The sequence below is a fragment of the Carya illinoinensis genome, chromosome 11, assembly GCF_018687715.1.
Source record: "Carya illinoinensis cultivar Pawnee chromosome 11, C.illinoinensisPawnee_v1, whole genome shotgun sequence".
Classification (NCBI taxonomy): domain Eukaryota; kingdom Viridiplantae; phylum Streptophyta; class Magnoliopsida; order Fagales; family Juglandaceae; genus Carya; species Carya illinoinensis.
Window position 1 is genome coordinate 15,038,679 of NC_056762.1, and position 72,089 is coordinate 15,110,767.

Genomic DNA, 72,089 nt, shown 5'->3' on the forward strand with positions numbered 1-72,089 from the left:
ATCATTGTCTCACCAAGAAGAAAATAAAGGCCTTCTATCTTCTTCCCTATCATTACCACTGAAGAGCCCTTGTAGACTCGAATGACTCCACCCGTAACTGAATACTGATAACCAAAGGAGTCAAGAATGCCTAAAGATATAAAACTTTTATTCAAAGATATAATATTTCGAATGTTAGACAAAGTTTTAACAATTCCATCATACATCTTAATCTTGACTAAACCGATCCCAACAATATAACAAGCAATATCATTCCCAATCAAAAGTGAATCACTGTTGATTGATTCGTAAGTAGTGAACCAATCTCTCCTAGGAGATATGTGAAATGTACAGGCTGAATCTATGACCCACTTGTCACTAAAATGGCCTGTAGAGCCACTAACTGCTAGGACAAAATCAGAGTTATTAGACTATTCTTCAACATTAACAACATTGGAGAAATTTAACTTTCTCTTTGTTCTTCAATCTAGGACACTCATTGATGAAGTACTAAAACTGCATGATTAAGTTACTTAAGTAAATAAATTGTTTAACAAAAAATGATTGAAGTACTTAATTATGTAGTAGATTATGATACTTGAGTCAATTGATAAATTCTGATATTTTTGCACTTAAAAAGATGCAGTTGTACCACATTAGAATAAATACTCCAATTTTACTCCTCTCATATCATGCCTATATGTTGTAGAGCATTTATTTTTTTAGAAAGAAATACATGAGCTGCTGACATCCCTTTGAGAATAGAGACACATTGCAACAAAGGGCATTCTTGAAAAATCTCAACTGAATACAAAACCTACAAGGGGACCAACTATCGTGTGCTGAAAATGGGATGGGCTAAAAAGCTAAGGCATGAACATTTGATGTTGCTAGCACGAAATGCAGGTTACAGACAAAACAGAGAACACATCAATGGGCTGGCAAGAGCTATTGGATCGACTTGTAGTAGGCTGGAACGGAAGAGGCATAAAGAGGGAGCGACACACTTAATGGACGGAAGGAGTTTTTTGGAGAGAGATATAAAAAAGGAAAGGAAAAAAAAAATCAGAGGGACTCTCTTCTCTTTTTTTCGTAGTTTTATTTTCTGGACAGAGGCGTTTTGCTTAGTTTTTTTCTTTCGGTAGCTTTACTTGTTTTTCCTTTTTCTGGGTATTTCATTTTGTTTGGGCTTCTTCATATTCTTCTTAGTTTTATTTTTTGTTTGGCTGGGTGGCGTCATCATTATACTCTATTGGGTTTTAGTTTTAAATTTTATTTTTCATTTTTCAGTTTGCCTAGGAGCTTTGGGCAGTTCCATTTCGTTTCTTTTCCCTTAGACTTTTTTTTTCCCTTTCAGTTTTAGTTTTATTTGTTTGGCTGGGCAGCGTTCATTTCATTTTTTGCTAGTTTTCATCTTTCTTGTTTTGACTTTTCTTTTAGTTTTCTTTTCTCTGGGCTGCAGCTTGTTCTTCATTAATTTTTTTTGTTTTTTTTTTTTTTGTTTTACCCTTTTACTTTGGGTTAGACGCAAGTTTCCATTTCCATTCATTTTATTTCATTAAAACTCTTCTTTGAATATTAGCATTTTTCTTCCTGGGTGCAATTTAGTTTTGGGCCAAAGCATTAATTTACAGACAGCATTATTGTTCACTTTCATTTTCATTTCTCTTAAAACTCTTTTTTTTTTTTTTTTCTCTTTCAATTTATTTCCTTTGAGTTCTTTTGTCGTTTGCCACATTTCTTGTCTTGTTTCATTTTTTGTAAGGTATTTTCAGAGACCATTTGTTCTACACTCTAGGATTTATCTTATTTGAGTATTTTCTCAGATTTTAATATGGCTTCAACTAGATTAATTTTTGTCCTAGAAATACTATGTGTAGCTAATTTTTGAAACTTGGGTTGTGGAATGAGACTTGATTTGTTTTGGATTATAGTTTAATGTAATATTTTATTAATAAATGTTGATTTCACTATGTTACTAGTCGGACTTAAATTGAAAATAGATTATAACTCTTGTTCTTGATTTGTTGTTGACGTAAGGCACAACAAAATGTTGAAAATTATCAAGGCTTCTCTCAATTGAGTGTTAATATGTGTTTTAGTTAGTAAAGTAGTGAATCCCTTAAAGAAATATTGTAAAAGTCTGAGTATAACTTTTTTTATCTTTTGTTTATCAATACTTTGACTGAATTGTTAACCGAGAAAATTATCTAGGAACCGAAACAAATAGATTCTCATACCCAACCCAAGTGTTTGTTAATTTGTCTTTTTGGTTAGAAATTTTAATTCCATCTCTGACTTAATTTTGCTGAAATTAAAAATTCATACTTTTTCTTAACTCATCTTCAAGAGTCTTCACGTGTTAAGTTACTAAAAGTGAATTTCACCATTTTGGTTTCAGTTTAAGTTTAGTTTTGCATTTGCATATTCTTTTTACAACCATAAAAAAGCACAAAAAGATTTTTCATTTTACATTTCATTCTATTTTTCATCTCTCATAGTTAATACATTTTTTATAGCAAAAATTTCACAAATGCTTTGATAACCTTTTGTCCTTGTGGAATACTATCATTGACTTATCTTTAATACAACTTTACACTTTTACATTTGCAAGCACATTCAAGACCGATTCAAGCTTTTGGCACCATTGCCAGGGACAACTGATGCTTAGCAGCATTCCTCTACTGTCGAGAGGACGTTTGTGGAGCTGTGAACCTCTTCACAGCCCAAGTGATATATGATCTTTTTTCCGTATATCTAATATCTTCAACCTGTTAGGACTAGCACCCCTTCTTGAATTATTTTACCTCTTAATGCAAATGCTTTTAATTTCAAATCTGGGATGATTCTATTGCTACCACACTTTCATAGTATGGAATTTGAAAACCCCTACTTGCATATCAAAGAGTTTGAAGAAGTCTGTTCCACATTTATATATAGAACATGCACTGAAGAGGTCATAAGATTATAACCATTTCCATTTTCCTTAAAAGACGAGGCTAAGATATGGTTGAATTCCTTAAGACCAAGATCCATTGGGACTTGGCAAGAAATGCAAACATAATTTTTAAAGAAAATTTTCCTATGCATAAAACCAATGCCTTGAAAAGACAAATCATGAATTTTTTCCAAAAATATGTGGAAACATTTTATCATTGTTGGGAATTATTCAAAAACCTTTCAAATGCATGTCCTCACCATGGATATGAGAATTAGAGGATCATTAGTTTTTTTTTTTTTTTTTTTTTTTTTTTTTTTTTTTATGAGGAATTGCAACAAAAAATGAGAGAATTTGTGGAGACCATATGTAATGGAGAATTTTTTTAACAAAGAACCTGAGGAAGCTTTTGAATATTTTGATTATCTAGCTGAAAATGCACAATCATGGAATACATATAATGTTCATGATAGGTTAGAAAATTCAAGGACAGTTTCAGGGGTGGGAAATATAATCTGAGATAAGTAGATGATTTGAATGCTAAGTTGGCTATGATTTCTAAGAAATTAGAATCCATAGAACTAAAGAAAATGAATGAGGTACAAGCTATACCTCAGACTACCTTGAGTTGTAATATTTGTGAGGGCCAATGGCATTCAACTAATGATTGCCCAACCATTCCAGCCTTTAAAAAAGTTGTTTTGGATCAATATAATGCTGTTAATATGGTTGTCAAACCTTTTTTAGGTCCTTATTCCAACACCTACAATTCGAGATGGAGAAATCACCCTAATTTCAGTTGAAGGGGTGAACACGCTGCTGTACCTGTACCCAACACAACTGATCCTTCACAATTTGCACCCTACACAACTTCAGGAGGTTCAGGACCATCTCAATACGCTAACCACACGGTCCCAACTCAGAAAAAGAACCTTGAAGACAATTTCTAGCAGCTGTCCACCAATTTTCAGCAATTCATACAAAGTCAAGCTGCCATCAACAGTCAACATTTACAAGCCATCGCTGATATCTGAGATTCAGTCATAAGGTTGACCACAACCTTGAGTGCTCAAGAGAAATAGAAGTTCCCTACACAATCTCAGCCTAACCCACAAGGCCAAAACTAGCAATTTCAAAGTGTGGCTGGAGACTCCAATATCAAGCAAGTCAAGGCTATTACAACCTTGAGAAGTGGTAAGGTGATTGGCATTCCAAGTCAAGGGGTAGAAAAGAATGGTAATACTTCTAAACCTCTTTCTGAAAATGAGGCACAAGAGTCCTAGACCCTTTAGAATCTGAAAATGTTCCAAGCACTATACTTGCACATTTTCCCTAAAGGCTAGCCCCTTTGCACAAATACAAGCATCAAACTGAAATTCTTGAGATTTTTAAGCAAGTTAGGATTAATATACTATTGTTAGATGCTATTTAATAGGTTCCTACCTATGCTAAATTCTTGAAGAATTTATGCACTGTAAAAAGAAAATTAAATGTGTAAAAGAAAACTTTTCTTACTGAGCAAGTTAGTACCTTTATCCAAACCAACACCCCTCCCAAATATAAAGACCCAGGATTCCCTACCATAGCTTGCATGATAGGGAGCTAAAAAATAAGCTAAGTATTGTTAGACTTAAGTTCAAGTGTGAACTAATTGTCTTATAATGTTTATGTTCAAATTGGGTTGGGTGAGTTAAAATCTACTTCTATCACATTGCAGCTGACTGATATGTCTATTAAGATTCCTAGAGGTGTTATGGAAGATGTTTTAGTTCAAGTGGACAAATTCTACTATCCAGTAGACTTTGTGGTACTTGACATGCAATTGACTACTTATTCTACCTTCCAAACACCTGTTATCTTAGAAAGGCCATTCTTGGCTACATCTAATGCTCTCATAAATTGTAGAAGTGGAGTTTTAAAGTTAAGTTTTGGAAATATGACTTTGGAACTAAATATTTTTAATCTTTGCAGGCAACTGTAGGAAGTTGAGGAAGTTCATGAAGTGAATTTGCTGAAAATTTTCGTTGATGAAAATTCTATACCTTACTTTCAATTTATTGATTCTCTAGAGGAATTTGAAGAAGATTTAAAAATATTTGATAATGTTAATGACTCATCTCTTGTTTCCTCAATAGGTCAGCAAGTTACACCACCATGGAGGCCAAAATTGTAATGACCTAACAAATAACGGTAATAACATTTAACATTTTCTTGTTAAATTTAGAACTGCCATTGAAATTACCCCCACCTTGATCTGAACCTCTTCTACTAGATCTAGTACCAAAGGAATATTTCACAAATCATTGGCTTGATTATCCATGTCTTGTATACCCAATTTTGTTCTTTACTTATCAACTTCCCCATAATATAGAATAATATAGATGAGGCATAGAGAGTCTCCTATTTGTTCTCTCTATAGGGAGAATAGAGGTGGTGAGTGTGTTAGAGTCTACTTGTTGACGATAATGGAAGACAAGTGTGGTTTCGAAGATGGAAAATTTACATGAGATGTGGGACAAATTGAAACTAAACAAGGAGGATGACGTGGCTATTGAACTGGAGCGTTCATCTATTGAAGAAGTTTAGAAGAAGGTGAATGATGCTTGATTGGTAAAATATGTACGGATCGTTTGATAGGGAAGAATGTGGTTGAAACAACAATGGTAAAGATCTGGTGTTCAAGCAAACTCACAAAGTTCCAAGAAGTTGGGTTAAATATGTTCATAATTACGTTTGCAACTCATGCTAATAGGAACCGTGTGGAGAATGGAAGACCTTGGCTCTTTGATAGTTCTGTTTTTGTGATCAATGGATTCAATGGGCTTGTTCCACCAAGTAGAATAAAGTTTGATAAAGAAGCCTTCTGGGTCCAATTTCATAATATGCCATTGATTGGTATAAATCAGGCTTGTGGTGAGCAGTTGGGATGGTCATTTGGAGAGGTGGTGATGGTGGAAGTTAATGAAGATGACATTGAATGGGTACAATTTATGAGAGTGAAGATCATACTTAATCTGTTTAAACCTTTAGCAAGAGGAAGGAATATAATACTAGAAGGGGAAAAGTTTTGGATTCCAATCCAATATGAGAAAGTGCCACGTTTATGCTTTCAGTGTGGAAGGATATTGCATGACGGGAAGGATTACCCTGGTATGATATATGGTGCTGAAGAAACGCAGCAATTTGGCTCCTAGTTGCAGGCTTCTTTTGATGGACGACAGAAGATGTTTAATTTGGCAAGAAGTGCTTACTCTATAGTAGACATGCAAAAAAGGAAGGATTCTGGTGAAGTGTATGAGAAAAATGGTGATCAAAATGCTAGTTTCTCTCCGGCAAGGAACACTATGTTGGAATCAACTACAGGCAAAGTACAGGGGGAGGTTTCAGGCGAGGTTTTCGGGATGGTTATGGAACAAAATGCAGAAGTTATGGGATTGGATGGGGCTGAGATACATGTGCAAATAAAGGGATTGAATAACAGGCATATGTTACGGGAAGAGGAGGATAGGATGGGTGGGAATGATACGGGACGCAAACAAACACTAAGTTCAAATCTGGAGGAGGTAATGGATAGATTACAAGCCAACCTTAGTCTGAGTGGAGAAGAGCACATACGTGTTGGGCCTGTTATAATGGGTCAAGCCCAGCCAGGTAGGCTTTACTCTCCTCAATTAGCCCAAACCCAGGCACTGAGACAAAGTGGTAGATCTTGGAAGAGAAGATCACGAAATTCAAGTAATTTTATTGAAGTTTGTCTCGACAATGTAGGAAGGAAATGACAACTGGAGGAGAGTAGTAGAGATAAGACTAATAACCAGACTAAAAAATGATAGAAGGGGAAACAAAAACTTATATCCTATCTATGTGATAAGCAGGTTGGTGATGAGGGTGAGTGTGAGTTACACTTTTTGGGATCAGCAGAGGCTATTCAACAGCCTTGCTAGGATCAATGATTTTGGTTAGTTGGAATTCTCATGGGCTAGGGAACCCACATGGAATTCGAGTCTTTCGTGACTTAGTCAGAAGGGAAGATCCTACTATCTTGTTTATTCAAGAAACAAGATTGCATGCAAGTGTAATGGAAATAATGAAGTATAGAATGAATTTGGTGGATGCTTGGCTGTGAGTAGTGATGGGAGAAGTGGAGGCTTTGCGTTGTTTTGAAAGAATTCTACTAAGATTTCTATCTTGAGTTACTCATGATAACATAGCAATGCAGAACCTTCTTACTAGGGTTTATGGTCAACCTGAAACAACTAGAAGACATGAAACATGGAGTTTGTTAAGATCTTTGTTGGTTCCTTAAAATAATTCTTGCCTTTTGTTTAGGGATTTTAATGAAATTTTGAGTAATGCTAAGAAACGAGGAGGAGCCAAGAGAACATAAAGGCAAATGGGGGATTTCAGGGCAATTCTTGATGATTATGCTCTTGAAGACATTGGTTATAGTGACAATCAGTTTACATGGTGCAACATAAGAGAGGCATGGCAGTGTATTAGTGAGAGGCATGATAGGTTCTTGGCAAATGCTACTTGGTGCACTCATTATGTTCAGGCAAAAGTGAGGCATGGATTACTACATATTCTAACCATGTACTAATAAATTATTCTTAACTTATATGCAGAGCAATATTATAGGAAAGGCTAAAGACTATTTAGATTCTAACCATAGTGGGTGGAGTCTAAAGAATGTTAGACAATAATTGAAAAGGCATGGAAGGGGATATCAGGCCCATATGAAATGAATATTGTAGTGAGGAAGATCCAGACTTGTAGTGAGAAATTAACTGTTTGGAACCAAAAAAGTTTTGGCAATGTGAGAAAGGAGTTGGAGAAGACTAGAGCTAAACTTAAAACTCTAACAAATCTGGATCCAACTCATACCAGATGGGAGGATCAGAAAACAGCAAAGGCAGAAGTAAATAAATGGTTGGAAAGAGAAGAGATAATATGGACGCAAAGATCAAAGGCTTTGTGGGAAGGAGGGTTATACAAATTCAAGGTTTTTTCACCACAAGGCTTCTCAAAGGAAGAAGAAGAACTTCATTAAAGAAGTGAAGGATATAGATGGTAATTGGTAAGAGGATGAGGGAAGGGATAGAGTCATTTTGGATTACTTCAATGCTTTATTTAAATCCTCTAAACAAGCTATAAATTTAGATTTTTGGATGGCTTAGAAGGAAAGGTTGATGCTGTTATGAATGAAAAATTGTTGAGGCCTTTCACTGCAAATGAAGTGTGCATTACTTTGAAGCAAATGAATCCTACAAAGGCACCAGGGCTTGATGGTATGTCATCAATTTTCTTTTAGAAATATTGGTCTGTTGTGGGTAAGGATGTTTTAGAAGCTGTCCTAAAGGTGTTGAATACTGGCCAATTCCCAAATGACATCAACCACATGTTCATAACCTTGATTCCTTAGAAGAAACAACCTGAATGTGTTCAGGTCCTAAATGTATTGCTCAAACCATTTGGGCTAAGTCTTTGATGTAATGTTGAATGTTATTGGAATAAATTTCAGATTTCTTATAAAAAGATAAAATAAAATAAAAAGAAAAAAAAAATTGTTCTCAACTTCTTAGAATTCAAAGCAAATTTTACAACCCCAAGGAGATGGTATCTCTACTATACAATATTGAGTTCACAAAGTTATCAAACGACATAGATAATGAACACAACAGAATTAAAACTTGATTTTCATCATCAAGCTTAACATCAATATTCCTTAGAATCATAATAATTTTGTTAAATTTATCTAGACAATCAGACATAGGAGTATCTTCCTTCATTTGGAGAGTGTACAACCATTGCTTCAAATACAAATGGTTGGTGAGTGACTTTTCAAATATGACTCTCCAATTTTCTCCAAAGACCCGAGGCAGTCTCTTCGTCGGCCACTTCATGCAAAACTCCATTAGGAAGAGATAACAAAAGTGCACTATGCACTTTCTCTTCCTCTTCCTTCGTTGATGTGGAAGGCTTATCTGACACCTTCTCTTCCAAGACTTTCGCCAATCTTTGTTTTCGTAACAAGGGCCTCATCTTGATGTGCCACAAGCTGAAATAATTTTGACCATTGAACGTTTCCACTTTAAACTTTGCCATAGCCATCCCTCAAAATCTTCCACAAAGCCTGGCGCTGTAATACTAGTTTGTTGGGATTAACTAGCTATCAACGGCTAATTTGAATATAATAGTGGAAGTAAACAAAAGAAAATTCGACAATCACTTAAAGAACACCAAGATTTACATAGTTCGGCTTATAACAAGCCTACATCCACCGGCAGAGTTGGTCTAAAAGAATTCACTATCACAAAATGGAGTACAAGAGAGGTATCACAAATCACTCATCAATCCCAAAAGCCCCAATACACCCAATGAGTTTTCAAAATCTTACAAAAGGAGTTCTATCTTTTTTCTCTATGTTTTGACAACTCCAAGACACTTCAAGTCATAAAATACATGAAGTATAACATGTATATATACTCCATGACGCGAGAAGTCCTAGAACTGAATATTTGCTCAAGCAACGTGTCGAGTGAACAATTTGCTTGGTGTTGGCTCGAGCTGACTGTCGAGTAGAGGTCGAGTGAACAATCTATCTGCAATATGCTCGAGCAAAGTGTCAAGCTAAAGTTCGCTCGAGCCAAAGTCGAGGTAGGATTAAGCCACAGTCATGCCAAGTTTGAGGAATGACATTTTCAATAGAATTAAGCCACACTCAACAAAATAACTCAATAAATTTTAGGGTAGTCAGTGTGGGTTGCTTAAAAGGGCTCTAAGCCATCTCAGTTAACAAAATAAGGGCCATACACAAACCAAAGTATCTTATTTTATTTTATCTTATATAATCATTACAATTTTTCTAAACTCTCACACAAAATATAATAAATAATTCAAATTTTTCAAATCTCATAATAAAAATAATATTAAAAATTATAATTTAATAATATTTCATTCAAATTTCAACTTTTATCTCATTACATCTCATCTTATCTCATTTATATAATGAAACGAGGTCTAAGTTTCGTTAAAAAAAAGGTAATTACATTTAATATCTTTATTCATTAACACGAATGGATTTTATAAAAGAGATTTAGATAAAATTAAATATTATTTTAATTATTGAAAGATCTTGAGTGAAAATACAAAAGAGTCCTACTATTAAAGAAAATTTAGACATGGTTTAGGGAAGTTTTGGCAAGTGAGATGAGACAAAATTCTCGTCTTATCTCATTTTATCATTACAATTTTTTAAAATTTTTATATAAAATATAATAGACGATTCAATTTTTTTAAAATCTTAATTCAACATTTTCAACTATCAAAATAATAATATTATTAAAATATAATATTTTAAACTATCATTTAAAATAAAAAAATTCTCTTAATATGCAAATCTGACATTAGATAGTAAAATTATCTTAACAAATCTTATTTCAACTCATTTAATTATTATAATTTTTTCAAATTTTAAAATAAAATATAATAAGTAATTTAATTTTTTTAATTTTAAAATAAAAATAATATTTTAATAATATTTTATAAAATTTTTAACTTTCCTTCTATCTCATTTCAACTCATATTTCTAACAGAGCTTAAATCCCTGTTTGAAATCAAAATTAATTTCACTTCATCTAATCTAATCATTATATAAATTTTCTTAAATTTTTATATAAAATATAATCAATAATTTATTTTTTTAATTTTAAAATAATAATATTATTAAAAATAAATATTTTAATAAATTTTAAACTATCATATTAATTCATCTTATCTTTAACTCATTATAAAAATATAGAACGGCCCATTATTTGGACCGGTCAGAGGTTTCCGCGTTACCCACCTTATTACGAGGAGGCGGAGAAAAATGGGTGAGGTCCGAACACACCCTTTATCTGCTTGCAGAACCTCACTGTCTGGTGGAATGCTCTTCCCTCTTTTTGACTCCAATTTTCACTCCCTCGCTTTGGCCTCGTTCTCCATTGTCTAGTGGAAATCAAATCTGCTTTGAAGTATTTCTCTCGCTCGCCCACACCACACTCCAAAAAGAGGGAAAAGAAGAATTAAAGATTAGCTTTAAAAGGTTATGATGCTGTGATATAAAAAGTGCACTTTAGTCAAGATCTGCCGCTATCATAATATAGACCTTAAAGCTTGTTCATGATCTAATTCTAACCTTGTGTTTTGATTCATTTTTCAAACAGATGATGGATCGCTATTTGATTTCTTTCGTTGCGGTGCTTTCATGTCTTCTTGGGGGTTTAGATGCCAGTGCCGGTGATGTTGATCCCCATTATAGGTAATTTTGTTTCTATTTTATCCTAATATTTCTTTGAAGGAATTATGATGCAAATTGCAATAGGTTTGTTCTTTTCTTTTTTCTGAGTTTCATCAATAAAGATTACATGTCAGGTTATTGCATTAAGACCCCTTTCTTTGGAAAGGTAGAGTTCTTTTTGTGTCCATGTAAAGTAATTATGCCCTTGTTTGTGTGCTTTTCATCCATGCGTGTTTCCTAATGACATTATCCAGATATTGTCAAAGGACAGGGCTGCATGATAAACATAATATTCTCACATGTTCTCATCAATCTTTCATAGACCCAATATAAGCCTATTCAGACTAATTTCTTTGAATAAGTCCGGTTTGCCAACTCCAGCATGAGGAGATCTTTAATAAACTATATTTACTCTTATAGATGATGTGTAATGATTTTGTGCATTATTAATCTATCTATTCACCAAGATAAAAGGCAGCTTCTTGAATTATTTCATGAAACCTCTATGTAAATTTGTCTTAGTTCAATAGTTTTTAATGTTTCTACATTGTTTAGATTTATGCGAGGACCAAAATTTATAACATTGGCCTCTTGACATATTATTACATGTTGGCAATGGTTCAACTAACAGCCTAAATGTAACACACCCTAAATTGCTTGAAGAAAATACACTAAGAATTGCTCACTTCAAGGGTGCACCAATAGAGAAAAGAGGAAGAAGATGAGGATAGAAAAGGAAATAGCCTTTTTTATTCAGATTTTTCATCTCGACACAAATGCCTCCCTCCACTATACTAACACTCCTTTATTAACTCATGGGCCAGAGGCCAACTTAAACAGGACAGTAAAATAAAGACAAGTTCATAACAATCATAACAAGCAGTAAATTGGCCATGGCCTGACTCACATGGACAATGTAAATAAACGAAATGGCCACTGGCCGAAACATGATCTACTGGACTGACTCCAACCAACCTAAGCCCACTATGGTTTCGACCCACTACTGGCACGGTTAACTAAACTGTGACAAACCCTCCCCCTTCAAGCACCTTGCTCACAAGGTGCGGTTATGCTTCAAACCTTCCTTTGTAGCTGAGACAAGCTTCTTACCATCAAATTCTAGAAGTTCTTTCAATGTTTCTCTGTGAAATTTGTCGTCATGGAGGTAAAGAGGCACCTTAATGGGCCTGAAAGGCTTAGAATCAATTGTGACCTTCTTCACTTTGCTATTTGCCCATTTTAGAATTTTAGCATCTGTTATCTCCTTGCTCTCTTTACCTTGTAGCACGATCTCAAGTTTTCTAGGCGTTGGAGCATGGTGAATCTCATGAGTTGCTGCAAAAATGCTAGTATGAACTTTTTAATTCCCTGCACAACATCGTTTCCAGCTACATTAACAAGTGAGAAATTTAATTGCTTCCCAATCACCCAATCACGTATGTGGTCACAAGTAGAACTAGCAGCAGATAATGCACTTGATAGTTTTCTAGCTTTGATAATTGCAGCTTCACATTGTTGAACAATAGTTAAGAATTCTCCCTTCTACCATGCATCATCAACAACAAGCTCGGGGACAGGCTTCACTCCCAAATGTGTTTTCACTGTTGCATGGTTGACATCAAGATACTGGGTTGATGAGTGATTTCCCCAGATAACAACATTTTTAACATCTGAAACTTGAACATTTAGTCCTTTAGAAATATGGCCCAAGGCTCTGTTATGATCGAGTTGTTTCCTTGGGAACCTACCAACCATGACTGCAATGTTAACCCCTGTGCATGCCTCAACAACATCAGTCATAGCAACAACACCTTTAAGTAGAGGAAATGTAGCATCCACCAACTCCATTTTCACTACATTCAATGCATCTGTAGCAGGTTGGATATCAAGTATGTGCAGGATCGCAGGCTGGTTGGGACCCAACATCACTCCCCTAGCAATCATAGGGACAATAGTATATCTGATTTGTCCTGCAGCTCCAGTAATGAAAATGTGAACTGGTTCTTTTGCCATTTGATCAAGGTCAAGGGGACTTGGGTGGGAATCAGTTTCAATGAACAAAGTGGATTGGGAAGAGTAAAAGTAGAGCAGAATAGATAGTAGGCGAGGAGGGAATCTTAGGGCCATTTCATTGTCTTTTCCTCTATCAAAGGACCAATGAGGTGGCAATACATCAAACAAATGAGGAGCAAAAAGGTTCTTATGTGTGAAAAGGGCATGCTTCTCACTATTCTTATTCGGATGCTACGCAGCGACAAAACCACATAAAGGCAGATCATCCACAAGGAGTTCAAGCCAGGAATTATTATTATTTTTTTTTTTTGTAAGTGTTCAAGACAGTAATTATTCTCAACTGCATCCCTAAATTGTTTAACCTTTGCTTCATCAAGATCCAAAGAACAAATGATAGCGTTCTCCACATTTTTTAACTTTATTTGGATTTGGCTGTCACTCATTTCATTTCCACCAAATAACTGAAACACATTCTCAAACCCAAGTAAGATTGAGGATGTGACAATGTCATGACCCTTTATCAAGCATTTCATCAAACAACTTCTTTGCTGTAACCAAATCCCTACACTGAGCCATTTTCACAAGAGAAGTGTACCTTGGGAAACAGAAGCTAAACAAAGGCATGCCTGCAAGTGCAAAGACTGGTGGAACAAGGTTGCCAGTACCCCACTTGATCCAAAGAGCTTTTGCTCATATTCCTGAAGATCCTTCAGCTGAATGGTTAGTGAGGCAACAAGAACAAGGGCACTTTCTTCAAGCACTCTCTGTAATATTACGAGCATTTCTTCAAGTAAGTTTGGTCCCTCAACCTGCTGGAGTAGTGCATTCCTCTGATTCATAATAACCATATCCAAAGCAACAAATGGAAACCACGAAGCCTTCAAGCTGTTACACATCTTGAACCCTGTGCATGCAAAATTCGGCTTCCTGGAGCTGCTATCTCTCTCGAACGCCAACAAGAAGTTCCTACTACCTACATTCTTATCCTTGCCCAAACAATTATTTTCCCTTCAGTTGCGATCGAGAGGGTGTATAATCTGAGTCAGGACTACTAGGGCACCTAAAGAGGCGGGCCTGTGCCTTGTCATACTCCTCCTTCCTCTCTTCTTTTAGTGTCTTTGAATCTACAAGGTTTGAGGGGGAAAGAAGTTTTTTGAGGGGAGCAAGCACAATAAAAGCAGTTGTACACCATAGGTCCTAAAACAGGGCCTCATTCAACTTCATCAATGCCCATAATGCAAGGCTTCGACTCCCATTTGAGCAGAGAAGCATCCGCTTTTCCACCATTGTTGATAGGAACGACAGGAGGTGCTAGGCCATTGCAAGTTGTGCACCTTGCAGTGTGGCTGAGATTGTGGGTTTTAGGATTGAGTACTCGACTAATGGGGACAAATAAAAATGGAGGAAAAAATTGGTTTCTAAGAATGGTTTTTGTAAGGGGTTCAAGATTACAAGATAGGCATGGGAAGGAAAGAAGTGGTTGGTGGATCCTTTGTGCAGGAACAATGAAAAGGGAAGTTGACAGTTTAGTTCGTAGATGTTGTTGTAATACGGTGTCGTATATTTTAGATTGTGCATTGTCGTTTTGGGTTTAGTTTTAATTGGAATGTAAGTAAATAAGTAGAATGTTGTCGTTTAGTCTAGTAGAATAAGTGAAGTCTTGGCGTTTCAATGTAATCTTATAAAACGATGCCATATGAGAAATAAGAAAGTATAAAAACAGAAGGAAAGAAAGAAGGAGACGACGAAGATTTACATAGTTCATATACACTCTCTCTCTCTCTCTCTCTCTCTCTCTCTCTCTCTCTCTCTCTCTCTCTCTCTCTCTCTCTCTTTACTTCTTGGAGATTGACTATCTCGAATAGAGTCATTGATAAGGGCTCATTACAATTGGTATCAGTAGTCATGGCTGAAGGGACGCGATCCTATGCATAGGTGGTAGATTCTTTGAATCATCTTCGGCAACAACAAGATCGACAGCAAAAATAGATTGAAGATACTATTGCTATTTTGGTTCAATAGCAAGAAACTACAAGAATTGATAGGGAGAATCAAGGCGAGATTTTCTGAAGTTATACAGCAGATTTCGTGGATATCAGTTAATGGATCAATGGGTCATGAAGACATGGGCAAAAATACCATTGGAATGCAGAATCTTGAAAGGAACAATGAAGTGCATGAGGGCAGTGATGAAGTGCATTATCGTGAACTAGTCGATAGGGGAATATTTAAAGGCATAAGTTAGAATGTCCAAGGTTTTCTGGTAGAAATCCTTCAACTTGGATGTATAGAGCTAATCAATTTTTTCTATACCACCAAGTGCCACCTAGACAAAGAATCTTTATTGCTTCTTTTCACATGGATGAAGTGGCATTAGTTTGGTCCCTGGATGTGAGGGAAGCAGGAGTTTTTCGTTCTTGGGAAGACTTTACTCAAGCAATACAAGTCAGATTTGGATCATCTCCTTATGATGATCCAATGGAAGCTCTCATGACGTTGAAACAAGTAGGTACTGTTACAGCCTACAATATGGAATTTGAGTTAATTTCAAATAGAATCAGGGGTATTTCTGAGAAGAACAAGCTTAGCTGTTTTCTAAGCAGGTTGAAAGATGAAGTAAGTTTACCTGTGAGGATGCTTAATCCCAAGAATTTGAATGATGTGTTTGGACTAGCTAAGATTCAGGAACAGTATGTTTGGAGCACACGAAAGGCTTGGAAGAGTAGTTCTTATGATGTAGGGGTTAATATGCAGAGGCCAGGCCAAGCTCCATCTATTTTAGGGACTCCTAAGGTACAGCCTGCTCCTAAAGTCTCTCTATTCTTTTTAATAGTTTGTCTATTCTTTTTTTTTTTCTTTGCTTTTTTGTCTCAACCCAAGTTTGTGATTTTCTTAACGTATATTCATTTTATAAATCTTCAATTCTTCATATACACATATACATGATACCCACTTACATATATATATGTATTTATTCTATTAGTTGTTAATTTATATAGACATATAAATATTTATATATAATATATAGTTAATCCCGAAACGGTACACCGGAATGCACCAGTATTGAAATATTCCGTTCCAGTATTTAAACCGGAATGATCACCAGAAAGGAATTTAAAACATTGCCCATTACAGTTTTTCGGAGTGAGGACAGAGGGCCTCAAAAGGTTTTGCGGGCATAGAATAAAAGGGAGTGTGAGAAGTGGAGACACCGAAAATTGACTATACCAGGATCAAACTCCCAAATATGAGAATATGAGAGTGAAGCTTGAGGCTGGAGTAGCAACGGTGCTCTGTTCCAGCTCTGAGAATTTCCCAAAACCGCACGACATCTCATTTTTCTCTCTGTCCCTTCTCTTGCTCTATCTCTCCTTCTTCGGGCTCTATCCCCGATTTGGAACTACCAGTGTTGAGACGAGCGCGGAAATCTCGTGGTTACCTTTGATTGTTTCACCATTAGAAATCCCAATCTGGATATGAGAGAGGCAATTTTGGTTGAAGAGGCGATCTGACCAGGAATCCGCCCTGTTAGTTCTTCCTGCACCGCACAAACCTCGTGCTCCAGATAGCTTAAATTTTCATTGCAGATCTAATAATTTCTGCAGGATAACTTGGCATCTTTCCTGTGTTTGTTCTACTTGCTCCTTGATTTTGTGTAGAGATGCAATAATTTCTTCCATTGGTTGATAGCATAGAGACTAGTGTCTTTCTGATACCAACTTGTAATACAACCCTTATTGCTTGAAGAAAATACACTAATGCTCACTTCGAGGGGAGCACCTCCAGAGAAAAGAGGAAGAAGATGAGGATAGAAAAGGAAAAAGGCTCTTTGATTCAGATTTTGCATATCGATACAAATGCTTCCCTCCACTGCATACACTAACACTCCTCTATTATCATGGGCCAGAGGCCAACTTAAACAGGGCAGTAAAATAAAGACAAGTTCATAACAATCATAACAAGCAGTAAATGGGCCATGGCCTGACTCACATGGACAATGTAAATCAACGAAATGGCCAGCCATGGCCTGACTCACATGGACAATGTAAATCAACGAAATGGCCACTGGCCGAAACATGATCTGCTGGACTGACTCCAACCAACCTAAGCCCACTATGGTTTCGGCCCGCTACTAGCATGGTCAACTGAGCTGTGACACTAACCTATTTGAATCTTTAAAGGAGAGAGCAGGTCCTGGATGGACCTTTACCCCCAAAGCAAGGTATTCAATAATTACACTATGAAGCTTGAAACAAATTCTTGAGTGCAGGGTTAATCGAAAGCTAGGCCCCACCTAAGATATTTAAGAAGTAATTGTAAAAATATCGTAAATAGGGACATCAAACCATGCCTATTGATAACTTATTTTTACAACTTTATAAACGTTGATCATTTATTTTTAAATTTTATTTGCTTACCAAATTGAACAATTTTGTGGTACAGACCATGTGGCAAAACCACATGTAACTGATCTCAAGTAATGGAAGTTACAAGGTAACAATCTCAAACACTTAAAAAATTTACTCTTGCTTAGTGATAAGTTTTTCTATTACTGTATTTCATGAGGAATAGGGTTCAATCTGAATGTCCAGCCTCATTAAATGTTGAACAAAAGAGGGTATTGGAATTTGATTGAAGAAATTTAGAGGGAGAGAAACAATCGAAGATAAGGAGCGCTCAATCGAGGAGCTCAAAAGTCTCTTCTTCAACGTGCTGTTTCTGTGGACAATTGCTATAGATTCCAATGGTCTTAATGTTCAGGACTCTCTTGTATCTATTTCTTCTTCACCTAGCTAGGCACTCACTCTTGTATACATCTTGTGTACTCGGGCTTCGCCTAGACTTTTATTCATATCAACAAAAAAATATACCTACAAAAAAATACCTCTCTTAAAGTAAATACAGCTCAAAAATTAGATACTCATAAAAATATTATTTTATTTTTTAATTTAACAATTGAATTACAATTATTTTTTTCTTAACAATCATATCTCTCCCAAATAAACAAACCAAGCATGCAAGTTTCTTAACTTCTGATACTTGAGGAGAAAAAAACAGTAAGTGGAAGTAGAGAAAGTATATTTTCCAATGTTACCCGAACCAACTAATCGTTGGACTGTTATCTATACTCCCGGTGATGGCCATTGCCAGTCCTCATGAATTACTTGATGGATGAGTAGTCTAGGTTATCTTTAGATTTGTGCAGGTGTGGGTGCTTATTTACTCCAGCCTTGTTCTAATCCTTTATCAAACATTTTGTTGGAACCACTGGCCTTTTCTTTTTTTGTTGTGTCCTTCTCTGAAGCATTTTGTGGGCCTCTTTATTTATTTATTTAAAAAAATTACATTTCAGGGAGGGTGTCAATTTTTTTTTTTTTTAATTTGTGGGGTTTATATTTTTTTTAATTGTTCCATTGTTTCTTTGTTTGTCTTCTAAACCTCTGAAGATTTTCTATTCTTTTGAAGTTGTCTTGTCCCATAAAAGACTAAAAGAAAAATGAGAAGTTCTATGTGAAAACCAGTGTGGAAGACACACTTTCTACACTGCTGATATGGCATGATTAATTTGCAAGAGAAATTTGAATATTTGAATCTTGCAAATCAAATCTTGCCACATCAAAAGTGTGGATGGTGTGACACACCAGCTTGCAAGTAGAATGAAATTGGCTTTAGCTTTCTTGAGCTACTTGTGATTCCTTTTTAAGTTTTCATCGATGTTTGCATGACACTATCTTGTTGCTTTAGGGTTCAGCTAAAGCTAATAACCACTTAGGTTCGCCCTTTGTTCACAGTACTTACAAAAAAAAAAAAAAAGGTTTCACCTTTTGTTTCGAGTTACTCCTATTTCTTGAAACTGGAAACTTTAAGGAAGCAGCATCCTTGATTCGGTCCTGAGCAGTGCAGGTTTCGTTTGAGTAATATATGGGAGATATATCTCTTAACCCGTCATATAGATTTGGTGTCTGCAACCAGATGCAGGAAAGTTATCACATATATTGGATTAAACTTTTGATGGGTCAGAGTCTATTAAATAGCCATAGAAAAGTCAAGAAATGAATCTAGTAAAGATCATCTGACAGACGATTGAATAGGATACATATCGACCTAGTACACGCCTGCTATTGGTTCTCAGCATATTTTTTTTTTCTTTCTACTTCTTTTAAAATTTCATTTGCTAATATATATATATATATATATTTATATAAACTCATTTGCTGACAGTTTTCTGCTCTCTGTTTCCGAGAGACATTTCTTTAAACGCAATAAATCCAAATGATTTGCTAGTCTTTGAGTTGAAACCAGATAGATGGTAATTGAGGTCCTAGGAGATTTCCTATCTGCGTAACCTTGTTCTGATATCCATGTGTAATAAACAGCTTTTAATATTCTTTGGCGTTGTGCCAGTTCTCATATTTCACACAATGTCTACCTTAATTATGGATTTCATCAAATGTAATTATTATTAAAACAAGATCTGATCGGAAATATAGATAAAGAGCTAAAGCGTTTGTATTTCCATTCTTCATATGGATATGTGCTGTGACGTCTCTATAGTTAAGTTTCACAAGTGCCTTGAATATGACCACTTGTCGTTATTTTCTTTTATTAATTTCATTTTATGTTGGTCTTTTCATGACAGTAAATTTGTGCGGATAAAATTTGCCTTTGTTTACCTAATACAATTATCATATTATTTTTTGTTTTGATTTTTAGAGCTTGTGTAAAAACATGTGAAGAAACTGGATGCGTTGGTCAAAGATGCTTTCCAGACTGCAATTTCTCTAAAGAAGGTGTCTCCAGTGATGGTCCATGGTACATGCAAGAACCCCTTTACTTGCAGTGGAAACAAGGGGATTGCCAAAGTGATTGCCGTTACTATTGTATGTTTGACAGAGAGAAAGAAAGAGAAGCATTGGGTGAGGGCCCTGTCAAATACCATGGTAAATGGCCATTTAAGCGTGTGTATGGGATTCAGGTTTGCCTTCTGATAACCTAAACTAAATATTTAATATGGAGTTGGTTTTAGATGCTAATATATTTATATCTTGACATGTTAATCAATCAGGAGCCTGTTTCTGTAGCTTTCTCTGCGCTAAATCTTGCAATGCATTTTCATGGCTGGTTATCCTTTTTCATCCTTCTATACTACAAGTTGCCCCTGAATATGAATAAAAAGGCATACTATGAATTTGCCAGTTTGTGGCATATCTATGGGTTTTTCTCGATGAACTCCTGGTTCTGGAGTGTTGTTTTCCATAGTCGGTAAGTTCTTTGAGTTCTAATTTTGTTTCTTTGTTCTTTTATAAATATAGGCATGTATATGAATGTGTGCATGCTTAAATCTTGGTTTTATACATACACACATTAACAATTAAATTTACACATATACATAAAAACAATTACACATTCAGACCCACATGAATACATGTTTAGTTTGATTTTAGTTTGTGCTCTCCTGCTGCTTAGAAGGTTTATCTGTCTCAATGGCCCTTCAACTAGGATGATGAATAATTGGGGCTATAAGCTGCACAATCTGTCTAGATATTTTGTACTCTTTACCAAGGCTCTCAACTTCAATGCTGGATTGAAACTGGGTTTGTAGAAAACCACACTAACGTGTTTTAAAATTTATGTAACATGTATAAAGACACAGGTCGCTGTTAGTCCCACATAAATCCAATGTGTTTACCCTGTCAAGGCTGCTAGAATGTGTGGACATCACCAGAAGATCGTCATTGTAATTAATGTTGGTAACAATGCAATCAAACATAACACAATTACTAGAAATTTAAATTAGAACGAAACCGGTCAGTGTGAGATGTAGAAACTTTGCTCTATTTTAAGGAAATTCAAGCCCTTTGTAGATGTAAAAGTCCAAAATGGCTCAAAATAGTTGCATGCTAATACGGTTGACCCCAAAGCACCATCAAAGAAATACTTTTCTGCCCAAATATCCTTAAATATATACTTGTACAATATTTAAGTCTCTTTTTACATCTATTTTTTGTATGAGGGATGATACAAATATGTATATTTGTAGCCCTATGGGCTGTTCTAGATTAACAAGAGTGATAGCTGATTTGTTCATATAAACATCATGTCCGTTATTGTCTTGATGGGAGTTAGAGGACAAGCCAGTCACTCTCTGTTTAACAAATTGAAACTGCAGCATATTCTTATGCCCCAACTCACTTTGATCTATATTAGCATAATTATAATAATTTAATTATTAATTGAGTGGTATCAAATCCAGCAACAATAGTTTTTTTACTGCTTCAATTTTTCTTTTTCAAATGACATTTATAACTGTCTGTTTGTTTATACAAAAAAATGTTATGACAGAATACCATAAAAGGGTTTAGATCACATATAAAAGTGTCTGTTCGATGTTTACTAGCTATATAGATTTATATATTTTTCTTAGTAATAATCATTAAAAAGTACTGAAATTTTGATTAATATGAGAAGAAACTCAAGTATATGTGGTCAATTTCTGAGAGTTCCTTGATGAATCACAATCCAATGTCAATTTTATTTACAAATTCAACAAAAAATAAAAAATAAAAAAAATCCAGGAACAGAAACCCTTCTGATGGTGACAGACCACGTACTAAGAACGGAGAAAGCAGATTTGACTTCAATAATGAAGTTTTCAATGCCTTCAAATGTACAAACTTTCCTCCACATTGTCCACCTAAGGCAAAGTGGAGGAGCCTTCCAAATTATAGAAGCTTATCATGTTCTATATGCTAGAAATTTATGGAACCGTTAAAACGTTCATTCTCTGATTGAACTCATAAAATGAGAAACAGTTAGAAACTTTGCTAATTCCCTAGTTCACCCACCACAAGCAAGAAGGTAGCCACTCCGGCAACTGAATGCAGTATTATTGCTTTTTGTATTACTGCCTTTTTCTTTTTAAATTTTCTGCTTACGTTTCATCACACTTCTTATCATTATGGTGTCCCATTTAACTGCAGAGATGTGGAATTGACAGAGAAGCTGGACTACTCTTCTGCAGTGGCATTACTTGGGTACTCCCTTATTCTGGCCATCCTAAGAAGTTTCAATGTGAGGAATGAGGCTACCAGAGTCATGGTTTCTGCTCCACTGCTCGCTTTTGTGACCACCCACATATTGTACCTGAACTTTTATAAACTAGATTACGGTATAATCCCTGTCTTTACATATCCACTATCTGGGCCTGAAGTTATATTTTCATAAAAGATACAAGATTTTGTATGGATTTATCTTCCTACTTTGATTTTAAAAAAATAATCGTAAAAACAAAAATCTTGAACTGAATACCACATATTACGTTGCTCACTTTAATGGTATTTATCCCAGAAGCTGGTTGAGCAAGTTTCTTCTTAGCTGTTTAATTAGCATTGGGCCTGGTGGAATGAGTTTATAATTATGGTGTGATATTTCTGTTTATTCACTGGTGAGGGAATGATAGAGGGAGCATATGAATGAATTACATCTTTTTCATTTTCTTTTCCCAAGTTTTCCTGTAATTAATTAATTAATTTTTTCTCGTGCTATTATGACGACTATATTTCTCCAACATTTGACAGGGTGGAACATGAAAGTTTGTGTTTTCATGGGGGTGACCCAGCTTCTCCTATGGGCAATATGGGCTGGTGTCACACGACATCCTTCTCGCTGGAAGTTGTGGGTGGTGGTTGTAGGTGGTGGCCTTGCAATGCTCCTAGAAATCTTTGATTTCCCTCCATATCAAGGGTTTATGGATGCTCATGCTCTTTGGCATGCCACTACTATTCCCCTAACCTATATTTGGTGGAGTTTCATCCGAGACGATGCTGAGTTTCGAACCTCTACCCTGCATAAAAAGGCAAAATAGTTTGTTTTAAACCGGCAAAACCTTGTAATGCTTCGGCCATGATTGAGGCCTTGTCTCCGTTAATGTTACTTTGTTCCACCTTTAAAGAGGATGCTTGTCTTGAAATCATACCCAGCTGAAAACTCATTTTTATTTGTTGGGATTAGTCCGTATAATGGAACATGAAGTTGAGCAGGGTAGTGATTCAATTATTTTTTTGGATGCTGATAAAACTTCTGGATATTATATTAGGATACATCTCAATGGTGCCAGATGCCATCATCCCCGATTGAGCTGGGTAGAGATGGTGGATTACATGTGCTTCTGCTACTGCTAAGCCTCATCTCTTTTAAGCAGATAAGAGGATTTATTTTTAGGGTTGCCTTTGGATATAAGGATTTGGATTTAGATTTTAATTTGGATTTGGATTTTAAATCAACCATGGTTCTAAATCTAAAATTTTAAAAAGTTTTTCTTCCACCATTCCCCTCCAACAAGCCCTTGTCCATGCAGTATTTTCCTTATTCTTTTTCCACTTTTTTCTATACTAGGTTAGAAAATGTTTGATCTACTACCTTGTGGCCACCAAAAGTGTATGTGTCACACCACCGATCTTCTCAAGCACCGATTGTTAGGAGTATACTGTAGTGTATGTGGAAGGAATTGAAGACAATACAAAGTGTATGTGGAAGGAACTGAAGACAACGAAGGGTCTGGAGCTTGTGATTGAGAAAGAAAGACTTACATTTGGGGAAGTTCATAACACGGAGAGTTTTTGTATCATTGTCATATGGTGTGTTTTGATCGTAAATTTGTATATAAATAGCTGTAAGAATAGAAAGAGATCTATCTTAGAAGTGTATTGTTGTTGTAAGTTATAGAGGAAGGATTTCCCTCAAAATAAATTCATTATAACGTTCTTGATTTAGTTCTTGAGTTGAAGTTCTTATCGTACTTGATTATTTATTTCTTTCATAAACCAGAAAACCCATAATATCGATCTACAAGATGAGCCAAAACGTAGTCTTCTAACAAGCAGTGAGCCTCATGTGCTGTCTAGACTTTTTGAGTCTTACGTGTCGTCGAGATTCTGCAATTTCGATGATCACACTCCTGGTACCCATAGATTTCTTGGCTTTAAATCTTTGAAACTAATTCAATCTCACTTCATTTTCATTGGTGTGTGACCCTCATGTTTTGTTATAGTGTTTGGTATCCTTTGGGTGATCTTGACGTGAAATTTTCATTTTTTGTCTCAACTACTCCACTATATTTCTACTTTTCCCAAACAACAACATGAAGGTAATGGAATTGGAGTTATGCAAAAAGTACCATAATAGATTATTGATGTGTCTTTTTTCTGGTTGTTGTGTAAAAGCGATAACCAATTGTAGAGGTGTACAAGAATTGGTTAGAACCGATGGAGAACCAGTCGGCTGGTAATAGGAAATACAAGAAACTAACGTCAGTTGGTTCGGTCCCAATCTAAACCAAATTCCCAAATCGACTGATAATATATATATATATATATATATTTTAGGTAAAACGGCATCGTTTCACTAAAGTGATTTAAACAGCATCGTTTTATATGTAATATATAAAAATAAAAATAAAAATTGTAAGTGAAACAACGCTGCTATTCGGTTTAATACACCAAACGACGCCGTTTAGATCTAGGGTTTAATAACCTCTCCCCTCCCTCTTCTTCTTCCTGATCCTCTTTCTTTCTTCTCTCTCCTCTCTCACTCCGCAGCCCTCCCCTCTCCTCCTCCTTCACACTGCTTAGCCTATCCCTCATCTCTTCGAGATCTCCCATCCTCGACCTGTCCCTCACCTTTCCGAGCTCTCTCATCTCTCCTCTTTGAAACATCTCTTCAAGCTTTTTGTCGATCACGGTTCACCTCTCTCATTCTCACCTCATCTCTCTTGTTCAACTCTCTTAAAGTTTTGCTATGAATTTATGATTTTGTTGTGAATTTAGAGTTGATTTATTGTGAAGTTTTGAATTTATTGTAAATTTTGGTTGATTTGTTTTGAATTTGTGAAGTTATGGTGTGAATTAGGGGATGGGTTAGCAACCAACGGACCAACCGTTGAACTGATCAGTACCAACAGTAAGATTTTGACCAATTCTTTCTGTCCTTGTCGATCGATTTCAATTGGCACCACCCTCTTAAAAAACTATCGCCATTTTCACCCCAACCATCTGAACTAAAACAAACCACTTTTGACAGTTCCCTCCTTGCTCTACTAAGAAAAATGGGTCCAAGCTTACGGTTCAATGCCTTTTTTTTCTTTTTTCTTTTTAATTAATTAATTAATTATTTATTTCCTCTCCCTTTAAGAGATTGTTATAAGTGTACTGAAGTTTTTTCTGTACGGGCGCACCCCCTCTTATACAACTGAGTTAATTTCAATGTATTGTTTCTTAAAAAGATTTTATATATTTTAAAATTTTGTTTGATTTTAGTGTAAATTTAAGTTAAATCTTAGAGCAATATTACATATAGTTTTTATTTGAAGACTATAATGCATGTTTAGATAATTTTATCTTAAAAATTTTTAAAAATTATAAAAATATCCCTCTTAAAATAATGCATTTTCTTATTTAATAAATGACTAAATAGGGATTGCAAATAGAATTTCTCTAAATCTTAAACAAAGGATTCAAATTTGAAGTACTTAATGTGGCATTTGGATAATAAGTTAAAATGAGATGAGCTAAGATGAAAATTGAATAAAATATAGTTAGAATATTATTTTTTAATATTATTATTATATTAAGAATTAAAATAGTTAAATTATTTATTATATTTTATGTAAAAATTTAAAAAACTATAATAATAAAATGAAACATTTTTACTATCTAAACGAAGCCTTAATTTAAATTTTACATACCCAAATATATCCACGAGGATTGTGTTAGGCGATATTGTTCCAAACAGCTGCCATCGACAGGTCTTAAGTTGCATGGCGATTTTGACTTCAACTTTGTTATTGATTATTCCACATACTCCCCGTCTCGTTTATTTTTATTATTTATATTTTATTTTATTTTTATTTATTAATTTTATTCTTACTAGATTAATTGAATTCTTATATTTATTATTCATATATCATATATTTACTAAAAAAGATTTTTAAAAAAAAAGTAAAAGACATTATATATAATATATAATGTAGAAATGACAATTAGAATTTTTCTTTTCAATTTTCTATATCATATTGTGTGTTGTTTAGATATCCTCCCGCAGTAGAATTTGACCCGTAACCGTGAGGTCCAAGAAATCAAGGAGATAACTGTATACTCTGGATTTCAAGCTAGAATTTGACACGTGGGTTGCAAGAAATGGGAAAAAATAGTAAAATTGAATATAAGAAAAAACAAAAAGCAAATAGTTTGCGTGTTTCAAATCAAGTGCGGGGATGAAGGACACGTGGAGTCTCTCACAATATATATTTAAATTTTAATACGATATATTTAAATATTAGATTGTGTCATATTATTCATTTTAATTTGTTTAATAATTAATTAAAAATATATTAATATAATACGATTCATTTTAACATATTTCATATAAATGATTTGAATTAATCCACATAATTTATTTGATCTGATTAATATAATTTTAAATAGAAATTAAAATCTATATTTATTAATTATCATAATTTTAAATAAGAAATAATATTTACAATTACATAATATAAATTTTGTCAAATCTTTTAAAAAAATAAAGAAATATGAGATTTATATAAAAAATTATTTTTTAATAATAAATTTCATGATTTTTTTTAAAATAAATAGGCAAGATTTATATTTATCAAAACTATATCTAGCATTTATTAAAAAAAATCGCTTATAATGAATTTAATGGGTATTTGACTATTTGAGTATTTGTTACTTAATTCGGAGGAAAATTCCCTCGTGCATACAGATGGGAGAGGAAAAAAAAAAAAAAAAGGAAGAAAGAGAAATTGATTTGGGCTAGAAATGACTAAATTTGGAAGCCCAGCCCGATTAAAAACCCTAAAATCATGGCGTCACGAATCGCATATGCCTCTCAGCGCCTAATATATTCTCTTGTATCCTCTCCTTTCTCTCACCCTCGCTGCCTCACTATCGTAGACGGCTGAGGCTACTCTCTCTCTCTCGCTCTCACCTGTGCGTATTTTCCAAGCAAATTGCTCTAGATTTCTCTTTACTGAAATCCCTGTTTGTCTGAGGTCAGTACTTCGGTTCTTGAATTAGATCAGGCACTTTTTATCTCCTTTTGCACCTCTTTTATGCGAAATATTTCTCAGTTTTTCCCCTGATTGTCAAACTTAGCCTACGATTTTGTGCGTATCGGATTTGTTTGGGAAGATCGTTAGTATTTGAATTTTGTTCTTGTATTCAGCGTTGTGAATTTTCAGCAGAGTAATTTTTCTTTGCTTAGTATAACTGTTTCTCGCTAGGGTCAGCTGGAAAATTTTTGTTATTTTCTTATGATGTGTTTATAGATCGGCTTGCATACTTTTCTTTGAGATGCTGTGGTATGTCAGTTTCGGCATCGGATATAGCTGTGGTTTTGACTCGTGGTAATTTTTATTAGACGCGAGAGTTGTCGATTAGTGAAAATAGTGATCACAGGTTTTATTGTTTGGTTTCCGGCTACTTGTTTGAATGCTATATACTTTCTTACTGAATGCTTTATTTGATTTGAGGAGAACCTATCTTGTTTTGTTTAAATATACGATGACAAGGATTAACTTCTGCGATTAGGTAAATGATTGTTTTTTCTAAACTTAATCCAATTTATTTTTTTGTAAATTTGATACCTGATTTTCAAGTAGTCCTCAAAGTAACCACAGCTTTTAATAGGAATTGATTTTTCAGACAAGTTCTTGATTTTGTTAAAAACTACTAATTTATGGAAAATCTCGGTTTTAAGATTATGAACAGCGAGAGCAAATGTCTAACTGAGTTTACGTTCCATATTTTTCTTGAGAGGAATGTATGAAGAAGTCAAACTGCTTTGGTATGTCTGTTCTGAAGCTTGTTTCCCAGTGCGTGTTCTGCCATTTTTATAAATGCAACGTTTGATTGTTTTGGTGGGCAGGTGCTATTTGATTATTCAAGGTTTTTTGTTTGTCATTTCAAGACTAGTCAAGATGGTAAGTGCCTTTTATCTTAATAATGTTTGTTCGGTTATTAAATTTTCTTTGTATTAACGGTGCATGATCTGAGTGGAGAAATATGTTTACACTTGCAGGTGAAGTTTACGGCTGATGAGCTCCGTAGGATTATGGACTACAAGCACAACATTCGTAATATGTCTGTTATTGCGCATGTGGATCATGGTATGGGATTTTACATATATTTTCTTTGTTCTTGTAGCCTGACCAAAATATTGGGCTTGCGCCATATTCATGGCTACTGAAACACATTGATGGCTCTTGACAAGAGAGAGAGATATGGATGGTTTAAGCTTCTAATTAAAGCCGGGTTTTTTTCACGGGATTTCTCCCTTTTTTTCTTTTTTTATTCGGTCTATTAGACTTGTTTGAGTTGTGCTCATTTCATCATATTAACAATGGTTAATACAACGTGCTATCCTTGTTTATCTGTCATTATATTTCATCTTTAGTTGGCTTGATACAAGTCTTGATGTTCTTATTTGCCTCCTCAACAGGGAAATCTACGCTAACTGATTCTCTTGTGGCTGCTGCTGGTATTATTGCACAAGAAGTTGCGGGTGATGTCCGGATGACAGATACCCGTGCTGATGAGGCAGAACGTGGCATCACAATTAAATCTACTGGTATTTCTCTCTATTATGAGATGACTGATGAGGCTCTGAAGAGCTACAAGGGGGAACGGAATGGGAATGAATACCTCATCAATCTCATTGACTCTCCTGGGCACGTTGACTTCTCATCTGAGGTCACAGCTGCTCTTCGCATTACTGATGGTGCACTTGTGGTTGTTGATTGTGTTGAAGGTGTCTGTGTCCAGACAGAAACCGTGCTCAGACAGGCCTTGGGTGAAAGGATTAGGCCTGTCTTGACTGTTAACAAAATGGACAGGTGTTTCCTTGAGCTCCAGGTTGATGGAGAGGAGGCTTACCAAACATTCCAGAGGGTTATTGAGAATGCAAATGTCATCATGGCCACGTATGAAGATCCCCTCCTCGGTGATGTTCAGGTTTATCCTGAGAAGGGGACGGTTGCCTTCTCCGCTGGTTTGCATGGTTGGGCTTTTACTCTGACCAATTTTGCCAAGATGTATGCCTCCAAATTTGGAGTGGATGAGGCCAAGATGATGGAACGACTCTGGGGTGAAAACTTCTTTGATCCTGCTACAAGGAAATGGACTAGCAAGAACACTGGGTCTCCTACCTGCAAGCGTGGTTTTGTTCAGTTCTGCTATGAACCTATCAAGCAGATAATCAACATTTGCATGAATGATCAGAAGGACAAGCTGTGGCCAATGTTGCAGAAGCTTGGTGTCACCATGAAGTCAGACGAGAAGGATTTAATGGGAAAGCCATTGATGAAACGTGTCATGCAGACCTGGCTGCCAGCTAGTAGTGCCCTGTTGGAAATGATGATATTTCACCTTCCATCTCCTAGCACAGCCCAAAAGTACCGTGTTGAGAACTTGTATGAGGGTCCCCTCGATGATATTTATGCTAATGCGATCAGAAACTGTGATCCCGAGGGCCCTCTAATGCTCTATGTATCAAAAATGATTCCTGCATCTGATAAGGGTAGGTTCTTTGCCTTTGGTCGGGTGTTTGCTGGTAAGGTCTCGACTGGGCTGAAAGTTAGAATCATGGGTCCCAACTTTGTACCCGGGGAAAAGAAGGACTTGTATGTTAAGAGTGTGCAGAGAACTGTTATCTGGATGGGGAAGAAGCAGGAAACAGTAGAGGATGTGCCTTGCGGTAACACGGTCGCCTTGGTTGGGTTGGATCAGTATATCACCAAGAATGCTACTTTGACAAATGAGAAGGAAGTTGATGCGCACCCAATCCGTGCCATGAAGTTCTCTGTATCGCCTGTCGTACGTGTGGCTGTTCAATGCAAGGTTGCATCTGACCTTCCCAAGCTTGTTGAAGGACTGAAACGTTTGGCAAAGTCGGATCCTATGGTCGTCTGTTCTATTGAAGAGTCCGGAGAGCACATAATAGCTGGTGCTGGAGAACTCCACCTTGAGATCTGTTTGAAGGATTTGCAGGATGATTTTATGGGTGGTGCAGAGATTATCAAGTCTGATCCTGTTGTATCCTTCCGTGAGACAGTCCTTGAGAAGTCTTGCCGTACTGTGATGAGCAAGTCACCCAACAAGCACAACCGTTTGTACATGGAAGCACGTCCCTTGGAAGAGGGGCTTGCAGAGGCCATTGATGATGGCCGTATCGGTCCAAGGGATGATCCTAAACTTCGTTCCAAAATCTTGTCTGAGGAGTTTGGTTGGGATAAGGATCTTGCGAAGAAAATTTGGTGTTTTGGCCCGGAGACTACTGGCCCTAATATGGTAGTGGATATGTGTAAGGGAGTTCAGTACCTGAATGAAATTAAGGATTCTGTTGTGGCCGGGTTTCAGTGGGCTTCTAAGGAAGGTGCATTGGCTGAAGAAAACATGAGAGGTATCTGCTTTGAAGTATGTGATGTGGTTCTTCACGCCGATGCCATCCACAGAGGTGGTGGTCAGGTCATTCCAACTGCTAGGAGGGTTATATATGCTTCCCAGATTACTGCCAAACCCAGGCTTCTTGAACCTGTGTACTTGGTGGAGATCCAAGCTCCTGAACAGGCACTCGGTGGTATCTACAGTGTTCTTAACCAGAAACGTGGGCATGTGTTTGAGGAAATCCAGAGGCCTGGTACCCCTCTTTACAACATCAAGGCATACCTTCCTGTCGTTGAATCTTTTGGATTCTCAAGTACGTTGAGGGCTGCAACGTCAGGGCAGGCCTTCCCCCAATGTGTCTTCGATCACTGGGATATGATGTCATCTGATCCATTGGAATCTGGATCACAGGCAGCGCAGCTTGTAACAGACATTCGCAAGAGGAAGGGCTTGAAGGAGCAGATGACCCCACTTTCGGAGTTCGAAGACAAGCTGTAAAATTCAACGGATCGCTATTGGTGAAGTCGTTTTACCGGTGGAGCAAGAAGTTATAAACCTGGTTGAGATTGATTGCAGGGAATCATCCCTCCACAGCCTCCTCCTTGCTCTCTTTCGCTTTAGTTTTTGTGTCCTGTTTTTGAAATATTGTCATAGTAATGTGTCTTATTGGAATCAACCTCCATTGTTATTGTCTAGTCTGGTCTTTAAATATTTCTTTCAAAGGACAGGATTTAATTTCGTATTGAGCTACATTTACTATGTTTTGAACTTTTCCAACTGATGGTTAATTATTTAGTTGCCGTGACATGTGATCGTGTTTTTCTTTTATGCATGTTGGCTATCATTCAGGTTTAAGAATTGAAACGAAATATTTGGATACTGGTGTATTTCGGTGTAATATTTCGAAATTAATTATATATTACATATAAATATTTATTATAATAACTAATAGAATAGAATAAATAAATATATATTTAAATACGTATCATGTATGTGCATACGTATTATATGTATATATATAGAAGAATTGAAAATTTATAAAATGAATATATATTAAAAAAATTAAAAATTTGAGTTAAGACAGAAAAAAAATAAAATGATAGATAAATTATTAAAAATAATGATATTTAAAAAAAAAAAAAAGTAAAATGAGATGATATCTTTAAAGTTATAAAATATATATATATATATATAAATATATATTATATTCTAAAATTAATTAAATATCGTCTAGATTTAAATTTACAAAATGACATTCAAGTATAAAAAAAATTATAAAAATAGTCTAAAATAAAATGGAAACAGAAATGTTAATTCCAACTTAAATGGCCGAAATGGACCGAAAAGGGTCGAAATTTGAAGTGAAATAGAATGATGTAAAATATTATACTAGATACTACATCAGAACGATAAATACCGGCCGTACAGAATGGTTTTAAAAACTTTGCTTCTGCTACCTTGTGGTTGAGATTTGCGACCTTTTTATCTTTCAAATGTTGTCATGGATGTGATCACAATAAACGCTTGGTGGGAGCGGTTACATCCCTTTTTATGTTGTGCCATAGTCCCTTTACATCAGGTTTGCTTCGTGCTGCTGCCTTTTTTAGGTATATTCTTAGAATGTTTTCCTTTCTATAGATGTAAATGCAATTTTTGATTTGGCTTCAGAGCTTTAGATACTTTGTTCTGTTGCAAGTTGGCCGTCAAAAATTGTGGTTTCTCCTATCACAATAAAATGGGATGGGATGGTGAGATTGCGTTGTGGATAATTGAGGAAAAGAAAGAAGTTGGAGAGACAAGGTAGAGGATGTTACAAATTGATGAGGTGGAGTTACAAAGTCTAATTAGTCAATTAATTTATAGTTAGTCTACGTACAGTTCCTATTTGAGGACTGCTCATGTAAACCCATACAGTTATGTTTAAAAAAAAATTAATTACAATAATATCATTTTTAAAATGATGATTTTTCTCCTTTTACTCTCATTCATCAATGGGACTACATAGTCCCTTACTTAGGATTGTAAATAAAATTTTTCATTAATTTAATAACAATTTGGCCTTGAATATCTCTTTTAAGCCTTAACGAAAGCTAATAAAATTAGTCTTTAGCTAGGTCTAGTAAAATATATAAGAGCATTCACATTGGATTTCCTGTAAATTTGGCTAAAAAACACACTTATTAAATTTTACTTATTTTTCAAAAACTTCACACATTTCATTCCTTATCATTTCTCTATTTTATTAAAATAATATTTCTCTATTATTTCTTTATTACTTTTTTCTCTTACTTTCATTTACAAACTTAACTACTAACTCTTTTATCTTTTTCCTCATGTTTTCAACTCTCTCTCTCTACCTAATTTTGTAAACACTTATCCTATTATTTTTTTCCAAGTACAATAATAGTTTTGAAATTATTACGGTATTAAAAATAATATTTTTTTAATATGTGCATTTTCCAGCACGATGGTATTTGTAACGAATAAATAAAAATCAAGATTAAGGTTTTGTTTGAGATGTAACGGTAATAGTTTTTTGATCTTTGTCTAATGATAACATTTTTTATCCTTTATATAATGATAATATTTTTTATCTTGTCTCTGACAGTAATATATATTACCCACGTTGTAACGGTAATATTTTTTGTCATTTCTCTAATAGTAATATTTGTTATCCCATATATAACGATAATAATTTTAAACTTTTTCCTAATGGCCATATTTTCTCTAACGGTAAAATTTTGTATATAAATAAGAGGACTTTTGGTTCCATTCACATCTTCAACAACCTAAGTCTCATTTCATCTTAAGAGAAATTTCATTTCGGCCTCATTTTCCACTCGTTTCTTAAATGGTTCGTTCGTTCTTTCGCAAATTTTTACTTAACTTATCATTTGAAGATGAGTTAGAGGTTATTCTTAATGATGATGACGGATCAACATCGAATTATTATGGCAATTGCCAACGTCGTAAGTATATTCGCTGTGATCATATTTAAGGGTACGAACGTTTATTTCATGACTATTTTGTAGAAGAACCAGTATATCCCTCGAATATAGTTTGAAGGAGATTTCATATGAGTTGTCCTCTATTTCTTCATATTTTAAAAGAGCTAGAGGCTTATGAGCCTTACTTTATCCAAAGAAGAAATAATGCTAGAAAACTCGATCTATCTTCCGTGCAAAATATAACCACTGCACTTAGACTGCTTGTGTATGGAATAATTGTTGATTTTATTGATGAATACATACAGATAAGAGACATCACCACAATGGAGAGCCTAAAAAAATTTGTAATTGCAATTGTAAATATTTTTTATAATGTATTTGCGGCGTCCAAATGTCAATAATATTGCTCGATTGTTTGCTGTTAGTGAATAATGTGGATTCCCAAGAATATTAGGAAACATTGATTGCCTGCATTGGAATTGGAAAAACCATTCTGCTGCCTGGAAAGTACTCCAACCACAGTCGTAAACCAACTATTATATTAGAAGTAGTTGCTTCAAAAGATCTTTAGATATGATATGCAGTTTTTAAATTATCCAGTTTGCATAATGATATCTATTTGCCCAAAGGCTTGCTCTTCTAGTAAGTTGTTCAATCAATGGCAATGACTAAACTATAGGGTGCTACCTTGCCAATGGTATTTATCCAAAGTGGTCAATATTTGTGAAGACTATTTCATCTCTACAAGGGAATAAGAAGAAATATTTTGTAGCAGCACATAAATTAGCAAGAAAGGATGTAGAGCATGTATTTAGGGTCCTTCAACAATGCTTTGCAACTGTTTGTGGACTTGCTCAAATGTTCAAGATTAGGAATCTAACAAATATAATGAAAGCTTGTGTTATTATACATAACATAATCATCAAAGATGAGCGTGATGGTAATCACAGTCCTGAGTTCAAGTATGATCAAGCTGATGATGATCTTCCTCAACTGTCACGCAATCCTACAACCAAACAAATGAAATTCATTTAGGGTTATCATGAAATTAGAGACATTTCGGCACATCATCAGCTCTAATCAATATAATTGAGTATGATAATACTAATTTACTAAAATATAATAACAAGTAATTAGATATTAGAAATAAGTCTAGTGTAAAAATAAATTGTAAATAAGTTAGACAGTATAATATAATAACATATAATATTGTAGTATAATATCATATAATTAGACACTAAAAATAATATGTAATACTATAGTATAAGTCTATTATAAAAATAAGTTAGATATTAGTATAGAAGTAAATTGGCAGTGAAATGATTTAGTTTTAGTTTACAATTTTTTAGAAAAATTGAAACTTGAAAGCCCACAAAAATTCTTTTTAAAAATGGACTAAATATGAAGCTAAAAAATGTCCAAAACTAAAAGTTCAAATCCGAGTCCGCTTCGACAAGTACGAGTTGGAGTTGGAGTCAGAATTCAAAATTGAACTTCAAAATCAAAGTTGGAGTTGTATTTAGGAGAATCCAACTCTCGCTAAGTATATGCTCACCCTTAGTTATTTGTTTTGAAAAAGGCCCCTCAAACCGCTACCTAATTTGCAATTATTCCCAAACTACCAAAAAATTATAATATTCTCCTAAAATTTGACATACTTAACCTTAATAAAGACATTAAACAAATAAAAAAAAACTAGAAAATTATAAAAAAAAAACTAAGAATATACAAAATATGTAAAAGTCCAAAAAACTAAATAAACAAAAATTCAAAACTTATTTCTTAAAAACAAATATAAAAAAAAATGAAAAATTGAAAGCAGGAAAAAAGGGAAAAAAATTATTATTTTTTAAATATTTTTGATTTTTGGATGTTTACTTTTTGTTTAAAAAAATAATACTTTTGAATTTAATAAATGGTATTTTGTCATCTTAATTTCTAAGGGGAACTTTTTATTTTAAAGAGAAAAATCAAGTGCATTTCCTTTGCCTTATATTGGGAATACTGTAATCATTGATACTAATAATTGTTGTATTTTGTGTTCTTTTCTTGGATTGAATGATAGACATATTTTTATATAATAAAAACCATGTAATTTATCATTGTTCATTGAAATAGTTTCTTTCTGTGCTTTCGGACGAATGCCCGGCAACAGCTTCAGACTAAAATGATGGGCTTGCTTCACATAAAGTCTGAGAAACCAAGGCCCAATTAAGCCCAGCCGGCCCAGCAATGACAAAACCCTATAGGAAAGCGTGGTCGACCACAGGTTATCTATCTTGCATCTCGCTCTAAGGTTCGTTAATCTGATTTTTTCATTTCCATCTGAGGAGTCTGCACCCAAGCTCTAAGGTTCGTATATCTCCTCTTCGGTCCTTACCTGCAGATCAGATTTTTTCATGCCTTACTATTATTGGTGTAGTTTTTTATCATAAAAATTACATCTCCCGCTCTGCACGTTTTCCCGGACGGAGCTTCTGATTTTGTATCTTTTTGTGTTTTCTATATAAAGTTCATTTGTAAATCTGGAACGTGACTGGCTATTCGTGATATTAAGAATAATCGTTTATAACTTTTTTCTCTTTTGATTTATTTTCTTGGTTTTCTAATTCCAGATTTGTAGTCACTATTTTAAGCCTCTGATGAATAAAGCGGATAAATTTTAGTGAGGTTTGATAATCTTCATACGTGTGGATGTTTATATACACACACATATTGTGTTTCAAATGATGGCTAGTTGTCCTTGAAGGACAATATTATCATAAACTATCGCCTTTCCCCACCTAAAACTTGATGTATGGGTAGATTAATTATATACGTTCTATTTTTAGTTCTCGTATTTTGGTTTTCACCCAGTTTGTATTGGTGTGCTTGTATGAGCGTACGTTTTATTTTTGAAACAAATAGAACTGTTGTGAAGGTTTCGGTATTTTTAAATTGTTGTTTGGTTGGTGATTGATGACGATTACATGTCTGATTTTCGACTGTTGTGCTACTTATTCTCAGAGATGTGCTTTTCCTCCTTAAAATTGTAATATGGGTTGACCATCAATTCTTTTTTCTGTGTTCGTTGATTTAAGTGTGAAAACATTGTTGTTTTGTGGGCAGGTGTTAATTTAATTCTTGGAGGAAGTCCTCTTGGCAAATACCTTTTCATTTTCGTGCCATTTAAAGGCTAACCAAGATGGTACGTAATTTATTTTTTTTTATATGGCTTCTTTATTTGCTGGTTTTTTTTTTTTTTTTTTTTTTTTTTTTCTGTTTTCTGTTTTTGATAAATTCATAATTATTTTAATATTTGCAGGTGAAGTTCACAGCAGATGAGCTTCGGAGGATTATGGATTACAAACACAACATCCGCAATATGTCTGTTATTGCTCATGTTGATCATGGTATGATTTTCTATTAATATTTGGCCATTGCGTATAATTTTCTCTAATGGATTACAGATTACTTCAGTTTTTGAATGTTTTGTTCTGGAAAATATTTTTTTCTGTATATATGATTAAACTACAGTAGAGGGCCGGTCTAAGAATATTCATGTGTTGTTGTTGGTACAAGGCATCATAATTGTTGATTGCAGCAGGCATAAGTGGGAGGTTTTTACTTACATTAGAGTTAATAGAGATGTTGGTTTTGCCTTTTGTATTTGCAAACACCTGGTGATGTTTGCCTCAAGTCTTAGGTGATATCTGACAGAGGAGATGTAAATTTTTGTTTGGTGGCGATACTTGTTTTTGTTACGTAACTGCTTGTTCTATAATTATATGATTTGACTGGAACCCTTCTTATTATATGATATTTTTTCTTAGTTGTCCAGCTAATGTCACTTCAAGCTCTGTCTTATATGTTTAATATCTGATACGTGTGATTGGGCCAGATGATGCAAAATAATTTTTATTAGGGGATGGCCTGCTGCAGTAGCTTGTTGCTGGGGCCTCCGAGTGATGAGCGTGGACCATACAGTGCACTACTGCACAGGCCGGCTGCACCCCACCAAAAATGGAAGAAAAGCTCTTGTTTTATGACTTTTTTCATGCATGGCATATAATTGAATAATGTTAGAATGTTTTGTTGTTCAAGGTCTAATGATTTATTTAATAAAATAAAATTTCAGGTAAGTCTACACTTACAGATTCTCTCGTGGCTGCTGCTGGTATCATTGCACAAGAAGTTGCGGGTGATGTCCGGATGACGGATACCCGAGCGGATGAGGCAGAACGTGGCATCACAATTAAATCCACTGGTATCTCTCTCTATTATGAGATGACTGACGAGGCTTTGAAGAGCTACAAGGGTGAGCGACAAGGGAATGAGTACCTCATCAATCTCATTGACTCCCCTGGGCACGTTGACTTCTCATCAGAGGTCACAGCTGCCCTACGCATTACTGATGGTGCACTTGTGGTCGTTGACTGTGTTGAAGGTGTTTGTGTCCAGACGGAAACTGTGCTCAGACAGGCCTTGGGAGAAAGGATTAGGCCTGTCTTGACTGTTAACAAAATGGACAGGTGTTTCCTTGAGCTCCAGGTTGATGGAGAGGAGGCTTACCAAACATTCCAGAGGGTTATTGAGAATGCAAATGTCATCATGGCCACATATGAAGATCCCCTCTTGGGTGATGTTCAGGTTTATCCTGAGAAGGGGACAGTTGCCTTCTCTGCTGGTTTGCACGGTTGGGCTTTTACTCTGACCAATTTTGCCAAGATGTATGCCTCCAAATTTGGAGTGGATGAGGCCAAGATGATGGAACGAATCTGGGGTGAAAACTTCTTTGATCCAGCTACAAAGAAATGGACCAGCAAGAACAATGGGTCTCCTACCTGCAAGCGTGGATTTGTTCAGTTCTGCTATGAACCTATCAAGCAGATAATCAACACTTGCATGAATGACCAGAAGGACAAGTTGTGGCCAATGTTGCAGAAGCTTGGTGTCACCATGAAGTCAGAGGAGAAGGATTTAATGGGGAAGACATTGATGAAACGTGTCATGCAGAACTGGCTGCCAGCAAGTAGTGCCCTGTTGGAAATGATGATATTTCACCTTCCCTCTCCAGGCACGGCCCAAAGGTATCGTGTTGAGAACTTGTATGAGGGTCCCCTCGATGATATTTATGCTAATGCTATCAGAAACTGTGATCCCGAGGGCCCTCTAATGCTCTATGTATCAAAAATGATTCCTGCATCTGATAAGGGTAGGTTCTTTGCCTTTGGTCGCGTGTTTGCTGGTAAGGTCTCGACTGGGCTGAAAGTTAGAATCATGGGTCCCAACTTTGTGCCCGGGGAAAAGAAGGACTTGTATGTTAAGAGTGTGCAGAGAACTGTTATCTGGATGGGGAAGAAGCAGGAAACAGTAGAGGATGTGCCTTGCGGTAACACGGTCGCCTTGGTTGGGTTGGATCAGTATATCACCAAGAATGCTACTTTGACAAATGAGAAGGAAGTTGATGCACACCCAATCCGTGCCATGAAGTTCTCTGTATCGCCTGTAGTGCGTGTGGCTGTTCAATGCAAGGTTGCATCTGACCTTCCCAAGCTTGTTGAAGGACTGAAACGTTTGGCTAAGTCGGATCCTATGGTCGTCTGTTCTATTGAAGAGTCTGGAGAGCACATCATAGCTGGTGCTGGAGAACTCCACCTTGAGATCTGTTTGAAGGATTTGCAGGATGATTTCATGGGTGGTGCACAGAGATTATCAAGTCTGATCCTGTTGTATCCTTCCGTGAGACAGTCCTTGAGAAGTCTTCCCGTACTGTGATGAGCAAGTCACCCAACAAGCACAACCGTTTGTACATGGAAGCGCGTCCCTTGGAAGAGGGGCTTGCGGAGGCCATTGATGATGGCCGTATCGGTCCAAGGGATGATCCTAAAGTTCGTTCCAAAATCTTGTCTGAGGAGTTTGGTTGGGATAAGGATCTTGCGAAGAAAATTTAGTGTTTTGGCCCAGAGACTACGGGCCCTAATATGGTAGTGGATATGTGTAAGGGAGTTCAGTACCTGAATGAAATTAAGGATTCTGTTGTAGCCGGGTTTCAGTGGGCTTCTAAGGAAGGTGCATTGGCTGAAGAAAACATGAGAGGTATCTGCTTTGAAGTCTGTGATGTGGTTCTTCACGCCGATGCCATCCACAGAGGTGGGGGTCAGGTCATTCCAACTGCTAGGAGGGTTATATATGCTTCCCAGCTGACTGCTAAACCCAGGCTTCTTGAACCTGTGTACTTGGTGGAGATACAAGCTCCGGAACAGGCACTTGGTGGTATCTACAGTGTTCTTAACCAGAAACGTGGGCATGTGTTTGAGGAAATCCAGAGGCCCGGTACCCCTCTTTACAACATCAAGGCATACCTGCCTGTCATTGAATCTTTCGGATTCTCAAGTACTTTGAGGGCTGCAACCTCAGGGCAGGCCTTCCCCCAATGTGTCTTTGATGTCATCTGATCCATTGGAATCTGGATCACAGGCTGCCCAGCTTGTAACAGACATTCGCAAGAGGAAGGGATTAAAGGAGCAGATGACCCCACTTTCCGAGTTCGAAGACAAGCTTTAAAATTCGTCTCGTCATTCTTGATTAAGTCGTTTTATCTGAGGACACTAGGATTGCATGGGATCATCCCTTGCGCTCATTAGATTTTGTTTCCTATTGGAATCAACCTTCATTATTTATATCTTATTTGATCTTTGAATACTTCCTTCGAGGAGAGGATGTAATTCTCTATTGAATTACATTACTATGTTTTGACGGTGCTTTCCTTGCGTTTGAGATTTACTAATATTTTTCGTTCGAATGTTATGTTTGTGCCATCGTCTATACTGATGGGTTGCTAATTGGAATGTTTCCCTTTTTGGCTGTATTAATTTTATGTAGTGTCCAAACTTTTAGCAACTTTATTTTGCTGCAAAGTTGGAATATTTCCCTTTCAATTTTGTTTTGATTGGATATTTATTTATTTTTTTCGATTGAATTCTGTTAGATTTCTGTTAGATAAGTGCAAGGGAAAGTATCCGGATATGTATTCGGACATCTGGTGGTTTCGGGAAATGCACGCGTGTATCTACCTGGTTTTGATTCTTGAATAAGCATTATTGATAACCAATTATCCGGATTGTAACCCATTTTTTTTTATAAACTTTTCTTAAAGGCCTATTTATGTAGGGATGGGTTCCCATTCCAACTGTTGGGGAGGTGGAATGCCCAACTCTAACGGTTGGAGGTCAATATGAACTTTGACTTTGGCTCCAATCAATAATCGGAGTTGGGAGTTTCGATTGGAGCTCAGAACTTCGATTAGACTTGACGTGGGATTGGACTTGAAGTGGGCTTAAGGCCTAATGGCCCCACGACCTAATATGGAAGGCCTATTTTGAATGACAAATATGCCCACTTATGTTTAAGAATATGAAAAGAAAAGGATAAAATAATGTAAAAATAATTAAAAAATCTAAAATACTCTAAAAAATAAGTAAAAAAGTTAAAATCTAAATACAATGACTACATCATATAAAATACAAAAATAGGTGATTTAATGTGGCTAAATGATAAATTTAAGTTAAAATTACAAATTCGTAATAAATTTAAATTTACAGTACCAAAATATAAATAATGTCATATTTGATTCAAATAGTCACAATCCTGCATCAGTCATGACAGTCCATGCATTTGAGTCGATAACTCGATAGTGATTTCTAGCATGAAGTTTTACTGATCAGATGCACTATCTTTCCTTTAGTCATTTAACTATAGACTTCTAGACTATCAGTGCATGACGATATTGCGTTTCTCATAATAAAGGGGCCAAGGGGTTATCCATCCCACAATGCGTCTGTCTCATTCATCTACAATTAGTCTGAGGTTTATAGCTAGGTCTACAAAATTATATAAATTATAAATTAAATAATGAAAATATTAAAATTATGTAAATAATTATTTAAAGTCATAAAGTTACCCGATTCAAACCTATAGCTCTCAGTATCTACGGTATTTACTTTAATGTGTGTTGAACTTAACCAATTTTGTAGGCAAACAAGGGCCTCAACGGTGGTCAGAGACAATGAACTTTGATAAGTATCCAAGACACGACCTCTGGTGCTAAACATCAACTTAGCGACAACTATAGTGATAGGAATGGCTAGCACATCCCTATCTATTCAGTAAAGGAATGGAAACTTTCCAGAATTCACATTCCACCAAGTTAATATATGGAATGTTGCACTAGCTGGCTTGACATCTTCCTTAAAGTAACACTTAACCTCAGACTTATACTGCATAAAATTCCTTGATACACGGATTTGATGATACTGTAGTATCAAAACATTTGAATTATGTGCAAGTGTGTCATCTAAGGAAGTGTTGAGCCAGTTGGGCATGAGGAGCTACCACCTTCAGTTGAAGATTGACCACTGCTATTGTAATGGCTATATAAATCATCAATATCACATTCAAACTCTCTAATAAAATATCAATATCACATTTATCCCAATATTTATTATATTTATATTTCATCCTCATAGCCATATCATTCAACAACTCCATGCTGTCGGTACAACTTTGTTGTAAGTGGTCATAACGCCCCGAGAGCTTCTCAAAGTACATGTTCGCAATAGGATATTTGTCCCAGATATCCGCATAGTTATATCATAAACTAACTTCAAAAATTGAACAAAATACCTAACATTGACCCAATCAACTGTGTCAGGCGCACCAAGCCCCCTTCTCCCCACAGCTGACTCCAGCAAAGCATACTTTAGGTCCTCATCCTCGACCTTCATCCACTCAAACTCTTTTTCGTACTTCTACGCTACATCCAACATCATGTATGTAGAGTTCCATCGAGTCAGAACGTCCAGTTGCAACATACTAGAAGATATGATCTCAAGCTGTTCGGCTATTTTCTTAAACTAGTGGAGTCGTTAGGAGGAAGCCCTCACATATCTCACAAGGTCACATATTTTACAAGGTTCCAGACTTTAGTAATGGAGTCATACTATGAGGTTGATGACATGAGTACAATATCGAACATGGATAAATTGGTGCTCATGAATTCGTATTTCATCTAAACCAATTAATGGCAATGTCATTCACACTGGCATTATCAACTGTGATACAAAGCATTTTTATGATCCCCCATTCCTTTATGCAGTTATCCATCTCCTTACCAATGGATGAACCCTTGTGATCAATAACTTCTTTGAAGCTGATGATCCACTTTTGCAATATCCACTCACTGTCAATAAAGTGGGCTACACATGTAGCCCACATTTTGTATGAAGGTCTATGTATCTGTCGTAAATGACCTCTTTGGCCAGTGGCAAAAAACATTTCCTTCATCACTCATCCTTGGCATACCTCTCCAAATAATCGCACATCACTATATACTGTGAAGGCATGGAAAATTATGGCTCAATCGTGTGCACAAATTTGCAAAAGCCTATTTTGTCAACCGTGGCAAAAGGCATCTCATAAGTCATGATCATCTCTGCAAGCATATCCCTCAACATCTTCTCATTTTATTGAAGGATTGACAGCTTCTTAATCTGTGTGCTATTAGTGGCCGTAGAAATCTCTTAACTCAGCTTCGTCTGATTAGTTGCCACCAACCCTTTGTGTATCTTATACCAATGGCAGCTAGTAAGATGTGCTATTAATACTAACGTGCTTTGCTTCTTTAAATGACAATTGCATAGTTGTCCACAGTAGTGACATTGAGCCTGGGGTTTCTCAAGATTACCAGGAATTTTGGTGAAATGTTCCCATGTCCACAATCTTTTTTTACTAGGTCATGTTGGTTGATCAATCTCAACATTCATCAACTCCTCCTCCTTATTAAGCATATCATCATTTTCTAGATCTATTGGAACTCGACTATTTGAACAGGAGGTAACTGCTCTAGATGGGGGTCTACGGTCTGAAGTACCTGTTCGTGACGCCAACGGTTGTGCGTCCTCTTTTGTGGAAGTTCATGGTGAGATGGTGTAGCATCCGTAGTTTGCTCAGCCTTTGTATAAAATTATATGAAAAAATTAACAAACAACCGTCATTTAAATATTATAAAAATTATCTACACATTGAAAAGGAAAAACATATGTATCTAGTCATGTTTTTTATTTTAAAAATAAATAAAACACAAAAACTAAATGTTCACTAAAGCCACACTAGAGCGAAGGTTTAAGAGAACAATTTGTGTGAAGTTCACTCGAGCCACACTCGAACAAAGGTTTGAGTGAACAATTTATGTGAATTTCGCTCGATCCATAATCGAACGGGCATCGAGCAAACTTTATTTGAACAAAAAACCCGATTTTTCCAAAGTCTAAATCCCCAAATTCTTAAATTTAATAGCCTAAAAATTGAAATCATTGAAATGCAACAAAAGATCATTGAAATGAATAACAAATCATACACATTTCACAAATTTCAAACCACAATGTGACAATTAAATGATTTTGGAACCCTAAAATTCTACACAAAAATTGAGTAAGTGAGTGGCTTACAAATATAATCAACTGATGAACTTTGGAAGATGGCTCGTGGTGGCCTTAGGTGAAGGCAGATGGCAGAGGAGTTGAGGCACAGTGTGGAGAGGAGAGAGATAAAGGGAGTCTTACAACCTTGTTGGTGCTGTTTTTTTTTTTTTTTTTTTTTTTTGTGGGGGGGGGGGGGGGGGACGGGGTCCAAAATCCTTCTAAACGAAACAACATCATTCATTTTGAAGTGGAACGACGTTGTTTTGATTATATGATTTTTTTTAACGATGCTTCGTCAGAGTTAGAGTCTTGTCAGATTTTGAACAAAGTCAAAGTGGGTTGAGATTTTGCCCACCTCCACTTTTTCTGTACTTTTTTTTAAATACTTTTTTTAAATAAATTTGTTATAGTCTTTTGTTTTTATTTTTTTTCATTGAAAACTTTATAGCCAGCTCAAAATTTTACAAGAAAAGAAATATAAATAATTTTTAATTGGCTAATGGTTTGACTCTTAGAAGAATAGGTAACCAAAGTCTAGCTACATGGATGAACAGAGTCATCCCAATTATCAAGTACACCATGAAGATCCTTGAAAGAAACTTCTATTCCTAAGTTTGCACTGCAAAGAAAACACCAAGATGATTCTCCAACCATGTATGAATAATGAACCTAAAGAAATGATTTTTGCAAACAGTAATCTCATGGGTTTATTACCATTGCACAAACAAAAGTCTCCAACTGTAGTTCTCATTTGCATTGCCCTAAAAATTCATGGGAAACATAAAGTCAAAATGCACACTTTTGATGCATTTTTCTGACATGGCTGAAGTCCAACAATACGGTTGAACAGCCCATAATGATTGCTTGGGTGTTGATGCGGTGTTCGAATACTCATCTATGAAGTAAATAATAAATAAAGTGTATGAAATATAAATAAAAAGAAAGATACATATATTTACGTGGTTCGACATAAAAGGCTACATCCATGGGTTGTTTGGGGGTGAAATCCATAATGCTTGATAACTGTCCAGTCTCTCGTGGCCTCACATGTCTCTCAATATAATGGAAGAAATTAGGATTTTGAGGGAGTTTAAGACACATTTCTTCTGGGGAGAGAAAATATGAAGGATCCTTGAGTCGAGTGAAGTCTGTCCAAATATGTAGAGATTCCCTCATTTTGAGTAGTTGAGTCGTAGTTAATTTATGTTGCTTTCACCGAGTCAACTTCCTTGGCTTAATCTTTTCATTGCCTTATCTCTTGATGATAGACTCCCAATGGGTTTGACCTAGTTCGTTTTATATTTAACAAATGCTTGTGATTCTTTAGGTTGATTTGCTCGACAAAAAGATATTGAGAATATTCAATTAGCCGTAATAGAGATAGTCTATAGAAACTATAGAAAAATAAATTTTGAAAACTTGCCCCTAGTTTTCTATTTTCGTGTAATGTGATGAAGATCTTCGAGGAGCACGAGGAGAATTTACAAAATTTATAGTAAGAGCCTTCAAGAATGGGCCTCTAAGAAATTTGTTTATACGTGCGTTTGCATGATAATTGAGTGTGCTCATGGTCGCGCGTGACTGTTTGAGAATAGAAGTAACAAAGAAAGATAAGTCATGAACGTAAAAGGAAGAAATAAATAAAAAAAATAAATAAAGAAATGAAAAGGCTGCACTTCATGGAATACATGGAAATATGAATTAGATGTGAAGATTTATAGCATGGCTTCATCACTTAAACTCAAAACCGATTGCCTTAAGGTTTGGTTTTGATCAAATTTTTTGATCCAAAACATACTATGACAAAAATCACAAACCAAAAATATCACATGGCTTGAAATCAAGTCATAGAGTAGATCCAAGCATTAAACTCAAGATCACATGGCCATAATTGCTTCAAAACAACCATATACCTATAAATCTCGAATCTATGACCTAACCGAGTCTCTAAATGCATAAAACATCATATCTTCAAAACCAACACAAAAAATCCTTAAACTAACATCCTTACATGTAGAAAAAAGTCTTAGGATCATCATATAAAAAATATCAAATCCATTGGAGCATGATTTTACCATAAAATATCCAAGCTTTAAGAAAAACATAAATTGTTTTACTCCTTTCAGTTTCCAACTTTTTAGATCTTGGAAAAAATTTCATCAAAAGATTATAACATTCAATGACTCCTCATCAAACTTTCATATAAACATGTTAACTACACTCTATAAAAAGAAAAAAAGAAAAAAGAAAAAAAAAAGAAAATCAGACCAAGATCTTTCTAGTAACTTGGTCAAAAACACCAGTTTACCGTATAGGATGACATTTCCAAGTTTAAAATCACTTTTGACCAATTAAATGATTATTAAAACTAACACAAAAGATATCCATAGAAACTAGAATCAAGGAAAAATAAGTATTTTTGAAGGAAAATTAGTAAGAAAATACTTACAAAAGCTTAAAAAATGGTGAGCAAAAAGACTCAGGAAAATTGTCTGATAGAACCTTTAGGTTTCTCTCAAAGAAAAGTGTTGGAAAGTGATGAAATGAAAGTGAAATAGACTGGACTCCTTACACGACTGAAGGGTGATGAGAGGGATGTGAATGACACTTAAGTGATAGTTATGTCAGCCAAAACATGGGCAAAACATGGGGCAAACCCAGCCCATGGTATTGATGCATAGAGCTGTCGTGTGAGAGGTTGTGAGTGAGGTGGCTTAGCCTTTAGATCAAGTACAGCTTGGGGCTGCTTTGGGTAGTGTTTGGTTAGCCATGGCAAGGGGGAAACTTTTCCCACAAGCCTTACAATGGTGGCTCAATTTCATGGGCCTTAACCGAATGAGTCTCAATTTGGAGTTTAAAGAGGGTTTGGTTGGGGTTTGGGTTGCTATCAAGTCCAAATATAATTTTTTCTTGGCCCAATCAACTTTTCAAGGTTTAAAAAAATAAATAATGATGAAATGACATGAATTTGAGTGGTTAATAGTATGTGGAAGTGATTTAATTAAGTGATTAAACATTAAGCTAGAAACTGGATCCTTTTAGGGTTTAGAAGCAATTTTGGAGTTTGGGGAAACCGTTTAGGGTTTTAGTTTCAACCCAAATTTTGGGTGTTTCAATTAGATTCCAAGTATTTAGGGTTTCACTAGGGTTGAAACCCTCTTTGGTTTGGAAAAAATTAAATGGTTGGATAGAATAGTATTTTGCTTAGGTGACATGATCTCAATACTTGATATCCTTCACATTTCCCATCTCATTGTTCCTCTTGGTGATAAATGTCTAATCCTATTCATCAAGTGATTTTAAAATGAGAAAAATTCTAATAGCCGATCTTAAATTCTAAAATAAGTTTAACTCATCTAAGAAATATATTTGGGTTTTTAGAAAATTTTTGTGGGCCAATTTCTAATTAAATAGGGCCCACTTGGTCCATAAAATATTAAAAGGACTTAAATCCAATATCACTCATTAAATCTAATTTAAACCCAATAAAATTATCCATATTGTCTCTCTAATAACATTGGATTGGGTCATTATATGTATTGATTGGGATTGGCACATGGGAAGGCATGGGTGGATTATATTACGACAAGGGTTAGGGAAACCCTTAGTAGATTGTTTAATGAGTTTGTAACATTCAAGAGTGGTAATATTTCAACATCTACACCCACCGCACTGCCCTCCTGAAGTTAGGATGAGGAAAAGGCATAGGTTGGAGTGGGATGATATGTTGGAGCAAGACCTGTCTGTCATCTTGCAGAGGCCCAATCGGATTTGGATGCATCATATTTGCACCCATTTATGTAGGGGCTTGATATCTTATCTGCTTGTGGAGACATAATTCGCAAGTACCTCGTCCTTGGAGACATAATCCGAAATATTTTGGTCATCCCTATTAGTATTATAGCCTTAGACCTTAGCACCGAAAGGTGCATATTGGATCCATTTTGGAATTCATTACCTCCTGCACTCAAATTTGGATCAAATGGAAGTTGATTCATATTTAGTATATGGGGGACTTTAAGGAGGACGATGAGGAGGGTGGTGATCGGCTTGGATCTAGTAACCACTCTTAATTCATTGATTTGCTTTCGTTATTATTTTAATTTATTTATATTCATTTAATCAGTATTGATTTCAAATTTAATTGTTATAGAGACAACTGCAACACATGGGGATACATCTAAATCGGCTGCAATATGACTTTGTGTGTATTAGACCAACCATTGTCATTGGTTTGTATAATTTTTCCCTTAATTATTTTTAGTATTTATGTAATGTTTGTAATTCTAATTGTTTTTCTTGTATTTTTTTCAGCTTTGAGAGTCTCACTACTCACTGTCATATGCCCAATCATAATCTCAATGATCTCATTTTGGTTAGTACTTTTAATATTTGTAATTTGTACATATCTATATAATGTTTGTATTTATGATTTTGTTTCTTGTTTGTAAATCTAATTTGTTTTCTTATTGATGTTTTAGATTTTATAATCTCACAGTCTCATAGCACAGTTCACTTAGTTTCAAACCACCATGATCACCCCAAATTCCAATATTAAAGTCAATGTGAAATGATGCAATATGTCAATTGTAATCTTGCTAGAATTTTTTATTTAATTGTGTTATTATTGTTCATTTACATTATATCACAATTTGTAATATTTTTAGATTAATTTGTAATAGTTTTTGATTCATTTATGTTATTGTAATAGTTTAGGATTATTAGTTACAACTTAGAAGTTACTAAGTTTTTAATTTCTATTATTGTAATATCTTAGATAAGTGTTTTTTTTTTTTTTTAAATTAGGCAACTTAAAATTTATAAGTTAAAAATTCTCAAATTACAATGACATCTAGGCCCAAAAAGGCCAAGAAATAGGCCAAAAAATTTGTTCATGGCCTTTTTGGACCCAGAAACATGTTATGTGCCCATTTAGACAGGACAGAGAGGCGAATGGATCTAAGGTTCATCTTTGGCACCCGGACAGAGGGCCCCACCCCAAGTGTGCGGGGTTGGATTCCAAGAGGCTAAACCCCACCCCTTGCCTAGGCAGGGGCGGGGTGTGGGAAGGGGGACCCTCTGCCTCGAGGGTGCAATTAGCACCTTTAGAAAAACTCACCTTTTGCAGTTGCAAATTGATCCAATATAATAAAATTTTGAAGTCTAAATAATTGTTGACATGAAGGGTGTGGATGTTACACAATAAAGTAAAATTTTTTACTGCAAATTATAATTGATAATATAATTACTATGAAAGATATTTTAGTATGCACATCTACTAGAAAAATACAAAATCAATACTGCTACAGGTACCCGCAATTGGGTACCTTTTGCATAATCGCTGACGTGGCCAATATATTATTAAAAAAAGAACAAAAATCGATTAAAACAAATTTCAAACCCAAAAGAGAAGCAAATCATACCAAGGAGCACCAAAATCTATCCCACTCTAAAGAATCTGCACATAAATTGCCATCGAACCGCCATCCTAGTAAATTATTCAGCTACCAACCAAAATATTCATTTGCTTTTGCATTTCTACCATTCCTTAGCTCTACAATCGACATAAAGGAAGAGAGTCTTCGAGACGTTGAAAGTTGAAAAACTTGTGAGCCTCTCTGCGTCTCTCAACTTTGGTTTTTGAACTCCTGTTTGAGCTAAAAAAAGCAGGTCTTGTAGATGGGTACACAACTTTGTTCAATGCCCACTCCTCTCTGCTCGATCTACTGCTGCAACAGTGAGTTTGGGGCTCTTTTATTTATTGATTTATTTTTACTTTCCCATTTATAAAACTATTTTTGCACATTGTTATTAATGCCCCTCTAGTTCGAATTTAACGAATGAATGGATCTTTGTACAAAGTCAGTGTATAGAAAAAGAAGAGTTTGACACTGTTTCATGGAGATTTGTGTGAAATAGACTGAATGGGTTGGTTTTGATGGATTAGGTGTTTTCGTAATTATTTGATATGCATTATCTCAATTGTTTATGAATGTTACAAATTATTTATGCACTTGGTGTGTGAGGATGTTAGATTAGTTGATGGGTATTTGTGTGGCTTTTCTTTCTTTATTTCTTTTATTTTTTATAGAGCAGTGTGGCTTTTCTTTTGGTGTTGGGTTGGAATGCCTGATTTCTTTTGAACATTTTGAGGGTTATTTGATTGCTACTTGCTTGAAACTGCTGCTGATTACCGAATTTATATTATAGGAAATTTAGATTTGCTGGCAATTAACTCTAATTTTGTGTATTAAAGTTTTGGATAAGAAAGGGAGTGATGGAAAGTCTTTTGATCTAATATTATTATTCTTATTCTTTTTCTGGCGTGACTTGCTTTCCCTCCATATGCAGGCCTTGAAGCTGTATTTATTTATGAACTCAAACAAAGTTATCCACCTTAAACAGTAGCTAAATTTCAATTTTATAATTAGAAGTCTTGTCTTAACTTTTAGTCACATACATTAGGAGGAAACTCTTTAGTTCTATCAAAGTGTATTGAGTTTAAAAGAAATGTAAATTGACCCCAATTGATGTCACAAAATTGCAAACGGCACATTTCACGGTTCGGGCTCCATATTGGTACATCAATAGAATCCTATAGTTGCAACAATTGACGTGTGCCACCTGGTTGCTGTTACAATATCCATTTCTTGCTTGCTCAGTTGGTAAGGTTTTCCATCTTAACAATACTAGAGATTAGACAACTTATTTTGGAGTTTTAAGAGATTATGTGGGGAGGAAGGAAAAGGATGAATTTCGTAAATCAATTTATGTAGTAAATAGTTACCTTTTGTGGCTAGATTGACTGTGTGACAGCAAGAGCATTGCATGCTTGTTGCTCCACGGATGAACATGAGCAAGGTGTGACAGCCGCCACAAACCAACTGGGCATGTCTATGCCTGTGAAAGAGTCATACAAACAGAAAGTGACTGTTCTTTGGACTTGTCTACTTTCTTAGCGCGATAGAGATTAAAAAGAATCAAAACTAATTTCAAGTTTGGATCGATATGGTATCAGCCTATCAGGTTTATAAAAAAAAAAAGAATAAATTAAGAAAATGATAAAAAAATAAAAATAAAATAACTTGTATTTTCAGCTTGGATTAGAGAGATTGTGATAGAATTTTGATTGACCGATCACTTGAAGTTTTAAATGATGCATAACGTAAAATATGGTACTAACTTTGTCACATGGAAGTTTTAGATGATTGGGTTGGATATGTGTAATTTTATTAGTTTTGATAATAAAAGTGGTAAAGTATTTCAAAAAATTTAAGTGATTTTTTTTTTCCTTCCATATCTAGATGCTCAAGCCTTTCTATGCATTGGGATGGTTAGAGTAAGATTGCTAACAAGGCAATTCGAGTTTAAATTCTAATACAATTCGAGTTTTTGAAATTTACATGATAATATGATCAGATGCTGATGTTTTTGTAACATTTCAGAGTGATATACCTCCATTTGTCATAATTGATGAGAAAATAATTTTGTTGCTTAATGGAGGTATAGTTTAGTTTTGTTTATTTTAGAGTTTTTCATTTAGGATGTACTACTTGTAAGGCCAGTTTTTATTCCTCTTGTGGAATTATTTAGTTCATCTCCTCTCATCATGGAAAAAGGGGAGAACACTCATCTCTTGCTAACACCATCTAACTCAAATCCCCCAACCATGATGTGTTATATTTTTTAAAAATTTGTAGGACTATGTTAAGTTGATATTTATGAATTTTGTACAGGAATAACTTGTGTAATAACATGTTAGGACATACCATCAACTTCTATAAACTTCGAAAATTACATGCACATGCACGGTTACTATAGAGAACTTCCTGTGTGGTCACCAACTCTTCTGCAACATCCAGATGGCTACCAATATCCTAGCAACATTCAAGTGGTGATACAGCTGTGTTCTTGAATTTTTTTATAAGTTGCTTTTTTTAAAAGATTACTGTCATAGATTTTTTGTTCTTTTAGCACCATGTTGGTTACCCAACTCCTTTCTTGAGTCATGACTACTGGATCCACCACGGCGAAAGAATTGATATAAAAGAAACACTCTATTGTAGGGAAACTGATATTTCATGTATCTCTGCTAGAATTAAAGAAAGCTACAAAGATAGACCAGATTCAGTGGAAATTGAGGATGGAATTGCTGAGACACCTCAGTTAGAGGATGAAGTTGGTGGTGATATGATTGAGGAGCCAAAGTCAGGGATGGAGTTTAATTCTTTTAAAGAAGTAATGAGTTATTATAAGCAGTATGTTAAGAAATAAAGATTTGGGGTGATGACAAGAAGGACTGAGAAGGGAGATGATAGGACTGTTAGATATGCCACCCTTGGTTGTGCCCGTGGTCGGAAGACCCATAATAGGATGTTGAATGTCGCTAGACCATGTTTGATAGGAAAGACAGAATGTAAGGCAAAGATTAATATCTTAAATATTGAGGGAAAGTTTCAGCTGACAACCATTCACAATATCCATAATCACGGCCTCAGTTTAAATAAATCCCGCTTCTTTCGATGTAATAGACAAGTGAGTGACTCTGTAGAAAGACAACCGTTCACAATATCCATAACCATGGCCTCAATCCAAATAAATCCTGCTTCTTTCGATATAATAGACAAGTGAGTGACTCCATAGAAAGAGTCCTAAATACAAACGATTTGGCTGGCATCCGAATGAATAAGAGCTTTGGATCTCTTGTTGTTGGTGCATATGGTTTCGAGAATTCCCATTTTTGGAAAAGGATTGTCGCAATTACATCGATAAGGTAAGACATCTACGACTTGGCACAGGTGGTGCTGGAGTGCTTCGTGAGTATTTTTTACGGATGCAGTATAAAAATCTGGGGTTCTTTGCATTGATGGATTTAGATGATGACGAGAGGTTAAAGAATGTCTCCTGGACAGACCCTAGTAGTAGGGCAGCCTACCAATATTTCAGTGATGTGGTTACATTCAACACCACATATCTGATGAATAGATATGGGATGCCCTTTGCACCATTTGTTGGTGTAAACCACCATAGCCAATCAATTATGTTGGGAGCAAGATCGGTATCCAGTGAGGATACGGCGACGTTTGTGTGGTTATTTTAGACCTGGTTACAGTGTATGGATGGTATAACTCCAAAAGCTAATATCACAGATTAGGGCAGAGCAATGAAGAATGGTATTGCTATTGTCTTTTCAGAAAGTCAACATCGATTTTATTTGTAGCATATACTAAAGAAAGTCCCTAAAAAGCTTACCTCCATGCTGCCTACAAAAGTGGGATAAAAAATACATTGATGAAATGCATTTATGACATCCAAAGTGTTGAAGAGTTTGAAAAACGTTGGGATCAGTTAATCACCATTTACAACTTGCAGGAGAATGCCTAGTTGCAAAGTTTATACACTGAGAGCATTAGGTACCAACATTCTTAAAAGAGGTTTTTTGGGCGGGGATGAGTACAACGCAACGGAGTGAGAGCATGAATGCCTTTTTTTACAGTTATGTTCACGCTAAGACAAATTTGAAAGAGTTCATCGACCAGTTTGACAATGTATTGAAAAAGAAAATTGAATATGAAAATAGCACGGACTTCCACTCATTTAGCATCACCATTCCCTACATATCTAAATCTCTGATCAAAAAGAGGTTTCAAGAAATTTTACACAAATGCAAAATTCAGGTAAGTTCAACAACAACTTACCTGTCTTATAGATCTAGATCCAGAGTTACATAAGAGAGATGGTGCAGTAAAGGCCTATCTAGTAGAGGATGAAGTTTGTGTGGAAGACTTCACTAAGCTGGTTACATATTCAGTGGAATTTAGTGAGGATGATGTAGTTGCAAAGTGTGCATGTGGGTTATTTTAGATGAAGGGTATATTGTGCAGGCATATTTTGGCTATATTCAAATGTAACGGTATAAAATTTTTGCCAGATCAATATATTTCAGAGAGATTGAGGAAGGACATCAAGAGGAGATATATGTTAATCGACAACAGCTATAACGAAGGGGCTCAACGGGTAGATACTAACAGATATTCAAGTCTATTGAATATCTATTATAAGATGATTACTCATGCAGCGAGTTCGAAAAAACATATTGAGGATGCAATACGAAATTTATATGCAATGATTGACTTATATAGTGACAACCAAGAACCCCTATTGATGACTTGCACGTGTTCCAATGTTGTTACTTGTATGACACATGAGACAGCTATAGGTGGTAGTTCACATAAAGTACTAAGTCCACTAGTTGTAAGAGGGAAAGGCAGACCTTCATCTCTGAAGAGAGCATCCAGGATGGAGAAAGACATGCGGAAAGTTCAAGCGAAGGTGAAGAAAGCACCAGTTAAGGAAAAACGTAAACAGGTGCACATTAATTAATTACAGATATATATACATGTTTATGTGGTTTTATAAGTTATTAATGTAAACACTTACAAATGACTTTTGTTACTTGTATATTTTTAGAGAGATGGGAGAGATACACCATTGCCGAACACGTGCAATAATTTATTTGGCTCATCAAAGATAGATATGTCCAATGTTGGATTGTCGTAGGTATATTAATTTTGTTATATTTATAATTTTGACGTTTACTTATTGAAAAAAATATATTTATTTTGACGTTTGTTATGTTATCACTAGCTTGTTGAAGACAGCTCAGTTGTTGATATTAGTCAAACCCAGCGCTAAGAAGCAATGATTAGGAGTCAAGAAAGTGTAATATTTCTGCATTTTTTAGAATTAGTAATATTGATATTACACTAAGATCTGCATATTACTCCTTACAAATGCAATTTGGGTTGGATGAATCACAACCGGTTGAATTTTGAGTAGATGGATCACAACCGGTGCAACCTTGGTGACTTTTAAGTTCAATATTGGTAAAGTAGTTATTCAAGCAACCATGGGGTGATGCTTTGGTAATGTTGGCAGAGTAATGGATATCCCATTGGGTTTTTTCTTTTCATTTTTCCATGTTTTAGTTGGTTTTGTTGTTGTTGGATTTGTATGGTCTCTTGTTCAATGGCTGTATAGCTTTGGAGTGCAACAATCATGTAGCATGTTACATACTGTGCTAGATGAGAGTAGTTGTACAGGAGAGGTGCTTGACAATTTTAGAATATTGGGTTTTATTTTGATGTTGGCAGAGTATACCTTCTATGGGAACATTCTCATGAAGAAATCAGAGTTCTGTAGATTTTTTGAATGTTTTGATACTTCATTAATTAAAATTTTTGCTTGTCAAAGTTCTACAAGAAAAGTTAGATCTTGTCATGTGTATATCATCCTGATTTCTTGTTGAAGCATTATGTGAACAGAGATCACAAACTGTATGACAAATTTTTGCTAAAAATCTTCAAACTCAGCATACCCTAACAAGTGAAAATCAGGAATGAATTTGCTCAATTTGATTTATTAAAGTACCTCTCCATCAGGAAGATATTGCACTGATCATGAGCGGCTTGCTTGTTTCGGAATGCATGGATCCACATGAGTTCTCTAGGCATCAATGCCACGGTAATGAAGGCCAACGTTATTTATCCAAAGTATACAAAGATTTTGAAGGCCAACGTTATTTACAACAATATACAAAGATAATAAATTTTTCATCCCCAGCATCATGTCCAAGCAAATATGGTTTATAGATGTGGAATATCCCCACCTTTAGAGATTAAAAGACCAAATCTAATAAATTACTAAATAAAATTTTTAACACGTGAAGACCAAAACTAATAAACTAATAAATAAAAAGAGATTGAAAGAACTTCAATTTCTAAATAACTAAAGCATCCATCCCAGGAATCATTTCTCTTCCAATTATGAATCATTCCTGCGATTGCATCTCTACAAACGTCCAAAAAAGTACAATACAAAATTTGTGTGGTTCTAGTCGTGTTAACAGGAGCAATCTACATAGTTGAAAGGTAAAACTAACATATAAACAACGTTACATACACATAGCAACTAACTTCCAGTACTAATCTAAAATCATTTATATACTACCAAGTAACATGCTACAACAAATGCAAAAGCCCAATACACTCGGAGTCTTATTTCAGCTTCACGTACAACAATGTTGAAGAGTGAAGTAATTACTGAGATGGAAAGGCATTGCTGAGATAGAAAGGCATCCTCCAAGGCATTGCTGAGATGGAAAGCCATCCTCCTTCTGTGTTGCAATGCAGGTCAGAAAATGCAAACAGAATGCAACTTGAAGAGGGAATGTGCAAACCTGTAGAGAAAATGTGCAAAAGATAAAATGTTTTTGTTTGTATGCATGCAGTGTGGTTCTGTCACCTGCCATGCATTTCTTTCATGTAATATAAAAGCAATATTGGAGTAGTGCGTATGGCAGGTTTCTTGTATCCTAGTGATTTTGTAGTATAGTGACATGCATGAGGCTGCTATAAATAGTAGAGTTTTGTATAGCTTTAGTAAGTGATAAATATATACAGAGTGTTTTCCATCATGTTCTTCCAATTCCTAGCAATATCAACACATTGTTTTTACAATTCTTACATGGTATCAGAGCTTAGGCTATGGAAGAACACAGCTCAGAAAGCCACAATCAAAACCAAAACTCAAACCCAACCAAAGACCCTGCTCATCCAAGCAGTCCATACTACATTAGCACAAATGATAACACTGGCTCCATGCTTGTTACTCATAGCTTGGATGCCAGTAACTATTACTCATGGGCTCGATCAATGAAGAGAGCATTAAGAATAAAAAATAAGCTTGGCTTCATTGATGGAAGTCTATGTGAGCCAACTGACCCAAATGACCCTCTCATGGAACATTGGTTGCGTTGCAATAATGTTGTAATCACTTGGATGCAAAATACCATGGCTCTTGATATCAAATGCAGCATAGTATATGCAGAAACAACACATGAACTTTGGCTTGAGTTTGAGCAACATTTTGCACAACAAAATGCACCTCGAATCTTTAGATCAAACAAGCTGTAACCATGCTGATGCAAAACCAAGATGTTGTAAGTGTTTATTTCTCCAAACTCAAAACTTTACTTGATGAGCTTTTGAACTATGAGACAATTCCAAGTTGCAGCTGTGGAGGCTTGAAAACTGTTGTGCAAAACCAACAAAGGGATTGGGTTATGAAATTCCTAATGGGGCTGAATGATACTTATAAGGGAATCAAGGCTCAAATTCTCTTAATCAAACCCGTCTCTAGTCTTAATGAGGTTTATTCCATAATACAACAAGAAGAGAAAAGAAGGGAAATATCCACTGAGGGATCTGCTCATGACTCTATGGCACTGTTTACTCGAGGCAACTACAAGGAAGCTGGTAAACCAAACACTTCTACACAAAAGAGGGATCGATACTATTGTTCTTTTTGCAAAATGACAGGCCATTCTCTAGAAAGATGTTTTAAGGCTAATCCAAACAAACCAGTTTGCTCTCATTGTCAAGTTCCAGGTCATACAGTAGACAAATGTTTCAAGCTTCATGGATACCTATCAACTCACAAGTTTGATGGGAGGAGCAAACCTTCAGCAAATCAAGCCACAGGTTCTCCAACTTTAGCACAGGACTTGGTAAATGACAAGTCTCAAGTATCTTTAAGTCAAGAACAATATTCTCAACTTATGGCTCTGCTTAAACCAGTCTCAAGTCCCTCACATCTGAACCCCTCAGCCAACAATGTTCAAAGTATCTTTGCATCTTCATCTTCTGATGAAAATGTCCATCAAATATCTGGTATACCACTTTGCCTATCTGTTTTTAATTCCAAATCTTCAAATAAATTGAATGTGCCTTGGATCATTGATACGGGGGCAACAGATCATATGATCTGCTCCCTCTCATTGTTCTCTTCAATACAATCACAAACCTCTCACTCTGTTGCTGTACCTAATGGTGAGGTAGCTGCTGTTACTCACATAGAAACAGTAAGAGTTATAGATTCTCTTATCCTACAAGATGTTCTTTGTGTTCCTAGTTTCACCTTCAACCTAATTTCTGCTAGAAAACTAACACAGACACTTCATTTTTGTTTGCTTTTCTTTCCTTATTTTTGCTACATACAGGACCTTTCAGTTTGGAGAACGATTGGCATGGGTGAAGTGAGACAGAGGCTGTACCACATGATGCAAAGAGAGGTCTCTCCCTCAGCCTTGTCATATGCAATGGACAAAATGAGTCTCTCATCTTCATCTTCTTTTTCAGTTTCCACTCCAACCACCAATAATGACCAAAGCTTTGATATTTGGCATTATAGACTAGGACACTCTTCTTACTCAGTTTTTGACATAGGTGGTGATTTGCATTTTGCCAAAACTCGTAGTGAAAAACCTTGCTCCATATGTCCCTTAGCCAAACTTCACAAACTACCATTCCACACCAGTACACACAAAACAGAAAGGTATTTTGAACTTTTACATTGTGATATTTGGGGTCCTTGCAATGAGATTGGCAATGATGGTTCAAAATATTTCTTAACTATTGTTGATGATTTTAGTAGGTGTACTTGGACTTATATGTTAAAACTAAAATCTGATGCCACCACCACTCTTCAACACTTTTGTGCTATGGTGGAAACTCAATTTGAAACTAAAATAAAAATCCTTCAAAGTGACAATGGAGGGGAGTTTAACATGAAAAACTTTTATCTTGAAAAGGGGATCATACATCAAAGGAGCTGTGTTGAAACACCACAGCAAAATGCTGTGGTGGAAAGAAAGCACCAACACATTTTAAACACAGCAAGGGCACTAAGATTTCAAAGTGGGGTACCTTTAAGATATTGGAACCATTGTGTTTTAACTGCTATACATCTCATAAACAGAATACCTTCACCGATCTTAAACAACAAAAGTCCTTATCAAATCCTATTCAAAATAAAGCCGAGCTACACACATCCTAAAGCATTTGGATGCCTCGCCTTTGCCACCACCATTGTAAATGGAAGGCACAAATTTGACCCCAGAGCAAAGAAATGTGTGTTTATGGGATATCCCTTTGGAATTAAAGGATATACCTTGCTGGATCTTGAAACCAAAAGGGTATTCATTTCAAGAAATGTGGTTTTCTATGAGAATGTTTTCCCCTACAAAAATGGGACTTTCACTAATACTCATTTGCAGTCTAATCAAAACAACATCGGTTTCACTCAAGTCCCAACCATTCTTACAGAACCTATCACAAATACCCCAAACATTTCCCAAGAAAATGAGACAGATTCACAAAACAACATCTCAGAATAGGAAGTCATTGAAGTCCCTTCTCAAATTGAGACAGAAACCAGTCCACAAGATCCTCTTCCTCATGACAGTGCAACAAACACCACACCTATCAATCACTTACCAAGAAGGTCAACAAGGGTTCAAAAAACACCACTCTATTTGCAGGATTTCATATGTCAGCAGGCCACTTCTCTTCACCCATCTCAAATGCTGAACAAACAAAAAGGCAAGAGTCTCACAGGTAATCCTTACCCTCTCAGTAACAACATTTCATATGAAAAATTGTCCAATTTACATAGAGCTTTTGTTTCCTCCATTACATCCCAAACTGAACCTAGCACTTACCAAGAGGCCAAAAATTTACCTGAGTGGTGCACAGCCATGAGAGCTAAAATAGATGCTCTTGAACTTAATGAAACTTGGGACTTAGTTAGTTTACCACCTGATAAGAGAACAATTGGATGTAAGTGGGTGTATAAAGTTAAATTCAAAGTTGATGGGAGTGTGGAAAGGCTTAAGGCAAGGTTGGTGGCAAAGGGATACACCCAACAAGAAGGACTAGACTATCATGAGACCTTCTCACTAGTGGCTAAACTTGTCACTGTGAGAACCCTCTTGGCTGTAGCAGTAATAAAAGGATGGGGCCTTTTCCAACTTGATGTAAACAATGCATTTTTGCATGGTGAGTTAGATGAGGAGGTTTATATGGAACTACCCCCTGGGTATCCTAGTAATGATAGTAAAAAGGTGTGCAAATTGAAGAAAATTTTATATGGCCTAAAGCAAGCATCACGACAATGGTATTCTAAGCTTTCCAAATTCATTGTTGAGCAAGGATTCACACAGTGCAAAGCTGATTACAGCTTGTTTACCAAGAGTACTGAAGGATCATTCACAGCCATTTTGGTCTATGTGGATGACATTATAGTAGCTGATAATTGCATTAAAAGCATTAATTGTCTCAAAACCAGTCTACATGAGAAATTTAGAATCAAAGACTAAGGGAAGCTAAAGTTCTTTCTTGGAATTGAGGTGGCCAGATTTGAAGATGGCATCCATATATGTCAAAGGAAATATGCTCTAGACATTTTGAGTGACTCGGGAACCATTGGATCTATACCTATTAAGATTTCTATGGATCAAAACATGAAGTTGCACAAGGAGGAAGGAGAGCTGCTTCTAGAACCAACAATCTACAGAAGGCTCATTGGTAGATTGTTGTATTTGACAATAACTAGGCCTGATATCTCATATGCAGTCCAGTTATTAAGTAAGTTCATGGATAATCCTAGGATTCCTCACCTACATGCAGCACACAAGATCCTAAGGTACATCAAAAAGGCACCAGGCCAAGGCTTATTCTATCCAAAAAATTCAAGGTTACAGTTGCATGGATACAGTGATTCAGATTGGAGGGCTTGTCTTGATAGTAGGAGGTCTATCATAGGGTATTGTGTCTTAATTGGTGATTCACTTGTGTCTTGGAAGTCCAAGAAACAACATGTTGTTTCCAGATCCTCCTCGGAAGCAGAGTATAGGGCCATGGCAAATCTATGCTGTGAATTAACGTGGCTCAAGTACTTATTTGAAGACCTACAAGTAGAGCATCCCCAAGCTGCTCTTCTATATTGTGATAACAAGTCAGCCCTATATATAGCTACTAACCTTGTGTTTCATGAAAGAACCAAGCATATAGAGCTTGATTGTCATTTAATTCGAGATAAGATACAAGAAGGATGCATTATTACAAGACATGTGCCAAGTAAATCACAAGTCGCAGATATGCTTACCAAAGCTTTGGATTCCCAAAGCCTCCACTTTTGCATGCTCAAGATGGGAGTAGCAGATATCTACTCTCCATCTTGCGGGGGGCTGTTGAAGAGTGAAGAAATTGCTGAGATGGAAAGGCATCCTCCAAGGCATTGCTGAGATGGAAAGCCATCCTCCTGCTGCGTTGTAGTGCAAGTTAGAAAATGCAATCAGAATGCAATCTACAGAGGGAATGTGCAAACCTACAGAGAAAATATGCAAAAGATAAAATGTTTTTGTTTGTATGCATGCAGTGTGTTTCTGTCACCTGCCATGCCATTTCTTTCATGTAATATAAAAGCAATATTGGAGTAGTGCGTATGGCAGGTTTCTTGTATCCTATTGATTTTGTAGTATAGTGACATGCATGAGGCTGCTATAAATAACAGAGTTTTGTATAGCTTTAGTAAGTGATAAATATATACAGAGTGTTTTCTATCATGTTCTTCCAATTCCTAGCAATATCAACACATTGTTTTTACAATTCTTACAAGCACCAACTCTTTCTTCAGTAACTCCTCATTTCTATTATATAGCACCAACTCGATCTCATCCGCTCTCTTACGCAGATCAATCTCCATTTTTTTTTATATTGTTGAGTATCTTCTTCAGCCCTTTCTCCTTTCTTAATAGTTCATTGTGAGTTTCCTGAAATTTGACATTTTGTATTCATCCCCCTCTGCGCACTTGAAATACTTACAGTATGGTAATCCCTATGATTTTATATATATTTTGCTATTTGGAAAAATATTAGATGAACATAATATTAATAATTTAACTAAAAATGTTGTTAGAAAAATAAAACAACCACTGCCCTTCTGATTAAATGTTAAAATACTATGATTCTAAATATTTGATTGAGGTCATGCATCTATGAAAGGAAGTTTCCTAATATGTATCTCTTTAAAAATGCAGCCTCTTCAGAACTATGGAGCCGTGGGCTCTACTTCAAGCAGGAAGGGCAAAAGGCTATTCCAAATGAGGTATGATTACTTAATGATTGTATGATAAATGAAAGAAAGTATGTTCATTATCAAAATAAATTTAGAATCTTTTAGGAAAAAAAAAATCAATTTCAAACCAAACATGTTTTACACATTAAACAAGTTTTCATTTTTCAAAAAGAAAACCAAATCAGTTAAGCATTTGACTGAATGCTCATGAAAAAAATACAAAAACCAAAACATCTTTTACAGAAACCAAAAAAATTACATCTTACAAAACTTATACTAAAAAATGTACAATTTTATCAACATTTCAGCTCCAAGACGAAGCTGCGCTGACACTTTCTCTGCTAAGAGAAATGCAGAGATGGTGGATTTGAGGAGATTTTTATGACCAAGAAAGTCTTGGTCTCATCTCATATACCCAAGGAATTACCCGTCAAGATGAAGATATGATTCTGCAGTCAATCTATTTAGAAAAATAAAAATAAAGATTTCAACAGTCAATCCACTGTAGTACAGTTGGTAGAAAGGGTAAGCTTCAAGCATTTGATCAAACTACCAAAGTATTACAATGTACATCCTCTGTTAAGATCTAACGATCAAGATTATGTCACGTAACCTATTTTCACCTATTTCTCATCCATATGAACATAATTAAATGAAAGTGCTACTTATCAATTTTTTGGTAATTAGAGAATGCAATGTGTCAATTTTAGTCATTTGGAAGGTGGGAAAAGGAGGGGGGGGGGGGGGGTATTAATACGTATCCCCTTATATTCTAGCATGAATTATGAGATGTCTCTCACTCTTGGAAGACAATACAGTAGGGTTTGACCTATAACAAATTCCTTCACAAAAGTATATTTTCCGCTTGGCTTTCAATACTACAACTAGATTAAGCCACTAGGTTTCTATTTCTTTTCTTTTATAAGAGGCCAAAAGTAAGACCATACAACAAAAACCAGATTCTCCCAAGTAAAACTATACAGCATGCAATCAATGGTATCCTGTTTTATTCACGTCTCAAATAAGAACAACCTAATCTACTATCCAAAAACTCACCACACTTTGCAAAGAATTAAGCAGCATTATTCACCTCCCTAAAAACACGGGACACTCAACAGAAACAACATTCCTTACTTCCATGACTTCTTCCCATTTAAGCCACATATACCTCAGATTTATTCATCAACCAATCGACAACCAAGCAAGAATCAGAATCCAAATCGATATGAGTCAAGCTTAGTTGAATACAAAGCTTTAACCCAACTCATACTGCTGCTAACTCTATTTTGATGTTGGTTCCAGTCCCATAGCTAGCAAAGAATCCAGAAACAAAAAATCCGTGAGTCTCAAATATACCACCACCACCACCATTTCCTGGGTTGCCAAAATAGCTGCAATCAACATACAATTTCACTCTACCTGGTGAAGGTTTTAGCCACTTCAAGACTTGGACAATAGGTCTATGTAATGGTAGCACCTGTAGTCCAAGTTGAGATTAGATAGCAATCCATGCTATCCAGCTCTCTAACTTTTGACACTTTCAAAAAAGAACCTTTCAAATAGACTTTTATCTTCCTAATCTGCTCTGAAGCTTCCCCTTATAAGCCCTCCATTCTTGCATTGCATATCCTAATCCATAAGTACCAACTATTAAAACAAGGAAGGAGACCAAAAATATTTCGCAGTTGTGAATTGCTATTGGCTCTTTGAAACCAAAAGCTCATCCTCTGGAACCATGAGTGCTTCTCCTAGAATCTCACCTCACAACTGCAGAGAAATATTTCCATATCATTGTTTCAAGCTTCCCTGAACACATTACTTGTTCCAAGGTTTGCATAGAAGGACAGCACAACAGTCACACTTAGGGGCTAACGGAATGTGCGTACTTTGAATATTTGCATCAGATGGCAAACTATTATCCCTATCCATACTAAAACCAAAATCTTCTTAGGCAAAAGATTACACTAAACCCATCTATGCCAAGGCAAAATTCTTCCCCTCTTCATCTGATGAGGTTCCATGCTATCTTGAGTGAAAAAGAACCTTTACTTCCATTCCAAGCAAGTTTCAAGTGAAAGGATTTCTTTACTTCCATTCCAAGCCCACTAGATCATTCTCTAGTTCTTGGTGACAACTATGTATACATCAAAAGTAATTGAAAAGGATACACCCAGAAATGTGAATGAGGGCAAGTGACATTAACAGAGAATGTCAATGGAACATATAGTAATCAAAAGGCAAAGTCCTAGATAAATTATTCATCTCTAGCAAAGCCTTGAAGCTGTTTTATGGAGAATCCTTTACATTCTCTCTTATTCTATTCTTATAATCGTCACCATTTAGGACACATCCATGCATACCTCAGATATTACATTCTCATATGATTTCATTAATGGATGGTAGACAACTCACAAGCTAACAGTTTTAAGAAATTTACGGCTGATAGACTATAAAGTATTAGTCTCAAAGGTATATTGGCTGCAATGACAAACCTTTTTCACGTAAAGGAGCAGTTTGGTGACAATAGCATGTCAAAACAACACAAAAAAGAGAAGGGAAGTATTCCACTTAGGTATAAAAGGGGAAAAAAATACAAGAATCAAGAGCTAGATTTTGAAATAATTCAACAAAGCAAGAAAATTGTTAATAAGCAACTCATGGAGAGCAGGGTGGGGGTGGGGAAGAGAAAAAACGTGTTCATGAATGATCATTCTGTTGTTTGAGCCTATCTAAACCAAGAGTTTGGTTCTGCATTCATGGAAATTAGCAAAAACATTTCATGAACGGAGCTTGTAACGGCTCCCAAAATGTTACAAATGATATTCACAGATGGCCACCAAAATGAATCAGGTCTAATAGTCAAAGAGAATGGAAAAGCCCTTGACAATAGTTACAAGAAGATCCACACCAAGATCTGGTTCCTTTAATCAACCCATTGGTAGAGAAAGGTCTCAGGCCCTCAAAACCATATATTTATGTCAGTGAGGTAATCAAAACTTGCAATAGCTCTCTTAGGTATGCAGTCATGTTTAAATTACTTTGCTTAAGAAACCAAATCTGATAAAATATTTTATATGGATGGAATTTCTAGTTAAGCTACCATCAAAAGCTTCAAAGATGGAGCAATGGCTTGCAAGGTCAACTAAACTAAATAGGGTAAGTCAACTAGGGTGAAGAATGAGCTTAGTACTGCAAGTTTTTTAGTTTTGTTGATTGAATTTCAAAAGCCAAACTTCCAGCTTTGAAAGGCATGGTTCGCTCAACCTAGACAATTGCAACTATTTTCTGCATGGACTAACATGGGACCATATTGCCACTTCTTTTAAATGTACTGGTGAATGTTTTACCAAATCACAATTGGTTTCTTGAAAAGCAAAAATTCAATCGTTAGATTCGTTACACATAAACTGATGACGTGAAACCTATGCCTAAGATCCAACCTCCCTTCTTTAAGTTATCACAGGCTTATATAACAGTCAAAATACACCCACCATCTTGAATCCTGTCATTATCTTGCAAATACTAGATCTGGGTTTAGGTTAAAGGAGTCAGTTGTAGCTCCTCATTCTATTGGTAGCATGTGCAGTTTGAATTACCTAGATGTCATTAAGCAAACAAATGAAAAAGAAGGTAATTTCTAACATTTTTTAGCACAGGCATTGGCCTAGCCAAATGCCAGTGCATCCTCATATTTTGGCTTTATATTAGTAAGACCTTCTGCATTGAACTAGCCAAACCAATGAAACTCCACATATAAGCTATAGTAAATGCAAAGCTTTCTCCATCTTTGGCTAGGTACTGTTCATAGCCATGACAAATATTTTATTCCACTTTATTACAACACAAAATAGGGAAGCCCTAGATCAATGACACCTATTTCCATAAAGTTCTTAGGTTGTGTTAGGTAACAATTCTTCTACATGCAAGCGGACGGTGGATGAAAATGCGCACCACTATCACACGTAGCAGGTCAAGTGATTTTTTTATTTTTATTTTTAAAAAAGCCAGAAAAAAGAGGGAAAATACATATGAAGAAAAATGTGCTTCAAAAGTTTCATTTCATCTCTCCCATCCGTGGCTCCTCTATGACCACCTCCTCCGAGGTCACTTCCACAAATCTCCTCCACCATTTTCACTTCCGCGATCAACTCCTCTCTCACTTTCTCTATTTTCATCTCTCATTAGTCTCTATTTTGCTCCATTTTCTACCATTAGAGTACATAGCAGTCTCAGCTAGGGAGAATTTCACCCAGCATTCTACTTTCACATGTAAAAATCATCTACTTGGAAAGGTATGGGCTTCCACCTTTTAGTTTTCTTGTTTATTTGAAAACAATCATGTAACTTTTCACCATTTTACAAAAGGGGAAAGAAAACTATGTAAATTATTGGACCCTCGTATACCATATATATCATCGCTCCAAGTCTTCTCTCTGAAGCTCTCTAGGGTACCTTAGAGAACAAAGAGGTGAAGTGTTCAGTCTTGATACAGGCGAGAGTATGGAAGAACTTGAAGATCGGTGGGGACACCTCAGGCTAATACAGGAGGAGGAAGAAGTGATAGTCAATCCTTTGGGGTGCGATGACGAAGTGATTAGGAAAGGGGGCTTAAGCCTTATAGGAAGAATATGCTGTGACCGGACAATAGGAAAGGAAATTGTCTCCAGAACCATGGAGAAAATATGGCGAATCAGTAAACGAGCAGTCTTCCAATCGGTGGAACGAAATGTATTCATAATCACCTTTGCAAACCATGCGGATAAGAATCGTATCTTAGAAGGCAAACTGTGGTTGTTTGACAACATGCTGTTTGTTTTGCAGCCCTATGAAGGAACGATGCAACCGGGCTTTTTGCTGTTTCAGTCGGAGGTGTTTTGGGTTCGCATGCACAACATGACATTCGGTACAATGACGAAAGCTTGGGGTACACAGATCGGGGCATCAATTGGGAGTGTTATGTATGTAGACACGAAGGAAGATGGAGTCAGATGGGGAAACTTCTTGAGGGTCCGAGTGGAAATTAAATTGCAAAAAGCTCTTGCAAGGGGGAGATTCATTGATGCAGATGGTACCAAAGTCTGGATCCCTTTCACATACGAAAAACATCCCTATTTCTGTGTCTCGTGCGGATGGTTGATACACGGAAATCAGGGGTGTACTAAGGAACCAAGTAAAACAAGCTTAAAAAACTCAGTAACGGCACAGTTCGGCCCTTAGCTACGGGCGGATGAATCTCCAAGATGAAAACCAGTGTTCCAGGACAAGCAGGGGAGAGCGAAAATAGGGGAAGGGTCCGAAAGCAATTTAGACTGTAGCAACCTCTGCAAGGACACTACACAACGGAATGGTGCCAACAGTGCTTCCAGAAACTCCATTGGACAGAGTGAAACTAGACCGACGTCAATATCGAACTGGCAAAGGGTTACCGAGGCAGGTGAAAAGGAGAGGCTGGCACACGGAGAGGGTGACGCGAAACAGGGGGTTGAGTCTCTTCTCAGCAACCCAAGTCAACCGGATCCGAGAAATTTGAACCAGCCCGTTTGTGAATGGGCTTCCACTGGGCCCAAGCCCATGGACCATTCAGGGCACTACCCCCATGTGGCCCCTAAAACCCAAAGCTTGATTCGGCCATCTTCCAACCCAGAACAAAGTGAACGTTCACCTATTGAGGAAAAAGTCAATTCAGGTTCTCTTCAACGGGCGACCTAAACCCAGACGAGGAAAGGGGCAAGTGAGGAAGGAGTAGAGCTACAGAAATCAAGGGAGTGGACCGAGCATGCAGGACAATGGAAACGACGTGCACGTGTAAAAGGTACCCCTCTTTTACCCTCTTTGTTACCTACGGGTTCTAAGAGGAAATGTTCTCCTCTGGTTGAGAACCGGCCCCAGGGAGGGGGGATGAAGAGACCGAAGAGGTCTTCTCCTCTCACTGATGTGTTGCTTAAAGACCTGGCGGTGGCTGCTAGTCAGTCCCGCCGATCACCATGAAGCTCCTCAGCTGGAACTGTCAGGGGCTTGGGAACCCCCAAACAATTCAAACCCTTGGTTTCTTAATCAAGGAAAAAGGACCCGATTTTATTTTCCTTATAGAAACGAAGCTTGCGGGGCCTAAAGCAAAAAATATTGCTAGTAGATTTAAATACAATTGCTGTGTTGTGGTGGATGCGATGGGAAGGAGTGGTGGATTAATGCTCTTGTGGAAGAATGATGTGGATTACGAATTATTTAATTACTCCAATCGGCATATCAATGGGTTTGTTTATAGTGAAGAAGCAAATACAAAGTGGCTGCTGACCTGTTTCTACGGGGATCCCATGACTAGTAATAGGAGGGCATCGTGGCAATTGTTAAAGTCCTTCAAACCTGCTTCTCTGGGGTGGTGTGTCATCGGAGATTTTAATGAAATTCTGACTATGGGTGATAAAGTGGGGGGTAGAGACAGAGGAGAGGCCCAAATGCGTATGTTTAGGGAAGTAGTTGAACATGGACAGCTTTTTGATCTTGGATGGAAGGGCTTAAAGTACACGTGGAGTAATTGTCACGAAGACTCTACATTCACTGAAGATAGAATTGATAGAGCTTTTGCTAATAGCGAATGGAAATCAGTTTATTCAGAATCAAATGTGGATGTTCTCCCAGCGATATGTTCTGACCACTGCCCGTTATTACTCTCCTTTCACTATAACAGGGCAAGGGAGGGTTGGTCTCTTTTTCAGTTCAAGTATGATGTAAGCTGGAGCAAGGAGAAGGGTTGCAAGGAGTTAATAGCAGCTCAATGGCAGAAAGTGATAGGGGAAAGGGGTAAAATCCAGAATGCACAACACAAATTAGAGGACTGCAGCCTGAAGTTGAAACAGTGGAGTAAAAGCCTAGTCCACCACAGAAACCAGGAAATACGTGCTAAAATGGAAGAAATCAAAAGAAACCAACAGTATGAGAATCCTAACAATATGAGGCAACTCAAGACCCTCCAAGCTAGTCTAAATTCTCTACTGGAATAGGAGGACCTTCGGTGGAAGCAGCGTGCAAAAATTCACTAGTTAACACAAGGTGATAGAAATTCCAAGTTCTATCATGCATGTGTAAACCAAAGAAGGAAGAAGAATAAGATAAAGTCGATATAGGATGAGGATGGTAGGGTGATTACGGGAAGAGAGAATATAGCACGGGGCTTCGGTAGTTATTTTCTGCAGGTCTTTACAAGTTCTTTTCCAGACCACAGTTGTATTGAAAGTTGTCTAAGGGGGATCCAACCGAGAATTTCATCAGATATGCAGTTAAAATTAGACCTACCTTTTCAAAGAGTTGAGATAGAAAGGGCACTAAAACACACGTCGCCTTTTAAATCCCCCGGGCTAGATGGGTTCAGCGCTGGTTTTTACAAAGACCATTGGGATATTGTGGGAGATGACATAACTGTAGCTATTTTGGACTATCTGAACACTGGAAATATGGCTCAGGGTCTCAACCATACCCTTATAGCCTTGATTTCGAAAATAAACTCCCTTTCTGCCATGCTACATTTTAGACCTATCAGCTTGTGTAATGTCCTTTACAAATTAATTTCCAAAGTCTTAGCAAATAGAATCAAAGGGGTGCTGTCAAATATCATATCTTGGAACCAAAGCGCTTTTATCCCTGATAGACTGATTTCCGACAATGTTATGGTGGCTTATGAGTTACTACATTCTATGAGCTCAAGACACAAAGGTAAAATGGGTAGTGTGGCCATTAAACTCGACATGTCCAAAGCTTACGATAGGGTTGAATGGGATTTCTTGGAAGCTGTACTTCTAAGGCTGGGTTTCTCAGAAAATTGGACCAGCTTACTAATGGGGTGTGTTAAATCAGTGAGTTACTCAATTCTAGTCAATGGGACCCCCGGTGAGACCTTTACTCCTACAAGAGGGCTAAGGCAAGGAGATCCTCTATCTCCGTATCTTTTTATTATGTGTGCTAAAGGTTTAACTTCGCTTCTTCAAACAGCGGAACGTAATGGCAGCACACAGGGAGTTTCGGCTTCTAAAGGGGGCCTTAAGATAAATCATCTCCTCTTCGCCGACGATTGTGTCATCTTTAGTAGAGCAAAAATGGAGGAATGGACTAGAGTTATGCACCTTCTAGCAATCTATGAAAGAGCATCGGGCCAAGTTCTCAATAAGCAGAAAACCTTTCTCTTCTTCAGCTCCAATACCAAAGAAGAATCAAAAGCTTTTATCCTCCAAGGGGCTGTAGGGATCTCTTGTGATGACTATAATAAATACTTGGGGCTCCCTACTCTCGTTGGGAGAACAAAATACAATACTTTTCGTGGTCTAAAAGAAAAAATCTGGAAGCAGATGAATAGCTGGAAAAATTCCTTCCTCTCAACAGCTGGGAAAGAAATCCTAATCAAAAGTGTTCTACAAGCCATTCCGACGTATACCATGAGCATTTTCAAACTCCCGGTAAGGTTGGTAAGAGAAATAGAAATGATGTTCTCAAATTTCTGGTGGAACCACAAGAAGGAAGGTAGAGGAGTACATTGGCGAAAATGGGAGAAGATGGGAAAATCAAAACAAGATGGGGGCCTGGGTTTTCGAGACAGGCAGTGTTTCAACCGTGCGCTATTGGCAAAACAAGTACGGAGAATTCACAAACATCCCTCCTCTCTAGTGTCTCAGCTCTACAAAGAAAAATATTTTAAGCACTCCCAGGTACTGGAAGCAAAAACAAAAGCTGGTTCCTCTTATATTTGGCAAGGTCTATGCTCTGTTTTGGACCTAGTCAAGAAGGGTTCAATTTGGCGAGTCGGCAATGGTAACTCAATAAGAATATGGAAGGACAAATGGCTCCCACAAGAAAAAACTTTTGAAGTACAAACCTGTTCCAATACGATTCCAGCAAAGTCTAAAGTCTCTTGCCTCATTGACTTGTCTAATATGAGGTGGAAAACAGAGATGGTCAGAACCATTTTTAAACCAGAAGAAGCGAAACTAATTTGCAGCCTACCAATTAGTCTCAGAGGTGCCGCGGATTCATCCATTTGGGGCTACACAAAGAAAGGAATTTTCACGGTTAGAAGTGCTTACTTCGTTGACTTGGACTCAAAACATCAGAAATATGGGGAACCATCAGGATGCAACCAGGTTGTGTACCGATGGAAAGACATTTGGAACTTGGAAGTTACAGGGAAAGTAAAGCAATTCCTCTGGAAATCAGTCTCAAATCTCCTTCCCACTGAGGAAAATCTTTTCAAGAAGAAGGTATTGGATAATCCTCTTTGCCCGGTGTGTGATAGGGTGATAGAAACTACTCTACATGGTTTATGGGAGTGCCCGGCAGCAAGAGATGTTTGGGGGGATCGGGAATCACCAGTGGCAAAGTGGGGAAGCTCTTTTGATAGCTTTGCAGAGTTGTGGACTGAATTCTGTGATAGACTTGAAGCTAAGAACCTGATCTTGGTAGCTGTAGTCTGTTATAGAATTGGCAAAGAAGGAATGACCTTGTTTTTAGAAATAGTTTCCATGGTCCAAAAACTGTGTTAAAATCTGCCATTTCTGACTTGGAGTTATGTTCTATAGCACAAAGTGAAAGCGTGGTAAGACAAAGACATATGACACATCAAGCTGCTGCATCTTTTTGGCACCCTCCCCCATCTTCTTGGCTAAAGGTAAACTTTGATGCTAGTTTTAAAATGTCAGATTCGGTGATGGGAATGGGCATTATAGCGCGAGACTCAAATGGTGAGCCAGATTTTATGTTGGCTGCACAAAAACATTCAGTATCCTCTGTTTTCATGAGTGAAGCGTATGCTTTGTTGAGAGCCTTTACCCTATGTGATGAAATGGGAGTAGGAAGTGTTGTTTTTGAAGGGGACGCAAAGCTGGTTGTAGATGCTGTAAAGAACTCCAGTCCAGATTTTGCATGGCATGGACAACTTGTTGAAGATCTCAAGCATGAGTTGGAGACACACCCGAATTGGAAGCTGTCCTTTGCCAACAGAGGGAACAACAAAGTGGCTCATGAACTAGCTAGATTAGCTTATTCTTTTGT

At 36.3% G+C, this 72,089-nt stretch overlaps 3 protein-coding genes and 2 pseudogenes across 5 annotated transcripts; 4 read left to right on the forward strand and 1 right to left on the reverse strand.

Annotated features, from left to right (window-relative positions):
* Positions 1–10,737: 10,737 nt before the first annotated feature.
* Positions 10,738–23,267, forward strand: LOC122281347 (post-GPI attachment to proteins factor 3). 2 transcript variants are annotated; one of them, XM_043092754.1, is made up of 6 exons: positions 10,738–11,003; positions 11,125–11,219; positions 19,926–20,187; positions 20,278–20,474; positions 22,193–22,380; positions 22,790–23,267. In XM_043092754.1, the coding sequence occupies exons 2-6, from the start codon at positions 11,125–11,127 to the stop codon at positions 23,074–23,076; spliced, it is 1,029 nt and encodes a 342-aa protein (XP_042948688.1). In that variant the 5' UTR covers positions 10,738–11,003; the 3' UTR covers positions 23,077–23,267. The 2 variants fall into 2 exon arrangements, with proteins under 2 accessions (XP_042948688.1, XP_042948689.1); XM_043092755.1 differs by lacking the exons at positions 10,738–11,003; positions 11,125–11,219 and adding an exon at positions 15,981–16,004.
* LOC122280525 lies at positions 12,253–13,220 on the reverse strand (annotated as a pseudogene).
* A 3,853-nt stretch (positions 23,268–27,120) lies between the features above and the next one.
* LOC122280613 (elongation factor 2-like) lies at positions 27,121–31,477 on the forward strand. Its single transcript, XM_043091581.1, has 4 exons — positions 27,121–27,279; positions 28,155–28,209; positions 28,308–28,395; positions 28,728–31,477. The coding sequence occupies exons 2-4, from the start codon at positions 28,207–28,209 to the stop codon at positions 31,166–31,168; spliced, it is 2,532 nt and encodes an 843-aa protein (XP_042947515.1). The 5' UTR covers positions 27,121–27,279; positions 28,155–28,206; the 3' UTR covers positions 31,169–31,477.
* A 4,409-nt stretch (positions 31,478–35,886) lies between these two features.
* On the forward strand, positions 35,887–40,442 carry LOC122281235 (annotated as a pseudogene). The gene is made up of 4 exons (XR_006230186.1): positions 35,887–35,970; positions 36,727–36,805; positions 36,923–37,010; positions 37,736–40,442. The product of XR_006230186.1 is annotated as an elongation factor 2-like (transcript).
* A 16,181-nt stretch (positions 40,443–56,623) lies between these two features.
* LOC122282248 lies at positions 56,624–57,052 on the forward strand. The gene has a single exon (XM_043094199.1). The coding sequence runs from the start codon at positions 56,624–56,626 to the stop codon at positions 57,050–57,052; it is 429 nt and encodes a 142-aa protein (XP_042950133.1).
* Positions 57,053–72,089: the final 15,037 nt, after the last annotated feature.

Excerpts from the sequence above, each read along its gene's own strand:
- LOC122281347 (XM_043092754.1), top strand. The coding sequence starts at position 11,125 with ATGATGGATCGCTATTTGATTTCTTTCGTTGCGGTGCTTTCATGTCTT. Across the intron at positions 20,188-20,277 it reads AGCGTGTGTATGGGATTCAG|GAGCCTGTTTCTGTAGCTTT; the intron begins GTTTGCCTTCTG and ends TTAATCAATCAG. Across the intron at positions 20,475-22,192 it reads AGTGTTGTTTTCCATAGTCG|AGATGTGGAATTGACAGAGA; the intron begins GTAAGTTCTTTG and ends ATTTAACTGCAG.
- LOC122280613 (XM_043091581.1), top strand. Across the intron at positions 28,396-28,727 it reads TATTGCGCATGTGGATCATG|GGAAATCTACGCTAACTGAT; the intron begins GTATGGGATTTT and ends CCTCCTCAACAG.
- LOC122282248 (XM_043094199.1), top strand. The coding sequence starts at position 56,624 with ATGGAAGAACACAGCTCAGAAAGCCACAATCAAAACCAAAACTCAAAC.